Raw genomic sequence first — 72,089 nt, 5'->3', positions numbered from 1 at the left:
GTTACTCCCAAATTTCTGGGAAATCTATAACTCTCTCTGGCATACACCAATAAACTAAGTAAAGAGACAGAAGACATTTTAAGAAATTTACACTGAGGGGGTATTTCCAACATTATCTACTGGATCAGAGAATGGAGACCACCTCAGCATAAGGTTCCTGAGATTTACAAGAACACAATCAACTGTTTTATAATCCCCAGACTGATATCTTCCCTACAAACCTTCCCATACACACTCCTCACCAAATTTTCTTTATAAGAGGAGCAGGGAACCCCCCAAAAGCATATCTCACTCTGAACATGACTCGCATTCTCCCTTGAATGTGTATTTCTAGCTTTCCTAAATAAATCTCAGCTCCTTTACTGGCACTTGTGAAATTCTTTTCTTCTATGGAAGTCAAGGACTCAACTGGTCCTGAGTCAAGTTTCCTGCCTCTCTGGGAAATCCTCAAGACCTTATCCCCAAGATATCTGTTTTCCCGTGACAACACAAAATGAATTGACATTCTTGACTTTGAGAGAAATAGAACTATAAAGTATATATTTACCATTGCTAATTCATGGTTTTCATTTCTTTGTGATCCAAGTAATAAGAGAAATCATTTTGTTAAATGATTTGTTATGTGATACTTGGATGATTCCAACATTCCTCAAACTCTCTTAGTTCTCATTTCCTTATATGCCAATATAGCTTCCAATAATGATACAAATTTCAACATGTGGCTTTTTTTCTGTTGTTAGATTAAATGATTTGCGCTTTCCACTTCTCTGCTTCCTGAAGGGACACTGGAAGCCTTATTCATTTACTTTTAAAAATGCAAATATTGTGAGATTCTGAAAACTTTTTTCAAAACTGCTATTTTTATTTACATATAAAGATATTATAATTATATATGTGACGTTTTCAAATTGACAATACTTAATTATCTTCCTTTTCTTCTAATCTTCTCTTTTTCTATGTCAGTTAATCTTTTCTGGGCTGAGTACTTGGAATATGGACCATGTTTCCTTTTGGCCATGAATTTCAAAATCTATTTTGATATTTAGAAATTAAAAAATCATTCATTGTTTTTCTAAACATTTTGGTTAGGTCATCAGTCAGAAAAATGTCACAACCCAATGCCAGAAGAGAGATTTTGTTAACGCATTGAAAAAATTTTTTGCAACTCTATGGTCATGTTTGTTTCCTCTTTATGTAAACAATGCAAAGTGTAATTCAGAAGACCCCAGTCCTGGGTATGTTTACTTACAGGTGCCACACAATACTGGTGTAACCTATAAACAATGAGGACCTTGTTTTCTCACACTGAAGTATAGCCACAAATTTAGCCTTGTTCTGAGAAATGTGATGAAAATCATGTCAAATTAGTTGTGGTATGTGAAAGCATTATATCATGCTAAGATAATGAATATTATTCCATTGCTATAACTTATGAGCCAAATATGTTCTATTTTCCTAATTGAAATGACAACAAAAATTGTTTGCATTAGTTTTGAATACATACATTTCACATAACATCCAAAGCTATGATACTCTTTGAATCATCAAGGAATCAATTCCATTTTTGAGAAAATTTCTTTCAGCCATTTCATTTCTTCTAATTATAGTTTGTAAACAGTCCAAGCATGTAAAATCAAAATCGTAAATTAATTGCCTTAATATTCTTATTCATGAAATATTAATCAGTTATCTGCTATGCAGCAGGCATTGTTTTGCATACATGAAAGATGTGAAATATAGCAAAACAGAACAAAGAGAGTAACAATGAAACTGCTTTCATAGAGTTTACATTCTAATGAGATTTCTAAAAACATGTTAGAAATGAAGTTACTATGTATTCATTTTCAATAAATTTCTATATTAGTTTTTTATCTTACAAATATTTTGTGCTTGAGACTTCATTGTGCAAGAAATAAAATATATTCAGTGATGTGACATGATCATTTGTAATACAGAAACTTCTCCAGTTCTGCCTAATGCAGAGAAACACACCTAATCATTATTTTATAATCAAGACAGGTGCTTTGTGATATAGCAATGCAGTATTATAATCACTATGGTAGAAAAGACCTTTATTTTTGTGAAGCTTACAATGTATGAGTAACAATATGAACAGGGATACAATATTAATATGTGGCACTTACAAACTGTGAAGGCTTGATACCCCAAAGACTGTTATTTTCACACACTGAAAGGCCTTAGGACCTACCTCAGAATCAAGGTCCCTCTGACCTTCCCTTGTTTCTCCTCTGCTCTTCACAGGAAAAGGATTTCTATAATATTCTTCAGTCTACCTGACTATATCTGCCAAAAAAGTTGCACAATTGTCTTCTTCCTGAAACTTCATTACCTGGAAATCATGAAACTCATATCTTAGGAAGGAAGATCTGGATAGACCGAGACGGACTCATCCCACACCATTGTCCTGTATTTGGTCTCACTTAACATTTAGAAGAAAATCACTTATAAAACATTTTTCTGTGGGTCAAACAGAATTTGTCCCAGGTCATTTGTGTTCTCCAAGCCTGTTGAATTTCCCTAAAATAATTTATTATCCTCCTCAAAATTGCTTTGAATTTCCCACTTTCCAATTTCTTATAAAAAGACATGTATGTTTCTGAGTCATGTTGGGACAGTAAGTAATCAGGGAATGTGATTACCTCTTCGCATGTAAAAAACTGGTATGTTCTTTCTCCCCTTTAATTTTTTTTTTTTTGTCAGTTTATTCCAGCAAATTATCAGAGGGTAAAGGTGAAATTTCACTTAGTTACTACAAAACATTTCTAAAAATTTTATGTAATATTATTCCTGTGGCTTCTGGCCATTTTATATGAATCAAAATGGATACAAGTAGTTAATCATCTAAAACCAAATAATCCAATATTCCTAGTTATATAGAAGGAATTCCTGATCAAGGATTTTTTTTTAGGCTTTTTGTTACATATATAGAGAGAGCTTTATTAATAGTTATCTCCTTTATCAAGGCAATGACTTTTTCCATTTTTTTAAAATTATTGAAAATGCCTGTGGTTTTACATCTAGTTTATAGCTAAAAATACTCGTGAGATTTCTAAGACAAATACATTCAGATTAGTTCTCTTATTGCTGTCTGTAGTGCTAATAAAACACCAATGAATTTCACTTTCTTGTTTCTACTCAACAACATAAATGAAATTTACAAACATTTCTTCAAGCAATTGGGCACATTAAATCAGGAAATAAATAACTTGAGTTTCTGTGTGTGTTTGTGTATGTATGGGTGTGTTTGCAAGCACACATAAGATCAACGTGGAGTTCAAAGTTAAGATGTCTTGGAGGGTTTTCTTTATTCGTTCATGAAAATCAATTAGTAAATGAGGTTATAGTTTGATCTATTTTGACAGTGAATTTGCACAAGGTTGCTAAATTGGAGCCAATTCCTTAGTTAAATTTTAACATTTTATGTTTGCATATCTTTGACTTGAATCTCCTTCAGAAGCATCACATCAGTTGTCAAAAGAATATTCACTAAGTGAAAGGCAAAGACCTCTGAAAATAAGAGAACAGATTGTTTAATGGCAGTATTCCCTACACAGAAGAATGTGACATTAGGTAATAAAATAGTCTTCCATTCTGCGACTCCTCACCATGTGGTCTCAGTATGTCTGGGAGGGAAGCAGGCATTTATTACTTCATATGTCCTCTGATACTTTGGGATTATCACTTAATTAACTTGGTATAAATAGATGGAACAAGTGGTGTAAATCCCAGTGGACACAACACTTAGAATTCTATAATGGATCCTCAAAAAAAATCCTAGAAAACAAACTAACGAGAAATAGAGAAGTGACACCTGCTTCAGATCAGGATTTGAGTTCATGATAAACATTTTTTTATTTTCTTGTACATTTTTTCAGTGCTTGTTGGCACGTTTAGAAGTTATAAATAGAAAGACAAACATTCATTGAACAATATTAAGTCCCTCTCCTTGCTTCTTGCTTTCAGGAAACGTTGAAGGTGAATTTGAGATTTAAATTCCAGTTATAATTTTAAATATTTGCTGTATGATGCTAAGATTGCAGAGAATTCAACAAAATCATTAGGAGTTATACTTTTAAATTTCAGGCAGCAAAGAAAATGTGCATTGTATTTGCTGTAAAAGTACAAGAAAGAGATATGTTAACTAATGTGATTGAGGCTTATTATTTTTTAAAGCTCTCCACAAGTGAACTTAAACCTTTTATTTAAATCTCTATGATACCATTTAGGAATCTGATTCAACACTTTCTGAGAGTGCTCTACATAGTGTATTTCTTAAATTGATTAGGTCAGACCAAAGAAAATTACCTAGATGTTTTAACCCAAATTGTATCTAAAAGCAAGCATTAAAAACCAAGGAACTATAATGCAATTACAGCAAAAATATATCTTAGATGCATGTTATGGCAGTAAATTTCCCAGAACTTTATATTCAGTGGTCCTTTCTAAATGGAAATAAATATTCATAGCAATTATTTTCAAAACTGCACTGGACATTTTATAGTTTAATATATTTTAAAGTATATAAAGAGTAGCAAACTGAAGCATAATTTCACTGACCTTGCCTATAGTCATTTTAGAACTTAAATGAACAAATACATTTGTGTTTGCTTCTAAAACCAAAAATACACTTAATGAATGTAGGCTTCAATAAGGGTCATTTCAGTTATATGTAAGTTACCTTTGAATTCCCACATGATGTGTCAAATGCAGATCAATTAAATATTTCAAAGTCTATAATGCAAAATTTTCCCCCACTGATACTAAAAAAAAAATGACTAGTGTACACAACTGAGATGCTTAAATAAAATATTTTGAGAGTCTATTTTACTTTATCAAAATTTGCAGTTTGCTGACAGGCATGGAGCCTGGAAGGCCATCTATTTTGACAAACTACTTGTATTTATTTATTCCAGTGATATAATGATAGCATATTTTCATTTGAAGTGATTGCAGGGTTATTATATATTAAGTAATGTCAGAAAATGGCTCTGTTTACATAACAAAGTGAAAAAATTTGCAAAAAATAATTTTCCTCAATATTTATTTAGCAGGAATTATCTTCACATCTATGAATTCTTGTACACTCTCATTTTTGATATCTTTTTCTTGACTTATGTATAAGTTATAAATCAGAAGGGCTTTATAAGATTTAGCTCTTGTTCCCATTTTCCTTGTCTCAAGAGAATTAGAGGAAGGAATTGTGAGAGTGCTGTCTGCAGAACAGGGCATCTTAGGTAGTACATGACATAAGAAATCAGCTTATGGCTGGGAAAGAGAATGGAGACAATCCAGGTGGCAGTTCTCATTTTGAATTCATGACCCTGAGATATGCAGGTCTGGAGAACAGAACCTGATGGCCAATTTGGTCTCTTGAATGCTGAGGGCAAAAAAAGAAAAAATAAAAGTTATGACCTAAGCACCCAGAATACTGATAAGATCTCTGAAAACATAGAAATTTCAACACAAAAAAATTCAATTTTTTACAATAGCTTTTTTTAAATTATATTTTTATTTCTCTTTTGGCATTCAATATTATGGTATTTGCAGATAAATGAATGGAATTGGAGAATATCAAACTAAGTGAAATAAGCCAATCCCAAAAAGCCAAAGGCCAAATGTTTTCCCTGATAAGTAGATGATGATACATAATGGGGGTGAAGGGGAAGGGGGTGAGAGAAGAATGGATGAACTTTAGATATGTTGTAAAATTTTTTTATTTGTTCTTTTAGCTATACATTACAGTAGAATATAATTTGACATATTATACGTGCATGGAGTATAATATCCCATTCTTGTGGTTGTGCTAAAAATAAAGTGTACAATAGCTTTTTGAACCCTATGTCTCTCAAGTTCTTCAACTTTGAGAGTTAAATACATTGACTACCATTTACAGACAAAATTCCCTTTCCCATCAGAGGGAAGTACAGTTGTGGTGATAGGCAGTCAATAGAGAGTTTTCATATACCTTCAATCCTCTATATCAACTTTCTTTGAATTTTATTTCTTCTCTAGAAATGTGTTGTATTTTATGTATATTCCACACACTGCTGGTGGCTCCATTTCTTTCTAACAATACACCTGCATGAAATTTAGCAAATTGTTTCTATTTCCAATTTTGAATAGACACAGATTATGATCATAAGAGGTGGTTTTGACAAATACCAGGATAACAGTATCACAAGGATAAAGAGAAAAATATAATGTATTATGAAAGATTAAATATTATTATATGTACAGTACTGTTATATTTTATTGTCTTGGAATGATCTATACATTTGGAATTACTTTCTAAATTCCATTCACATATGCTCTTCATAAAAGCTCTTCATTAACTTTTGTGGGTTTTCTTTCCACCTTTTAAAGGTAGTCTTTGGCTCACTTGTTGGGCCCTCTTGATTTCTAACCCTATTCATATCCTCTTTTGACAACATAATTTTGCCCATGTGTTCCTTAAAAGAGCATGTTGAAACTGAATATTTTAACCTACAATTAAGAATGCTAATCCTCTTTATTTAAATCCAGGGGTTCTTGGCAATCCATAGATATAAGTACCCATCCTATAGTGTTTAAAGGTTGAGTTTCTTTTATAGATAAACATTTATTGTCCTGATTTTGTATATAACAAGTAATCATAGCAACAGTCACTTATGATTAATGTTCTGACATGGTTTACTTGTGGTTTTGAACTATAAAAGGTGTGCTCTAACCCCTTGAGATAGAGGAGTGCAAGCTTGTAGATTGCTCATTGGTCCTTCAGCTGGTGAATAAATGGTTCCATCTCCTGTTTAAAAAAAAAAAAAAAACAAGTAATCAACAATTCAATGAATTGCTCTTTTATGAACAGGAATTTCTGCCCCATTCATAAAAGGGATCAGTATTGTAAATTTATCATTTTTTTTCTGGAATAGGCATGGATTTTGACTTATTTGTTAATTAAACCATTACCTCAAAGTAATAGCAATAACCAAAAAAATTTTAATTCTGTTATTTGTTGTGTCTTTTATGTCCTTTGCATTTTATTGGAAAAGATAGAAAGACAGACCAATATAATCCTCAAAACAATTTATTATTGTTATTATTATTAGCTCTTCTTTCAAATGACAAACTAGAGAATCACATAAGTTTGGTTGTCAAATCTAATATGAATTACATGGAGCATTGGATTTTGTGTCTATATGACCTTAAAAGTTAGTTTCTTTTCATAGTCACTAATGTTTTATATTAGTTAGAATTTAGATACCTCTTCCTTGAGAGTATGGAGGGAACTCCCAGATACTCCCAAATTAAACCAAAATGGAGACTACAAACTATTATGTCAGTAACTGTAAATTTCAAAAAAATTCACCACTTTAAGAACTACTTGATTATAGAAAAGATTCCAGAAAAATAGAAAGTGAGAGACAGAGAGAGAGAAAGAGAAAGAAAGAGATAAATTTTTATTTTCAGCTAGCTTTGGGGAACTTGGCAGGAGAAATGAGGTGAGGAATTCATAGGATATATCATCAGGTTATTTTTCCATAAATACAGTCTAATCAACAAACTTAAAAACTAATCTGTGAGTTGTTAAGATATTTGCTATTAATAAAGTTCTCTTCATCTTGTACGTATTTCTCATTACACTGTTTATAATAATACAGTTTAATAAAAAAAATGATCCTCATATATTATAATTAAAATTATTAATTTTTTAATTTGAGAGATTTTCAGAAATATAATTTGAAATAATTATATTTTGAAACAATTGAGGAATAGAAATACAGTGTATATTACTTTTATTGCAGCCTAAAATATGTAGTCTATGAATCTACTTTGTGATCTGTACCTACCCTTTAAATTGTAAGTGGAATTGAGAGAGAAAGAGAATGAAGAAGTTAGCTTGTGTACTGTAGTTTCATGCATTAAATCAACCAATAGGATGATTAATGAATAATCATTCTGGGGTAAATAAGGAAAATACACAGAGTACCTGTATACTTGACAATATTACTTCTTTAGTGCTTCATTCTCCTGTTTGGAGAATGGAAGTCCATCTATATGCATACGAATATAAAAAAGGGAAAAGGATGTTTCTATCAACAAATTTAGTGAAAAGCTAAAATAGTTACACTATAAAATATGAGATTGTGTGTTAAGAATAAAGACTGAGGGATATTAGAGATTGAGAAACAAATTAATCGAAGTTGTAATGAATAAATTGATTTTCTTAGTTGTCCCAAAAGTGAAAGGTGACACTATGTGTTTGGGAGCTTCAGAGATCCATGAAAAGCCTGAAACATGGCAGATGTATTTAAGTAAAAATAAGAGGGAGAAAAATAGAAGGAAAGGATAATGGGCAATTAATATTGTGAAAAGGGAAGAATTATTGATATCACAAATTTGTGCAGTGGTAAAAATAACTCAACCCAATTTAGTGTTACATAAATAGCAATCACTTATACAAATTGCAAATAGAAAAGGCTCTTGATTCACAAGAATGGAGAGAGATTATCACACAAGACCAGATGGATCTATCTCAAGATATCTAATAGTAAGCATAGCTTTCATGTTTTTGGCTCAGATTTTGTCCTTCAGTCTTTTAAACTTAGAAACTGCCATTGTCACTTCCCTAAGATTATATCCTTCTCTCTGGGATAATTAACAGAAAAGAAAAAATAAAAACAGAAAAGATTTTTAAGATTTGTAAAGAACAAAGTCAATGAGTTAAATTAGATGAGAACTATGGAGAATATAACAGATCATGTCTTTCAGTCAATGCATTTGTTCCATAATATGGAAGTCACACTATAATTGATAGGTTTGTTGTTCGGCAAAAAGAGAAGAAATAGAGAATTCAACATTTAATGGCCACACTGAAATTACCTGACATATACGTCTTTCATCATAATCAGTTTCTAGAACGGTACATCTTTGTGAGACAGGAAATCAGAACAGACAGGCAGATAGAAATAAGTGCCTTGATGGAGGGAAAAAGGAAAGGAGACGTTGCCAGTCTAAAAGGAGACACCAGGCCTTGAGAACATCCTGTTGCTGCCCCAGATAGCTTCAAGCACAAAAGTTCTTCCTTAGTTACTCTAGCAATGGCCTACCACAAAATCTACCCCTACCGGAAGCACTTCCTCTCACCAATGGATATACCAAATCCCAAGGCTGGACCTGTCATCTCAATTATGTAATTAAGGGATTAAACTTGTGTACCTCTAAGGGGCCTATTAGACTCAGAGGTTGAAAAGCTTAATGACCCTTGCTAGCATCCCTCCTTTGCATAGGCTCAACCAATCACCAGTGCTGGGCCATCAGAGATGCCTTTACGAACCACAAAAGAACAGCCAGGTACCCTTCCTGGGGACCCCTCACAAACCACAGGAGACTTTTTTCTGCTTCAAATAAATCTTGCTGTTTGTCCATGGATCTCATTCTTTGAATTTGTGAGAGAAACCACCATGTACCATGATTCATGTAATGTACCATGATTCATGCTACATTTGTATCCATAATAGCATTCTATATTTTAAAGACCTATGCTTTCGTAGGTAGCATATGCTGATGTTAAAATTTAACAAGAATCATTTTAGTTTCTCAATCTTTTCTGTTTTTTTTTTTTTTTTTTTAATCTGAGTTTGGTATGAGAAGATTTACACAAATTCTCAGAATGTTGGAAAATTCTTGACTAGACATTAATTGATTCTCTAAGTTTGCCAAATAATAAAGAGGATTTTTTTTTTTTTCTAATTCTAAATTGGAACATGAAAGAACTGATGAATGAACTCCTGTTTCAACTTTTCTTTTAGAAAAATACTTGGTACCTCACTGTGATATTTAATTTTAGATGTTCACCTGATTGGATCCAGGAATACCTAGAAACCTGCTAAGGCTATGAGGATGTTTCCAGAGGAAGCTAGCATCTGAGTCTGATTGGAGTAGTAATGCCCCCATAGTGGGTGGCATTAGCCACTCAACCAGCCTCTGGAGGCAGCAAATAACAGGGAGCCTTCCTGTATGCCTGCCTGTGTTCTCTTCTCTCGCCTTCTTTTTATAAAGACACTAGTAGTCTATCATAGGAACCTCGTTCTGATGACATTATCTGATCCTATTCACTCCCTGAGGCCCCACCTCTAAACACAATACTTGGATTCAGTTCCCACTTGAGCTTGGTAACCTCACTATGGGGTATGTGGGGGATATATTTCAACATGAGTTTTCATAAGGAACAAACTATATGCAAATCACAGAACCTGGATGTTATTAAGTCATGTGAAAAATGTCATAGATGTGACCTCTATAACCAGAGCTTTTCAAAAAGTAAAATGCCTAAGTGTTATAATTGAAACACTAAATAATTAAATTATTATTTGACGTACACCAAAGGCAGAAAACAGAGGGATGACTATAAAAATCAAGTTGGTTGCTTTTAAATCCACACCTTTGGGATATTTAGTATAAATATAAGGGGGAATTATATGTGCCTTAATTGAGAAAATTTGAAATTTAAATCAAATTGTTAAGAAAATTAAACATGGGTACACACTAGCTTTTCCTGTGGAAAAGGAAAACTAATCCCTGAAGATAACAGAGGCAAGTCTATCCAACACACCCTCTGCCCTTCTTGATGTGCTTTAAATCAGTGAGTGGTGGAAGTATAAGTTATAAATGTAACTATCTTATCATCATTTATCGTTAACATATTCAGAAAGTCTAATTCATATTTTTACCTAGATAACTAACCAATTTAAAAAATTATCTAAATTTGCGTTTCCTAAATTTTGCCTAAAGACAAATTGAACAAATGGAGACTTACCTTAAGTTCAACTTCCTTTCAAGTTTTTTTTTTTTTTTTGATAATTTTGTAATCTATTATTTTTGCTAATTTGTTTTATTTTGGTTTTAGATTTTTTTGGGGGGCTACCTGGGATTGAACTCAGGAGCACTTGGCCACTGAGCCACATCCCCAGGCCTATTTTGTATTTTATTTAGAGTCAGGGTCTCACTGCGTTGCTAAGTTCCTCACTTTTGCTGAGGTTGGCTTTGAACTTGAGATCCTCTTGCCTCACCCTTCCCAGCCTTTGGGATTACAGGCATACGCCACTGCACCCAGCTGATTTGTATTATTTTGAATCAGTGATATTTTCATGAAATTTTAAGAATTATTTCATCGGGTCTAGAAGTCTTTTTTCATTTATTTTTGCATTTCTAATATACACATGTCAAATTTACAATATTTTCAGATCTGTTTTGTCAAAGAATATTTCTTTTACCTCTTCAATCTCTTTTTAGTATTTTGAGACATTTTTCTTGCTTCCATTAAAGGCTTTCTTCAAATATATTTTACCACTAAAATAAAGACTTAAGGAATGTTTGTAACAGGTTTTAGAAATCTTATCCACTGTGGTTAGGCTTGCGTTCTTGCTGTTTTGCTCCACAGTGAGTGTCTGTGTTCACTCCATGCATTAAACAAATTAGGACCTGCCAATATTCATTTCTCTTAGTGTTTTCTTAGGTATTGATATTCTGACAGAAAGAAAAAAGAAAAAGAAAAAATAACTGCATGAATTAGAATGTTATTGAAATCCATTAAACCTGACTTTTCAAGATAATTTTTTAAAAATGCAAATGTGACACAAAGGTTACAACAAACATTTGTAGCGTCATCATGAGCCACATTTCACTGTTATTTCAAAACAAGTCACAATTGTCCTTTTTGCATGGTCAACTGCCAATTGATATTAGGCAGTTAGGTAGAGCACACTATTTGAGAATTGTAAATTAGCTGGAATTCTTTACTCACTAGAGCACAAACATTGGCTGTGAGTAGCTTTTTAAAAAAGTGTTTATGCAAATAAACTTTGAGGTAGAGATTGAGGTTAAAATCTCAACTCATCCACATTCCAAGAATATAATCTTATCTATCTCAAGCCCCACCCCCATCTGTCCTCAGACTCTCCAGAGTTTCTATTAGATGTAAAATGTGCAATTAACTATTGACCATAATACATAGATCTGATCCGTTATTCACTTGGTTTCCAGACACTTTCCAAAAGAAGCCACAGCTTTTAAAGCAGGTGATGTCCCTAAGGCTGGCAAGCAGGCTTATCTATTTGGTACCGAGAGTAAATGGAATAAAAGAAGATTTTTCTGGGTCAGGCCATCTAAATTTGAGTTCTGATTTTGAGTGGCTCATTATACAAAGAGGATTCTCAAAGATTATCACCAGGGCAACAGAGGTAAGGGAAAGAACTGACATTCCAATCCTTGGTCAATCAAAACTAAGACGGTGCTTGCGGAGGTTAGCTAGGAAGTATAAAGGTGAATGAGGCAGGGGACCATGTTTTGGAGAATGTGCTCAGATGAGACAGCCTGCCACAAATCCAGTATTAGCTTAGGGTAAGAAATCTTTATAAATAGAGAGTATTTTTCACTATGTACCCTGCAGAGTGTTTTTTCCCCTGCCCTGCCCCTTGGGGTGCAGCCCAAGGTAACTCCAACCTTCTGTGAACTATGCCATGGGTTTCTTAGGAAAACTTACAAAATGAAGTAAGAGCAAGGTGAAGTCCCTACCTTGTATGTTGCAGCTCTCATGCCAATCTATATATTATAACTTCACTTAGCGCCTCATAAAACGACTAGAAATACAGTTTTTTACCTGAACTAACACTAGCAGAGGCAAGTCAATCATGGCAAATTTCCAGAGCAAAACTTACTTATAATAAAACAAACCACATGCATACAAGGAAAATATGCATATAGTTTTGTAACTTTAAATTTTCAGAGTAGTGTTCTAGTAAGAGTTTGTCAAGAGTTATAGTCTTAGGCTAGAAACAAAATATTTGAATAGACTTATTGTTGCAGAAGGGATAATTAGAGATTTATAATTCATCTTACCAAAATTTATTTACAGATTGTCTCCTATCATTCAAGCATTGAACCAGATTCTGGGTACTGAGTGTATATGAAGGACAAAACTGATAGCATAGAAAATAAAAATTTTGATGAATTATTTAGACCTTTTGTTAGGGATATTGATCTCTAATCAGGAAAAGGAGGAACAAACAGCTCTAGATACACAAGGAGTTGGTGAAGATGAAATTAAAGTTCTTAGGATCAGGTTAAGTGACCTAGAACCTGCCATCAGTTGGAAAATATAAGAGAGGGAGAGAGAGAGAGAGATAGAGAGAAAGAGAGAGAGAGACACCAGTACCTTACCATCTAAATTTTTAATTAAGAGAAAAAGAAGCATAGCAAGAAAAATACCAATTAGTGACCTCAACTTGATTACTTGAAAAAAATATTTGTCTGGGAGGTTTATCCCAATAACAATGAAGTGGAATTTACCATCTAGTGGAGACATTATCATGTTAAAAATCAGCCAGACAAGAGAGGGAACATCGCAATGATAGAATGTGCAATGCATACATCTGTCTAAAGAAGAAATATGCCTCCTTTTCTTAAGAAGTAGTAAAGCATCTAGTATCAGTCAAGATTCCCATAACAGAATACTGAATTGAACATGTCACAAACTTGGAGAACATTTATCACACAACTAATCCCAGGTTAATTCAGTGGTTCAGTAGTGTTGCTGAGTATTCAGTCTCCTAACCTGTGTCTCTCTTTGTGTTCAGAAAATAACCCATATCTAAAATGCCTCATTCACAAGAGGGAGCAGAATTTCCATGTCCCTAGACCAGTGAGGCCGACTCTTTTATATTGGGAGTTGTCTACTTCGGCCTTTTGCTGCCCAACCCTGAATAAAACCCAGGATCTATTAGCCAGGAAAGGAAGGAAATCGCTGTTGTAAAGCCTCAATAGCATCTCCTATAAGAAATGTACACACACCTGTAATTCTAGCTTCTTGGAAGACTGGGACAAAAAAATTGTGATTTCAATGCCAGACTCTGCAACTTAGTGAGACACCTCACCTCAAAATAAAACATAAAAAGGAATGAGACTGTTGAGTCATAGAGCAACCTGGATTCAATCTCAAGCACCACTAAATAATAAAATAAAATAAGATGAAAAAGCAAATAAGGAAAAAGCTCACACAGAATCGTCAGCATTTTACGTGGACATTTACTTGGATGCAATGGTAAACCATTAAGAGTAATGTGTACAACACCTGAGGTCCATGGTGCACTTTGTGGCCAAATATAGTTTACTTTCTTTTAAATCAGAATAAAAACTAAAATGTTAGGTCAAGTAAAATATTTTAATGTATAACATTAGTATACTCTTTGTTATGCAATATAATTGTGAACTACTTATTTTATTTCTATAAATTAATGGGCTTCTGGACATCAAAATGCAGACTTAGCCAAGGGAACAGAGCATGCCTGATATGTGAGGAGGGGAGCTGCACTCTAGGGGAAGGGAACAGCATAGCATCCTTCCTAGGAGAAGTGAAGCATTTATCTTGTTCACCCCATTTCACAGAAATGGATAGCCACACTCTTGAATTCCCAAGTGGACCTAGAATCATCATGTATGTGAAGAGACATCTGCAGTGAGCATGCTCACATTAATTTATTCCAAGACAATTCCCAATTAAACTTGATATAATAAACAGATATTCACAGGGGAGCTGATGAAAATAATTCAGCAACACAAGTTTAACAGTTTTCCTTTCTATTTTCTAAGTGATAGATCAATATTTCCAAAAGATAAATATGACCCTTTGAAGGCTAATTCTGTGTTCCACAAATGCTGTGGCATACATATGTGTGCAACCAACACACATAGGTTTTTGCTTTTTGACACCTTTTCTAAACTGGTATTTTTGATAAGTGGCTATCTCTATATCTTTGCTGTCATGGTCCTTTATTGCCAGCTGGTTAGAAAAGAAGGAGGCAAAGGTCGATTTGCTTTTCCCCAGAAACAAATCTGTCACATCACTGATGTTCCACTCCAGTAGCCTTGTGGGACTGAGGGATGCCAGGTCTCCTCCTTTAGGGCACCTCTTGCTCAAATATACCCACAACAGATTTTGTTCTAGATGAATTGAATCCGACACCAGAAAGGCAATCAATGTTATAATGCCAGAGAGGAATTGAAGTCACAAAAAGCTTGCCCAGATATTTCCAACAATCAGGGTACTTTAAAAAGCTTCGTATAATATATCTGCAAGCATCAAAGTTTTCTGCCTTTTGTAAGTACAAGAGTCTTATTTTAGAGAGCAAAACCACAAAGTTGAGCCATCAAAAGAGTCAGCTTCTCTGACAGAAATAAGTGTGGTTCAAACATTAGTAAATATGTCTGCTATAATAAAAATATCCTTTTATAATACACTTCCTCACTCTCAGCTGTGACTTTCCATGGGAATTATTTCCAAAGCCAAGCTGCAGGGAAAGCATCAATTAATCTGCTGAATGAATTTTTGAATCTATTCTCAATTCTGAGACCCCCTCCTGGTGCTTGGTAATTACCCCAATATTTTCTGTACGCTTGTTTAAACGGCTTCCTCTTGGGCATCCTGTGAAGAAGGCCTCTCTCTCTGTTGATCTGAAAGGCAGCATGCCTTATCGCTCTGCTTCATTCCATCTGTGGTTCGTAGGGGGTCCCGCTAATCATTGTCATTGGAACATTGGATGAGCAGTCTGGGGACATAGATAGATGGGACACCAAAGGAGACCAGAGACTTTCCAACAGAGTGCTCATCTCGTAAATGCATCATCACTCCCAGATTCAAAGCAAGAGATGAACTCCTTTAAAGTAAAGGCTTGCACCTTAATTATACAAATACAGTGATCAAAGTTATTAGCACTCTTTTCAAAGACCCAGGGATTTAATATAATGGTGTTTTGTTACCTTTGACAGAAAATATTTGGTCTTCAGGAAGAACAAAAGTGACAGGGAAAAACAATGGGGGGAGAAATCGAGCAAAAGGAAAGGAAAAATGGTTTTAAACAAAAAGGCTATTTACAGAGAAATGAAATTTAAAAAGCAGGTGATGCAAAAGAAAGATAAAAGTTGTGAAGTGCTGGGCTGTGAAAGAACTTCAAAGTGTATTAAAATGTCACATTGATTTTTCTTACATCCTTAAGTAGCAAGTTTCAAAAGATAAATGCGATCCACAATTTATCCACACATGATTGATCTGTAGACAGAGAAAATAAAGCACAGTGATATTTTTTTCATATCAGAGAATCCTCACACTGGAAATATTTATCCCTTACTTTTCTTAAATAAAGATGACTTTCATACTTTTTGGGACGTGACATGTATGAATATTATTTTCTAAACACATTAGTTCCGAGGCTCCTTGAAAATCTGTGAGGCATCTGTGGACAAAATATGCTCCTTTCCTTTGTGTGTTAATAAATGTATGTGTGTAATCTGATTCAAAACACTAATGAATATAATTTAAAGAATGAGTGATAAGTTTTTTTTGACTGGCAGTATTGAACAAAAGAAAATTAAGTAAAAGTTTAAGGGAAATATGCCACTGTTTTTAATCTTAGAATATAAAACATCAGTTCAATAAATTTATCTCTTAACTGAGTCTCAATATTAAATGTGTTGAGGCAGCTTCTCGTTTATAATGACATGGACTTTTAAGATATTGACTTATAATATTACAAGAGTTACAAGAGTATTTCCTACTGCTTATTATCCAAGTATAGTCTTTAGACACCCTCTATATTTAGTATTATCATTGTATTTTGATGTAAATATCTATATACCACGTTTCAAAATTTTATCCATAAAATGAGTACTCTTGAAATTCTGGAGGGTTTTACTTCATCATGTATCAGAAGGAGCCAGTCATAAAAAATAGGATGGTGTCTGAAAGCTAGGAAGAAACTTCAGTTAAGATTCAACAATCTGTATTAATCTCTAATTTGTCTCTTCCTATTCACTCTTTAGAATTCATGTTAGTCAGAAATGACCTCCATCACTTCCCCAAAATGTCTCCATGCTATCAAGTGGATTTCTATTGATAAACCAGTGGTCAATTCTCAGTTCTCGTCTTGATTGTGTTATTAGCAAATAAGCTACATTGTCTTGGTTTCCCAAGATCCTCTCTCTGACTGCTTTCTGACTCCAGGACATCATTTACTCCCAGTTTTCCCTCTATATCACTGACTATTTATCCTGATTGTGTTGGTTTATCTGCATCCCCCTGATTTCTAATCATTTAATTGTCCTACTGCTCAACACTCAGATGTTTTCTATTGATCTTGACTCCTTTTGAGATGTCATTGGCTCATAGGTTTTCAGTACCATCTATATGCCCGTGACTGAGAAATTGATTTTTTTCCTTCCTGCATATCTGCCTTGTATTCCAGGCTCATATATATTACATTTCACTTCAGTTAACACTCTTACTGAATGATGAATAACAAAAAGTTATACCTAAAATAGAACTCCCTCCTGATGTTCCCCAGAGCATGTTCCTCCTAAGGTTCCCCAATTCTGTAATTGGAGAACCCATTTTATTATTGCTGAAGCAAAAAACCTTGAATTCATTTGATTCCTCAGTTTCTTTAACCCTGTGCCCTGGATTGAACATGCAGTCAGCAGTTTTTTTCTTAATGCAGCAATCAGGATGCTCCTTTTCAAACTAAAAGCAGATCAGATCACTCTGCTTCTCCAAACTACCAATGGTGTCCCACATTGCTCAAATGGGAAAGCTTCCTTCCAAAGGCTACAGGACCTAAGATTTACTACTACCTTATGGAATTCATCACACTTAACATTTGCTTATCAAACAACTGTCCCATGCATTTTCTGCTGCTTTGTGTCATGACCTATATACCCTGGTGTTCGTTTTCTAGATTCTTCTTTCTTGAAGACCTGATCCTCACTTTCGCTTATTTATTTGTTTTGGTGGTATTGGGGATTGAAACCAGGATCTCATGCATGCTAGGAAGGCACTCTACCACTGAGCTCTGCCCCTGACCTCAACAACCCTTACATTTCTGCTTGGTTTATTTCATTATTCCCTGCATTTTTCTGTTCATATATTAGCTAAGTTCTTGTAGGTACCTATGAGTCACTTTGGGTAAATTATGTTAACTTTCTGGTGTATTTGTTTTAGCTTATACAATAATTATAAAACTTCTTTTATAGGACCATTGTGAGATTTAAATAGGATGTTCCAACAGCATTAATAAAAACAATGAGTTAAATATAATAGCAGAGTCCATAAAAGCTAAAATAAAATGTATACAAGTACCGCTTCACTTTCTAAAATGAGAGAGGACAGATTTATCTAGTCCCTCTGGAAATTAGCCAATAAATGAAAGATTAATAATAATCCAAACAGTGTAAGTATTTGGTGAACAAACAGAAAAATCCGAGTTCATATAAAAGCAACAAAATAAGGAGGGCCCTAGAAAGATGAGTGAGATGTCTTACAAGAGTCCAGTACTATGTTCCTCTATATCTCAAATTAAAATTTTCATGATGTTTCAGAATCAATGCTGTCTGCGGAGTCATTGTCACTGTCGTAAGTGGTGACATTTGAGAAACAGGTGTGTAGTTAATGACATCGACTTTTCTGCTTCATTATCTGGACTCTAATCAACATTCTTTTACTTACTAGCAGAGAAGCATAACATGGATTCATGTTGGGGAAATCATTCTAGTTCCCTAACTTCTAGTTCCCTTACTTCTGTTTACCCAATACTCAGATTTATAAAGTGGGTTTTGTGGGACTACATGCAATTTTTTGAACTTTTTTTTTTTTTTTTTTTTTTTTTGGTGGTGCTGGGGATTAGAACTCAGGGCCTTGTTCATGTGAGGCAAATACTTTGCCAACTGAGCTATCTCCCCCCACCCAATTTTTTGAACATTAAATAATTAATGTTATAAACTTTTAACAGCCGTGCCTGGTTTATAAGAAGTGACTAATGAATATTTGTTATTAGTAGTGTTAATACAAAAGCAAATGTTTCCTAGAGACTTTCATAGAGAATCAAGCAATGCTAAGGAGATTGTGTGTTTCAAATCAAATGTAACTGGGTGGCATCTCCCAGAGATAAATGATGGTAGATATAAGCATTTTGTATGGCTTCAGTGAGCCCAACGTATCAAAATCACTGTTGACCAGAGGATAAGAGGCTGTCCTGCTGCCGCCAGTTCTCTCTTTTCAGCAATTTCTCAAGGATGGACAAGGAGTCAGTTGTAATCAAAAATATGCTGAGCTCATTGCATTGGGTGATCTAGTCCTACAGGCAGCTCTAAACTCAAGTCACATTTCCTGAGGGTTGGGGAGAGACTAAGAAATGTCAAAGAACTTGTGTTAGTTTTGGAGTGCTCTAAAATTTAAAATTGCTCTCTAGACCTGTGGAGAAAATTGAAACTCTTAAGTATTATAGCTTCTTGGTGAGGCACTCAAATCTATCTGTCCTAATTTTCTGTCCTAATGATTTCTCAGGGATAGTTTGCTTTCCATGAGCCTGCTCTTCTTAGAAGCAATCAAAATGATCTATTTTAGTCTGGACCAAATGTGGGGGGCAGTGTATAAATCAGCTGAGTCCTGAAGATACCATATCTTGCTTCTCAGAAGCTCACACGTGAATTTTGGTAAAAGGAAAAAAGGGAAAGTCTGACATCTGTGGGTACGAGAAGTTTTTTTTTTTCTTGAGCAGATCTAATATAGACATATTCTTCACTAATCATGCGTTTGAAACAAATACAGATTTAAATAAGTGTAAGATTATATTTCATCTCTACTCTTATCTAAAATGCAAATTTTCTTTCACTTCTATTTCTTATCATGCTGATATTTTAGTGTGTTCTTGCTTTCTTTTATAGAGTCCTCACATCTGAGTGAAACTCATGGCATTGGATGTATATGTGAATGTGTCTGTAACATAATTGTAGAAGTACAATGTGTTATCACCATTTTTACTTTCACATAAACTGCATTCTGTACATGTATAGATTTTGTCCTTCTATAGGTATTACAGAAAATTTTTCCTTCATGCTAATTTTCATATTAATACTGTTTTATGGAATTTTGTCTAAGTTTTACTATCTCGGGTGACCTAAAAGTTATCATTCTCCCATTTGTCAAATAAAAAAAGGATGTCATAAAATGCTCTCTGGTTCATTCATGAATGCATATGATTTGGAACTTGCAAGCAACAGACTCTTTTTCTTTAGAAGTTTAAAGTTGGCTGCTTATGGTGAATTAAAGGAGGGGGAAAAAGTGTTGCATTAAATTCATGCCCCAAGAAGTCTTTCTGGAATGTTTTTAAGAGGTACAGAACTGAGGAATAAGGAATAATTTGATCTTGAGCACTCAACTTGCAAATGACTTTTATTATAGCTAGATAGATGTATAAAATAGAATATGTTGTTTAAGCTGTGTGATTTTCTCTTTTTAAAGTGTAAAATATTTCACAAAATGACTGAAAGTTTTCTGAGGAATAAGGGAATCTCTGAGATGATAGACCCAGCTAAAGATTACTTACAAACACATCATCAATCCACAGCAACACAGAAAGCAAAAGAATGCTGGTTGTATAACCAGAAAAACTTTACTGAATGAAATAAGACTCAGTGAATTTAGATTTCAGAGAAGACAGAGCATTTTATGTTTCCGAATGTGAGATTTGAGGGCACATAATGCTTTCTTTCAGGGCTGCCATGTTGTTCTCTCCAATCTAGTTTGCAACCTACCCTGCACAACTTTATAGTTTAAACAGTAATCACAGGCATAAATCTCATCTCATTCTAACCTACCACCTTTTTTCTGTTAACACTTGTACAGATGCATTTTGTTTTTGTTTTCCCTTTATTTTGAAGAAATGCTCCGGTGGGAAATCTCTTTTCTTAGAGTCAGATATTATTTCTTTAAAAGCTGGTTGAGAAAAACACTATGGAATAGGCGTATGGTTCCATTTATTATTCATTCCATAAACATTAGTCAATATCTTATATATAAGATGGTCCTGGATACATTTTGGAAGATGGAAAGCTTTATAAGAACTTTTTATTTCTTTAGAAATTTTATCAGAATGATTTTAAAACATGGTAGTTACTTATTTCAGACCTCCCTGGATTGGCCATAACAACTTGACAGTCTGCTAAAATCATGCCAGAATATTTTATCTCTCTATCTCTGTTACAAGTGAAAAATCCTGTTAGTTTGAGTTGCATACATATCTGTTTAATCATTGTACCCTTTGAAACACACATATGGATGTCTGTCTACACACACATGTTCACTTTATTTTGGTGGGACCTCAGACATGGTCAATAGCACATATCTGGTATTATTTAAATCCATTTTGAGAAATAAAATGGTCCCTCGTCGCACATTCCAAAAGCCACATTACCAGTCAGAATAGTTTACTTTCTTTCCTACTTCATTGTGTGGATAAGCTGAACTAAATCTTAGACTTTGTCATCTTTTAATCATGATCCTTGAATTTCCAATGAAATGGTTTGGAAATATGCATTTTAATTAAGATTCATGTTTTTAATGAATGCTTTCATCTCCGAAGTCTTTCTGTCTTACACAATGCTAATGCACAATAAGTGAAACAATGGAAGTACAGAGTCACTGCATAGGATCCACTGCTTACACTAGCTTCTGATTTGCAAATAACTTACTGTGAGATGTTAATTTCATTGTGTGAATGTCCAAAGATATTGCAATAAATTTCAATATTAGGTATGATTATAGCACACCAATAAGATTTTTTTTTTTTAAAAATGAGAGACGTGACTCTTCTGCCTAATACAAACCAAGAGATATAGAGAACTGTTGATATTACTTCCTTCACCTCAGGACTTGGGAATAAAGGGTATCACAGATCATTCTCCTAAAGTTTATTTTAATCCCAAATGTCTCACATTTAAGAAAATGTACTGCTGAAAAAGTAGAATAGTATTTGCATTTCTATAAAGTGGTAGCAATTATTACAAGAGCATTATGCAGATTGAACTTGAGAAAAGAAAGTCTGTACCTTATCAGAACAGAAGAAATTGAATGTGTGCTCATGTGGAAACCTTTTGATGAAGGGCTCTAATTCCTTAGATTCTCCTTTTATAGACTCTCAGGAAAGTTCACTTTAGGAAATAGCATGCCAGTTGTTCAATGGTCAGTGGCCCATGGCAAAACTAGAAACAATAGAGAAAGAGCTTGCAGTTCTGGAAAAACTTCGAAGTGCACAAGTCAAAGGACTTAACAACCATGCTTTCTTTGCTGACTCTAAATAGCAAGGGGAACAGATGGTTAAAAGGCAATTGTGTTAGTCAGCTTTTCATTACTATAATAAAATACCTGAGATAATCAAAATAAAAAGAGAAAAAGTTTATTTTGGCTCACAGTTTTGTAGATTTCAGTCTACTGATAGTTGACTTCCTTGCTTTTAGGTCTGTGGCAAGGCAACACATCATTGTGGGAACACAAGGTGGATTCATCCTATTCACCTCATATCTGGAAATAAAAATAAGAGACAAGGGAAGAGAGAGGGATCCTAATATGCTCTTCAAGGGTACAATCCTTGTCTAGAAGATCTCCCACCAGACCTCACCTCTTAAAGTTAACAACACCTCCCAGTAGTGCCACAGGTTGGGAACCAAGTCTTTTAACAAATGCACATTTCAAGAATACTTATCCAAACCATAACAGTAAATATAAGAATTACTGATTACATACATCGTTCACTTCTAGCATGATATTTGTCTGAGTAATCATTGACTGTACAATAGGACGTGAATGGTGCAGTCAAATTAAGCAGCAGGGAAAGCAAACTGATCACAATTGTCAAAATGTGCCAATTGGCAAAATCATTTACCTGAATAATTTACAAAAAAAAGGAGATATTTTTGGCAGATTAGTATATAATCAAACTTATGCAAGTACTTAGAGGGAATATATTTGCTATATGTAATTACTGTACATACTAAAATTGCAATTGAAAGAAATTTTTAAGAGTTCCTTTTAAGAGTTTCCTTACCAAAAAAAAGTGAGAATTTTCTTCTTTTCTATAAAAACCATTTTTTAACTAACCTCATAAATTTGAAACTGTCAGAATTTTTTTCTTCTTGATAGGTCCATTAGATTTCATAATCTTTCTCCAAACATTGTTTACCTCTATTATTGCTTTTTTTTTTTTTTTTGGTACCAGTATTGAACTCAGGAGCACTTGACCACTGAGCCACATCCCCAGCCTTACTCTGTATTTTATTTAGAGTAGGGTCTCACTAAGTTGCTTAGCACACTGCTTTTGCTGAGACCGGCTTTGAACTCATCATCTTCTTGCCTCAGCCTCCCAAGCTGCTGGAATTACAGGTGTGCACCACTACACCTGGATATTATTGCTTTTAATTCAGTAATTTACATTAAAATATAAACTAATAATAAGTTTACAAGTTTATTATTTTTTATGATACTAACACCTCCGTGAACAAAATCCAGAACAAAAAAATAGGACACGACCTCCTCCATTTCAGAAGTCTCCCTCAAGCCTTTCCTGGTAACAAGCTGATTCTCTTTAGGGTAACCACTAAAGATTACTTTATTTGTAATCTTTCCTAAAGATTAGATTGTTCCCAAATGTTACTCAAATGGACATTTATATAATAAAATTTTTATGGAAGTTTAAGAATTATGAATGTGACATTAAATTGTTGTTGTAGGTAGGTGTCATTCATTCCTTTCTGTTTCTACAGAATACTCCATTTTCACAGTATGTGGTTTGTCCACTATAGGATATTGAACAAATTTGTTGTTTTCAATTTGAGATCATTTCAAATAATGCTGGTAAGAACATTTTGAACATTTCTTCTGGTACACAAATATAAACACTTGTCCTTACTTTCCTCTCAGCAATGAGACTGCCTAGTTACAGGTCATTCCTGTGTTCATATTTAGTGGATACCAAAACATTCAAAAAAGTGGTTATAATTCCATCGGAGTTTATAGTCTTATCTTAAATCTGTTGCTTGATATATTGTACCCCTTCTAGAAAGGTACACTGTTTTTCTTCAAATTTTGCTTCTGCCCCACCATCTTCCTCTTCTTTATCCTGCCAATGACAACATTTTGGATTCCAGTTCATGTGTTTTATATTTTTTGCATTTAAAAATTTTCAATCTCTCTGTGCTTCACTTTGGTTGTTTACATAGATTTATCTTTTAGATTTAAGTCCCAATTTTAGTTATCTCTAATGGATTGTTAAATTAATATTGAATTCCTAATTCTAGGTTTTACATTTTTCTAATGACAGAGTTACATTTAAACTATTTAAAATTCCAAATTTCAGTTGAAAATTTCCATTTTCCATGAATTTTCTTAAACATATTAATTACAATTACTTTAAAATTCATGAATGACATCTCCATTATTTGTCTTTTATTTATTTTTTTCTCCACAGGCTTGTTTCATTTGTCTAGTTTTTAAATTAGTCTCCAGTACCAGGGCCTTGGAGGATTTTCCATTGTTGTGTAAGGTCCATGACTTTCTTTCTTCCACTAATTTGTTCTAAATGACCCTCCATATTTCCTTGTGAATTCAAAGAACCAATGGGTTTCATATAAGTGGTCCTTTGCTTGTTCAAGCAATTGACTCCCCTTTTGTCTCATTTATTAAAGCTACAATTATTCTCATTATAGGGACAAACTCATTATTTTAAATGACAATCAAATAATATTTGAAGCTATTGTTTATTTTAAAAATAACAAAACAAAATATATAATATTTAAAATATAAGAAAATTAAAACCTTGTGAAAATTAATTTTTATTTTTTTTATTCCAGGACATATTTATTACAGGCTAGCAAAAGACCCTGACATATTTTTGAATTTGTTTATTATCATTAATAGTTAGGGACTGAAATGATTTTTCTGCCAGATTACTTATACCTACAAAATATGACAATTATTCAAACTAGTCCGTTAGTTAATCCATTCTTCCTTTAAAAATAATTTGGAGGGAAAAATACATTTTATCTCTTATTTTCACCAGCTCTTTTGGTTGTAGAATTTATTTCACTTAACTCTTTAATGCACTCATTCTGTGTAAAAATAATTTAGATGAGGCAAATTAAGAAAATTAAATTTTAACCAAGTGAAAATAAAAATCATATATTCTCACACTGTATCTGAATCACTACCCTAATTCCTATGAACTACGTTCAGATGTAATCGGGTAGATCTGACTCAGGAATTAGCCAGATAAAATAGAGCTCGGAACAATAGATGAAGTTAAAATAGAAGTTTATGAAAGAGTCAGAGATAAAGGGAAGATCAAAAAGGAATGAAGTGATACCCAGAGATAAGACTAAGAAATATTTTTGGTAGGAGAAAGAGCTTTCAAATATTTTGACATGCTATGTACCAACCATTGCATTAAAAAATTTTGTAGGCTCAACAATATTATGTATTCTATGTCATCACAAAGACAATTTTATAATGAGGAACTTCCCAACATTTATTCTCTAAGAGTCACAATATTAAAACATATACACAGAGGTTGAGGTCAGATATCTATACCAGTAATTATAAATAAATGAGAAATACAAAAATATCAGAGTTTGAGCAAAATGACCTCAAGGAATTCTCAGCACACAAGATGAGAAGGTTATTTTGAATAAAAAACTTAATTGTCTTTGATTACAATATTCTTCAGTGAATGTCTGGGTGAACTGAATGACAGTGTTTTAAAGGAACCCAGAGAAAGTGCATTCTGTAGCGTAAAGCTTGTTTGGTGGAGTCATATCTACCTAGGCTGGAAAAATTCCACTTGGCTGCAAAGGGAGATGGCTGGCTCAGTTCATCCCAGCTTGATGACACCAACCACTGCAATTATAAAAGATGATTATCCTGGAAGAGAGTTTGTATTCACTAAACTAATTCCTGGTTGTAATCTAGTTCTAAAGAAGTCTTCCCATAAGAAATGATGTTCTGGCTGGCTTGAATATCACAGCTATTTGGCTCATTTCAAATCAATATTTTGTTTCTGGTTACAGTTAAATCTTGTTTTTCTAAATGTGATTATTTATATCAGTTCTTTAGGAATTAAACTGCTTGAGTTACACTGACAAAATAATGATTCTGATCCACAAACCCTGAGAAAGAACAGCACACCCAATGCATTCAGTGAGAATTTTTAAATATTTTTTATTCAGGTTTAATGTATATTCAGCAAAATATAGCCATCTGAGGTGTTCACGTGATGGGTTTTGACAAATCCATACACCATGTATGCAATGCTCATATTTTATGTAGACTGTTTTTGAAACCCTAGAAATTATTCTCATTTTCCATGAGTTAATCTCTTTCTGTAGAGGTAACATCTGTTTAGATCTCTATCACAATAGATTGCTTTTGCCTTTTCTAGGACTTTGTACGAATGGAATTCTTCATCCTTTACACAATATGATGGCTATAAAATTAACCTGAATTTATTAGTAATCACTTTTTTATCATTTATTCTACATTACCACAATTTATATATCTGCTTTTATTTTTTACCCCTCCCCTCTAGTTTGGATTTACAAAACCTCTGAAACTATGAACCAAAATAGATATTTTCCCCTAAAGGTTGTTTTTCTTGTGCATTTTGTCACAGCTATGGAAAGTTGACTAACATATGCAATGTATCCTCCCCTAGAAGCTGGGGGAATTTATTTATATTATATACCCACAATTGATAGGTTAGGGCAGGTACATGTTTATTTTATCAAACAGTATCAAGCAATTTTCTGTTTTCAAATTCTACATGCAACACATGATATGAGAGTCCCCAATGGTTACACACCCTTAAAACATTTATTTTTAATGATTTTTAAAGTATAGTTAATAGCCTAGAAGGGGTATGGCCATATTTAGTTGTTATTTTCAGTTCCTTGATTAAGTATGATTTTGAGCACATGCAGGGTGTGCTCATTTTCTTTTGTAGTACTTGTTGAAGTCTTTTCATTGTATAGTTTCTTTGTTCAGCAACAAGAGAGTTTTTTATATAGTCAGGATAAAAGTCCTTTGTCAGAAAATTTTATAAATATTTTCTCGCAATATATCTTATTTTTCTGTTTATTTAATGGTGTGTTTAATGAGATAAGTTTTCAAATTTACTGAAGCCCAATTTATTAAATTTTTTCAAAAAGTGTGAATACGTTATCATTCTAAGAAACTTTTGTCTACCACAGTTTTGAGATGATATAACCCTGTTTTCTTCTATAAGCATTACACATTTTGCTTTTATTTTTAGGAATATCATGCATCTTTGATTAATTTTTGTTTGTTTCATGATATAAAAAGAAATGTATATATTAAATATATTGTTTTCTTTTATATAGTTTCTATTTCTCCACTGAGAATGTGAATCCCCAGATGATCATTAACTATGACAACTTCTTTTAAATCAGAGTTTTTCCCTTTTTTATTTGACTTTTAAAGCAACATTTTTTTATTTAGTTCACAGTGGCTAATCTGACTGGGCTCAGCTGGGTATTTTTTATTTCCAAGAGTTCATTCAAGCATTTGCCATCAGCAGAGATTGGCTAAGTGCTGCTGGTCCAGAATGGCCTCAGCTGGAATGACTGCTCTCTGCTCCATTCATCTCCCATTCCCGAGCAAGCCAGCCCAGGCTGGGTCATGTGGCTGCAGGGAGGAGTCTGAAGAAGAACTTCAGCAGGAAATGCAAAAGTGTGCGAGTGCAAGTTCACTTTTGCTGCATTCCATTGCAAAGCAGTCCCAAGGTCATCCCAGATTGAAGTGTAATGAACTCTACGTCCTTATAGGAGGAGAAAGTACAATAGGTGCGGCCATTTTTGCAAAGAATCTGCCCAGAGACAGATATCATTCACTGTTTCCCTTCTTCACTTACTTGTCTGCTTTACTTTTCCTTCTTACATAATTTTTGAAAACTTAGAATTGTTCTTTTTAGTTATATATGACAATAGAGTGTATTTTGATATATCAAACATACATGGAGTATAACTTCCCATTCTTATGGACAATGCACAGTTACACTAGTCGTGTATTCATACATGAACATAGGAAAGTTATGTCCAACTCATTCTACTGTCTTTCCCATTCCCATTCCCCTTCCCTTCCCTTTATATCCCCTTTGTCTAATCCAAAGAACATCTATTCTTCCCTCCCCAATCCTTATTATGTGTTAGCATCCACATATCAGAGAGAATATTCTGCCTTTGGTTTCTTGAAATTGGCTTATTTCAGTTAGCATGACAGTCTCCAGACCCATCCATTTACCGGCAAATACCATAATTTCATTCTTCTTTATAGCTGAGTAATAGTCCATTGTGTATATGTACCACATTTTCTTTATCAGTTCATCTGTTGAAGGGTACCTAGGTTGGTTCCATAACTTAGTTATGGTGAATTAAGCTGCTATAAACATTGATGTGGTTATGTCACTGTAGTATGCTATAAATCAGAGTTTTTTAACTACGGCAGTTTTGCCATATCGAACTGAATAATTGTCTGGTTTGCTATCCAGTGAATTAGAGGTTTAGCAGCATCTTGGCTTCTGCTTGTTGAATGCCAGCAGAACCCTCACCAGTTGAAATAATCAAAAAAACTGCCATCCATTGCCATATACTCACCTTGTGGATCGAGAAATGCTCCCAGTTGAAAACCACTGCTCCAATACATCCATGGTAGCTTCAAATTCCACTTCTGTTAATTCCAGCACTATGGGGTAGATACTGTGTTCCTTCGTGTACACAAGGACAAACCATAATTATGGATAATACATCATATAGACTCTTACTTTTGTTTTATTCTTTTGAGGAGTGTTCAATTTTGTTTTATCCTCAACCAAATTACTGACTTAGCACCTTGCACAAGTGGAAATTTGTTTTTATGCTTTATCAAGGTAGAATTGTTTATATTTTCCCTTATTTCTGCAGGGAATTGCTCAGTACAGAGACAAATTCCTTATGCCAAATGGATGGACCTTAAGGTCACCCATTTATGACCTTATATCATGAAACAAAGCTTAGGGGCTTTCAATGAATAGCACTTCTACCTTGAAAACGCTAAAACTTTGTACTAAAACTTCTATGAGATGAACAGCAGCTAAAAAATTTGCTCAGATTTTTAGTAGTCTATCTGTTAATTTGCACTTGGTGACTTGGGAGTCTCCCCAACATATGCCTAGTTCTGTGCTCAAAGATTCAAATGGATTTTTTTCTAAGTATTTTGTGTCCCTGTATACTTTCTAGTATTTCCTCATGTTTAATTTCTCAGCTTCTTTTCTAGACCTAAACTGCATCCTCTCACCCTCCAAGTTGATAAATGGCATAGACTTCTGCATGAATATAAGCCCCATCATATGCACAAAGTTGTTTCCAATGTAGAACTCACAAGAACATACCCTTAGTCAACTTTTGCTTTTTTATTTTTTTAAACGGGTGCCCCACTATATTGTCCAGGCTAGTTTCAAACTCATGGGCTCAAGTGATCTTTCTACCTCAGCCTCCTGAGTAGCTGAATCTACAGGTACATAATACCATGCCCAGCAAAACAGGCTATATCTTAGTTCCAAAATCAGTACCAGAATATTATCTCCAAAAATAATTGTGTTTTTTTTTTTTTAATCAATGGTCCTAAATATATGTGACTCTACTTTGATATTTTTTATTCTTTTCTATTTTATTTTTGTCTTTAGGTAGATATTACACTGATTTGATCATTGTTGCTTTGTAAATTTTGAAATCACCTATTAGAAGCTGCCATGTGAAACTGCACCTTTATCATACCATATCCTACCTGAAATAAGTTCATATAAAAAACATTCATGCAGGTTGTTACTTAGATCTTAGGATTTCTAACACTTAAAAACTCTAAGCTATTTTCCTGTTATTCCTCATTAAAATTAATTAAAATAAATAATTAATAACAAGTGAATAGTAATGTCATTGAAATTTCTATGCCTTAGTGTATTTAAATCTTAGCTTCACAACTACTAATCCATTGCAAATGAAGAAAGTGAAAATACACAGGAATGAGCTTGAGCACACACTGAATAAGTGGCAGAGTTGGGAATCAAATCTTGGTGGTTTAGACTGCAAATAACTTGATTTATTTTATTTGTAGTCATGAAAAAAACTTTTAAAAGCTGTATAAAAACATACAGAAGAAATAATTCTCACTCAGCACAGATAATTGCTGTTCCTATTTTTTTATATATACAAGTAGTATGAGACATTTTATAATACTTTGCATTCCCAATAGCAATGAGTAATGCTCTTGAATATGACAATAAAAATTGGTGTATTCGACCTAGCAATAAGTACAATATTCCATCAAGTGTTTTTTAAAATCAAGGTTTTGAGAAGAAAATGAAAGGATGGTTTGTAAAATAACAGAATTTATGTTCAATAATGACAACTACATAGTTATTAGTATTATATATTTACATAGAATGAACAGTGAAGGATATAAAGGATAAAAGGTATTCTTTATGAACTTTCTTTTTCTTACTGAAGAAACTGATATGGCACCTAACCACCCAAATTTGTTGTAGGATATCTCCAAGTTAACTGTGCCTACCACTGGATTCTTACTGTTCTGTTTTTCGTTTCAGGGAGGGTTAGACAAAGTTTCCTCATTGTCTCTCTAAGCAAAGTGGGCATGTTTGAACTCTGTCCTTAGGTATCAATGTTCTGCTCCAACATTTCTGCTTAGATACTCATACTACAGTCTGAGTATCAGGTCACAGAAAAGTATACTTTCTGCATAGACTTTGAAGTAAACTGGAGTTGTTTATTAACAGCAAGTAGGATACATCACTGTTAAGTTACCTTATCCCTAGTGATGTGCTTGCAATGAAACCATAGATTTTGAGTCTAGCCTTGAACAATAAAATTGGAATAATTTTCATTATATTTGTTATTTGAATAATGATGATATTCAAATTATTAGAATAATGCTAATATTCTTCTCAGAAACTTTATTTCCCAAATATTTCTCAGAGATATCAGTTAGATATAGTGAAAGGAGGTGAGATCTCAAGCTAAGGGTGAAATCCTTTATGAAATAGAGCTCATATTTTTCTTGATTTTAATTTCTAGAACAAAATGTATTTTAGAAACAAACCATTGATTTTTTTATAAATATATAAAATTCATATCATGTACATACAATGTTTAATAATTAATCATATTTCTATGTTACCTCCTCTTCTATGTGGGAAAGAAGAGTTTATATCCCTCCCTCATTCACCACTGTTTCTAAACAAAGACACAGAGAAATTCAACCCAACCCCAGTTGACAAGGAAAATTAAATAATCAGCTGTCATTTGAAAAGTGTTCATTATGTGTTTCACTTGACATTTCTGTCTTATAGGAAGTTTAAAGACATTTTAATGAGACCTTCAAACTTTTAACTTTACTTCTCTAAAAACCAGGAAATTTAAATAATCAGAAAAGGACATCCTAATTTTTGAACAAATTACTCCCAAGTCCATTAAAATTCCTGTGTGTTCTAAATCATTCCAGATGATTAATATGGGTATTTCAATGATCTGTGTTCAAGATGAAAGCAGGAAAGATGTGTTCTGGTTACAGGATGCATTCAAACAGACATTTAGTTCATGTGAATCAGACAATAAAAGAATTTAACATATCCTCGTTCGGGCTAATCATGCAATTCTAAACTCCTGCCTTTACGTGTATAATTTGTAAATACAGAAAATTTGTTAGCCAAAATATAAGATAGTCTGTTTTCCACAACTATGTGTCTTACTGAAATTCTTTTATATAAATATTTTAAAAACAAGTTACAATTCATGTTAAGTATCTTAAAAATGGAAATGGGAAATTATATACTTGCAGTTAGAGTATGAGAATTTGAATGAATCATTTGGGAAAACTTCCAACACAGCAACTTCTTAAGAGTGCTTCACTGTCATAATAGTAATGATGAGCTTAATTCCTCTGGGTGCATAAAAATCACATAAGGATGGTATTGTAATTTTAGATGAATGATGTTGGGAAGGGGTGCAAATTGGTTCATGCACGCGTATCCATAGCCCATGGGAGAAGGCATAAGCCTGCAGCAAAATCCTTCTTGAGATTATAATTTTCAGCTTATGAAGCTTGTATTTCATGTAGCAGGGAGAGTGCACCTACCAGAAAAATCTTTTGTTAACCTTCTATTGCGACTTTGCCTCACACCAGCAAGCAGTGAGATGCAGTCACTCACACAGCAAGTGCTTATCTTGGAATAGAAATTGAACATTCCCAAAGGGTGAGAATATGGCTATTTGCACCTTTAAAATAGATTTGTAGGCCTGAGGCTGAAAACAGAGCTTTATGTGATATAAATTTGACACATCGGATCACCTCTGTCACTTTCAAACTCCTCCTCCTAAGACATTATCATGTTTTAGTATTTCTACGGGCTTAATTATTCTTCCCATCTTTTAGTTTTTCTTTTACTTCCTGCTTGATAAATGTTGGCTTTGGTATCTTTAATTGGCAGTTGGTCATTTTCATTTAAAAGTTTATTAACTCAACTCGGAGGATCACAATCTGTCTTAAGCTGTTTATCCCTACAGATTTCACTTTTAGTATCAATGGTACCATCCTTTTACTTGTTACATAAATTCAAACCTTTAGAAATTGTTTGAATTGCTTATCCCTCACCTTAACTTAAAGATATCTCATTAGATCAGATTACAAGTTGTTTCCAGATGGGTAACCTTTATTTTATTTTATTTTATTTTGTTATTTTATTTTGTTTTATTGTGTGGTGCTAGGGTTCAAACTCCGGACCTTGCACATATTAGGCATGCTACCACTGTGCTACACCCCCAGTCCCTCTCTCTGTATTTTTATTACCACTTTTCAAGATCCAGTTCCTATGCTTAGATTATTGTACTAGTCTTCTAAATTGGATTTCCTCACTTTGGTAAAACCCTGTACTGAACATCATCATCAGATTTTCCCCTTAAGCATTTTCGTCAGGGCTCTTTCCTTGATCAGAACAAACCTAAAACACTTGTACATAATATTGAAAATCCTGATTGTCATATTCAATGTTCTCTCTAGTCAAGCACTTGGATCTTTTCTGATTAATTCCTTTGCTGTGTTTCCAGCTACATTTAATCATTCTATGCACCATATCTCCCTCTTAGATTATCCATTTCCAATGCTCATCTAGCCTTGGAAAGCTAGCTCTGTTTTCAGCACACTTTGATCATTGATCATTTCCATATTGGATCTATAATGACTTGTCTAACACAGGAGTTCAACAGATTAGGCCCATGAGCCAATTTCATCCTTCCACTTAACATTTGTATTGCCTCCAAACTAAAATATCTTTTAAATATGTTTCTGTGGGTTTTTCTAGCCCTTGGTCTGTACTAGTATTTGCAAAATTCCATGCAAACTTGTTCTTAAGGATTACTGGTCTGACTTATTTGTTTATTTTGTGCTTTAACTTCACTTTCTAAAAGTAATAAAAAAATTTCTGAATCAACTGTATAAGCTGCTTATAACTGAGGGTTGCTGGTACAGTTTCAGTGCTTGTGTTCAGATTTTAGCCTAAGTGGCAAGCTGGATTTTAAATATTTTTCAAGCGTGTCCTACCAACCTGAGGCTGGCAGGCTTCAATCTTCAAATGCAATCTTTAGATGAGCATCTGAATTTCATAATCATAGAATAAAACTGTTGATTCTTAAGTCAATATCGATTTCTAATTGAAATTCACATTCAGATTTCAGGTTCTTCAGTGAGAGCACCTCAAATAGAACTGTTTGGAGCAGTCTTTTTAAAATATATTTTCAAGGTCTAGGTTTATTCCAGTAGGAGACACTCTCCTTTCTGCAGACACTTACTTACTGCAAAATGTTCTTTGTTCTTTAAATAGGTAGCCTCTGTCCTCAAGTGGATTGTGACATTATGTTTCTTTTGTACTTCACAGTAGATATCATTTACCTTTACCTATATCATTTCTATGATTTTATTTCTTTCTGATTGATTCACTCATATTCAAAGGGAAGGCAATCAGTTCTAGAAGAGACCCCTCCTGCACAGCCATTTTAAGGAAACTTCAGCAATGCAACCTGGGTACAACTCACATTTGCCATGGAGGTCTTGGTATGGAGATAGGCAACTTGGGAGAAAACATAGAAATTTTGTTGTGTTTTTCTTGGATAGAAAACACCTTGCACTATTTTCCTGGGTATAAAATACAATATCCAGTATGATGACTTATAATTACCACTGAGTCTTTATCTTCTATCCAAATTCAAATATACCTTACCCAAATCTAAAGGGAAACAAAAATGGGAAAACAAAAATTATCTAAATTGTCAAGGTTTTTCAAAATCTAAGGAGAAAATAAGGAAAGCACCTGAATAATGACTGGGTGAGGAGTATTATCATATAGGAAAGAGTTAGGTTTCTTTCTTCATTTTAGAATCCAAAGGGAAAATATTTTCACTAATCAATAAAATTTCTTTAAAAAATGATTCTGTGAGAGAGAATAGAAACCATAAATAAGTATCTTGATATTACCTTTGGGGCAAATATATACTTTCATTTGGTGTAATTGATACATATTCATACTAATAAACCCCCCAAAAGGAGAGAGAGTGTGTTCTTGTTCTTTAAGAACTTACTCATTCAGGGACAGCATCCATAATACTTGGAGCTTATTAGAAATGCAGAATGGCAAAACTCAGCTCAGAATTACTAAATCAGAATTGTATTATAACAAGTTCCTCTTGTGATTGTCACACATATTAAAATGTGTTTTAGTCAGCTTTGTCACTGTGACAAAATATCTGAAAAAACAACTTTAAGGAGGAATGATTTACTTAGGCTCCTAGTTTCTGAGGTTTCTATCTGTGGATGACTAGCCCCCTGGTTTCTGGACCTGTGATGAGGTAATACATCATGGCAGAAGGGTGTGGTGAATCAAAGCTGCTCACCTAACGGTGAACAGGAGGCAGAATGAGAGGAAGGATCAAGGCACAAAATATACTCTTCAAAGCCATGGCCCCAGTGAACCACCTCTTCCAACTAGTCTTCATGGACTCAAGTTTCCACCACCTTCCAATAGCGCCACCAGCTGGGGACCAAGCCTTAGCACATGAACCTTTGGGGAATATTACAGATCAAAATGATAATATCTGAGATACATTGCTTTACAACACACATATCCTAAATAATCTCCCTTGCATCTCTTTTACTGAATTTTGTTTTAAGAGAAAAGCAAAAATATTCCACTCACATATCTCAAAATTGTATTGATAATAATAGCAATAAAGAGCAATTTAATCACTTAAAGGGATAGATCTTAGTAAGAATAAGTGAAAAGATACCAGGAAGGTTAGATATCATCAGCATGCATCATATCACTATTCTTTTTAAAAATTATAGTCAAAGTAACATTGCCTTTTGTTTCAATTTATATCAGTCAAGGGGATTAGTTTGGGATAGATAGTGTAATTTTACTCAGTACCTATCAACAGGGTTAATCAATATCAATTATGTCCTCACAGAAAAATCTAAATAGCAAGGGTAGTGTTTTTAAATATACTTTTTTGATTAGCAGTAATTGTTAAAATTATTTAAGTGTGATTATTGAAATATTTTTCAGACTGCTCAGTTTCCCAGAAAGTTGAATATATGCATTTCTCTGTAATGAATCCATCCAGTTACAAAATTAAGGATCATTGCTTAATGTAATTTTACAACATTTTTGGGCAATTTTTTTTACAATAACAACTAATTCTTACTTTGTTATTTTTCTAATAGTTTGTTTTATCTACTAACAAAATGTATTTCATCTAGTACCATGTATTTAGTTAAGGACAGAGAAAGTAATTTAAAATATGGTGACATTAAATAAAAATTAAAAGAACATTGTCTTAAAGCATCTTAGAAGTTATAAAAAAAGAAAGATCATGTTCTTTGTAATGAATTCAAATAGAATGGGTCCAAAACTCTAAAAGTGGGATGATTAAGTTTACAATAGTGTAAATGACTTTTAACAAGTACTTTGAAGTTTCTAGAACCAAATATATTTTGAGAAAGTCAAACTGGTGTCTATATAATCAAGATACTAACATTATTCAAAATTGTGCAGAGGTTTTCTTTTTGGATTATTTGTATAGTCATTGAGATATTATTAAAAATCATTAATGATATTCTAATTTTCATCATTTTTAAAGAAATTGATTTTTTGAAACCAACTCTTTGGTATAAGAGTTTGGAAGACAATTTTTTTATTTTTTATTATAATCAATGGTTACATATATTTGTGGCTAAAGAATGCATTCAGAATTCTTTATGGGGGTCATTTGGGGAAGGCAGACAGGAAATGAATCTTATAAGAGGATACAGAGAGTATTTTGACTTATCTATAATTTTGTCATGTAGTTTTTCTCTTTCCACTTGTTTTATTTGGTGAATTACTGTTGTACATAAAGATGGAATTCATTGTTACATATTTGTACTTGCACTCAATATATTGTAAGGCCCCCCAAAAAGGAAACCCCAACTCTGTCCCATGGAAGGACGGTTGTCCCCAATCAACCGCAGGAGGCGTCACTTGATGCAAACCGCAAGAGGTGTTTATTCCAGCGCGCTGGGACCCAACTCCAGGAGTCGAGTCCCTAGCAGAAAATCTTGTAGGTTTATAAAGGCAGAAACCACACATTGGGAGGGGTCGCACATGAAAGGAAAAAGGGGGACAAAGCTGCCGGGAAATTTCAAAGGGGGTCTGGGTTTGCTGATAACATACAACATGTTTCACAATGTTTTACAACAGGGCGTAGATTCTGGTCAATAGTTTCTGGTAATCATTCTGTTTGATCACTATCTGGCTATCTGGCTCAATTTACCCTTTTATTCTCTGTTTGGGGCTGTTTCTTGGAACAGCTTTAAGGGCTTTGTTCCCATTCCTGGGAGGGTGACCTTAGGGAGTTGAGATGACTGGGAGGGTGACCTTAGGGAGTTAAGATAACTGGGAGGGTGACCTCAGACAGCTTAAAAAAATGTCCATTCTTTCAATATCAATATAATTTGGTCAATATTAGTCCATAGCATTTCCTCCTTCCCTCTCTCCCCACCTCTTACTCCCTGGTCCCTTTCCTCTACAGAGTTCCCTTTGATTTTCATGAGACACCCCCACATACCTCACCTCTTTTCCTTTTCCTTTCTAATCTTCACATGTGAGAGAAAAATAAAACCCTTGACCATCTGAGTTTCTCTTATTCCAATTAACATAATAATGTCTCGTTTCATTTTTCTGCAAATGACATAATTTCTTCTTTATGACTTAACAAAACTCCATTGTGTATATATACAACATTTTTTTTATCCATTCATCTGGTCATTGATGGACACCTAGGCTAGTTCCATAGTTTGGCTATTGTGAATTGTGTTATTATAACATGGATATTTAGGTATCATTATAGTATGATGACTTTAATTCTTTAGGATGAATACTAAGGAGTAGAATAGCTGGGTCATATGGTGGTTTCATGTCTAGTCTTTTCAGTAATCTCTATACTGATTTCCATAGTGGTTGTACTAATTTATATTCCAGTCCACAATGTGAAAGTGTTCATTATTCTCCACATTCTCTTCAGCATTTATTATTTTTTGTATTCTTGGTGAATGCCATTCTGACCAGTGTGAGATGAAATTTTCATTTCCTGTGGATCACATATATAGCAATATATATATATATATACACACATATATACATATATATGATTTATATATATATATCACATAAGTAACAATATATATTTTTAGGTTGTTGCCAAATATATACATAATAAGCTATTCATGATTATAAAGGAAATACCTTATCTGAGAATCTTTGTACTATTTTTCTGAAGGAAGGAGCATTTGTTAAGAAATTCAGGTAGATTGACAACCAAATATATGGGAAGTAGATATACAATATGTAATCTCTTCTATTTTCTTCTTGTAATTACACATAGCTATCACTTCTAATAAAAAAGTTATGTAAGGATATAAATTCAGTCATGTACAACTAATTAGAACAAATAAAATAATTTTTAAAAATATATGAATGTACATTTAAGAAGTCTCTACTTTTATTTATTCAAGAGATATGTTGAATTATTAAGAAAAAGTAGTAGTATGGCAGTCTTTCTGGCAAATTGCATCTTGTTCTGTTGTTATAAAAGTATTTGCTTTCATATGGGGGTGTTCATCAATGAAGTAGTCAATAAAATGTGGAATCAAGGATCTGAGAATTATGTCATTTTCTTTTCTGAATAGGAGACACAGATTCTGGGTCAGAAAAGATTGAGAATACATTTAGTAGTATATACACCTCCTCACATTTCCTACTCCAAAAAATACAAAATAGATATTTTTTCATAATTGTCATAGCATTTCTTCTTTTAAAACTATCTAATATATAAATCTATTACTAGTACAAATCTTTAATGGCTTTCTACTAATATGCTACAAAACACAAAACAGCAGTAGGTAATATATTTGATCTCAAAAAAATGTAATTAACTCTCATTTGGTTGAGACTGAGTCATGTATTTTAATACAGAATTGAATAATGCCAGCCTTCTGTCTTCTGTTTGCAGAAGTGACAAACAAAACAAATTTATTATACATTTAATATTAGAACTATCAAAGAAGAAATGTCTAACTGCTGCTGGAAGCAATTCCCAGAGGAGGTCATATTTGATAGAAGAAAAAAGTCTTGATTGTAAACTATGTTTTTCATGACAAACAATAGCAAAGAATGTATGATGGGTATGTATTCAAAAGCTAATATGCAACTATTTAGTGTCAGTCTTAGGGAAAACCTCTAAACAGATTCTCCTGAGCTTCACCTCATAGAAATGGACAAAGAAAAGCTCCTTTATGGAAGAGTCCCGGCTATTTTAGAGGAAGCAAATTACTCAGATTTTTACTTTCCCCATCATTCCAACTACAATCTTTAAACTGTCAATTTATATAATAAATGTAGGGCTTGATTGATACTGATTCATGTTTTTAAGATAGGCATATGCTTGACGAATATGACACAATGAATGCTATGTCTCTTTTTGCAAAACCAAGACAGGCATAGGACATAACATATCAAATACATTTTTTTCTGAAATAATTGATTTTATTCAAGTCAATGTCAGAGTCCAAAGAAGTTACACAGCAGATTGTTTCTTAAATTGCTTTACCCAGTTGCAATCTTCCTTTTGGTTCACTTACAGTTTGAATTTTGTTACGACTGTAATTCATGTCTTAAAATTCAAAAAATATATTGCAGGAAGGAAAACAAAATACTGGAGTATATTTAAAATTAAGAACAAGCCATTTCAAGTCAGAGAGGCTTTGTGCTTGAATCTCTTGTCTTACAATTGTTCAAAAAATAACATTCTCTGTGCCCGGAAAGTTATGAAACAGTTGGGTGATGGAACATGCCTATAATCCCAGCAATGCAGGAGGCTGAGACAGGAAGATCATCAGTTCAAGGCCAACCTCAGCAACTTAGTGAGACGGTATCTTGAAATAAAAAAGAAAGATGACTGGGGATGTTGCACAGTGGTAAATTCGATCCCCTTTACCAAAAGGGGGGGGGGGAGAGAAAGAGAGAGAGAGAGAGAGAGAGAGAGAGAGAGAGAGAAAGAGAGGGAAAGAAATTCTGAGGTTGTTATCACATATGTTTCGGGAAAATAGTCGTATGTTTTATATCAAACAAATATAAAAACTTAGAGTGTACACATACATAAACACACTTTTCAACATCTACAGTGCCAACTATCAAGGACTAAGTTGAGATACAGCATTCTCCCCTTTCCTGCAGGGCATGTGTTCTAAGACCCCACTTGGATGCCTGTAGCCACAGATAGTAATGAACCCTGTATATACAGATGGAGTATTCTGTGTTCAAAAATTCTTGAGACCAGAAGTGATTACGATTTTGGAATTTTTAGATTTTGGAATTATTTACATATACATAATGAGATGTCTTTGGGACGGGACCCAAATCTAAAAATAAAATTTATTTATATTTCATGTACACTTATGTGCATAGCCTGAAGGGAATTCAATATAATACTTTCCGTATGCCTGGGTTGTGACTGCAAGTAGTCCATACTGTTAGGTGTGGAACTTTCCACTGTGACATTTTGTTGGTGCTCAAAAAAATTCATAAATTGGAACATTTGGGATTTTGAATCTTCAGATTAGGGATGCTCAAATTGTCCTAAGTTTTTCCTGTGCATACATACCATGATGAAGTTTAATTAATCAATCAGGCATAGTAACAAACTGACAACAAAACTAATAATAAAATAGAACAGTTAGAACAATGTTCAATAATAAAAGTTATGTGAATGTAGTCTCTCTTCCTCAAAATATCATATTGTGTGGCTGCGACTGTAGCTCAGTAGCAGAGCACTTGCTTCACATGTCCTTAGCATCACATAAAATTAAACAAATAAAATAAAGGCATGCTATCCATCTACAACTACAATAAAATACAAAAATAAAAAAAAATATTGTGTTGTGCTCACCCTTCTTTTTGTGATGATCTCAGAAGGTACATAAAAGAAACACTTTACAGTATCTTTCTGGCATATCCTAATTGCTCGTATCCCAATTCATGCTTCAGGGCTATTATTAAGAGAGTGAAAGTTACTTGAATATACACACTATGGTGCTGCAATAGTCTAAGGACTGAGGTGACAAATGACTAATAGACAAGCAGCATATAGAGTGTAGCTAAGCTAGAGAGAGGGATGATTCATATCCTGGCCAGGACAGAGTGGGACAGCATAACTTATCACACCACTCAGAATAGTGTACAATTTTAAATTTAAGAATTATTCATTTCTGGAATTTTCCATGTAATAATTTTGGACTGTTGTTGATCACAGGTGCCTGCACTATGAAAGGTGAAAACACAAATGGGGTTTGGGGTGCTGTAATGAACTTTATTTGCTTCCTATACTCCTTACATATATAGCAGATTTAAGTGTGTATGTTAAATATCTATTGCCATACAACTTATTTAAAAACTCAGTGACCTAAAACAACATATATTGAATATCTCACAGTTCTTATGCATTTTATTGACTGAGTGCTCCTTTTATATTTTCTTAATGAGATGAGGCAATGGAAAATTCAGGTGGAATGACATTTATCTCACAACACAGCTGAGAGAGGATCTGCTTCCAGACTTAATCACGTGTTTGTTGGCAGTATCCAGTTCCTCACAGGTTGTTAGGTTGAGGATGTCAGATCTTTGCTGGTTGTTGGTCAGGGATTTCCATCAATTCTTTGTTATGTGAGTCTACACAGGGCAGTTCACACAGAGCCATTGGCTTCCATCTGAGCAAACAAGAGGACAAAGGAGACTAAACAAGACAGAACTCACAGTCTTACTACTCTAGCCATCCCAGAAGTGACTTCCTGTTTGCTATTGTTTATCAGAAGTGGGTCAGTAGGCCCACTTAGGGGAAAGGATGCAAAAAATTGTGAAAACTGGGATGCAAAGTGTAGGGCCACCTTAGAGGCTGCCTCCCACCCATTACATGGCATGAAGTTGGCACTTCATGAACACTTGTGAACAAATAAATGATTTTTTTAGCACTAAAATATCTGACTAAATAAAATTCAAATTACAGCAAAAGAAAATATACTAAGGGATAGTTCTGTACTTCTGAAACCAGTGGAATTAGTTTTAAGCAGCAAAATCTTTGCCTTAAACAGTTAATCCTGTGAATAATTCAATAGAATGTAGCAAATTATTGCTATTCATAATGTAACTTAGCTTGGTGACTTGCCAAAAGACAGCTATTTACAAATAAATGTACATTGTAGAGTTAACTCCAAATATCCTGGTTTAATATTAACATCACATTATTATATTAAAATATTGATGGTGATTCCTTTAATACTGCATTTCCTGAGTCAGTGACTTTTTGGTACTAGAATATCTTGAAATGAATGTAAATGTATATTCTCAGCACCAAAAGTTGTATGTGTTCAAATGTTTATATGTTATATATGGGCATATATTTTTGATGACCATCAAACATAGATATTCCAAAGCTTAAGTGTGTATCTAAAAGATATTTATATGATGCGATAATTTTATCATTATTTTCTACTTAAATTGAAACTTCACTTTCAATTTCCCTCAGCAACTATAAAAATAGTTACCAGCTTCAGTTTGCTTTCCTTTACAATAATACTTGAAAATTAACACTATATGTATATATATATGTATATGTATATATATGTATTCATGATCTGTTATATTTGAAGAATAGTCACCATTAGAATGATTTTTGCATGTTTACCTAGAGTGTCTTTGATAACTAAGGGCCAAGAGATTACTATTTAAATCAATCAGAAATTTAATGGATATTTACGTCTACTATAAAGCACTGAAAATTAGTTTGAGGGAAAGAACTATTAAGTGAGGAAAGAGATTCATTTTTAATGCTCTTTTTTTGGCAATAACCAATATACTCACTTAATGTTTTACATGTTTTCACTGAATTGGAAGAGTGATCAAATTCAAAAGATAATTTTATCTGTTATTCCTGTTTCTTAGAATCTTGGTGCTTATGTTTCTAATTCCAATATGTATAATTTAATGCTATTTTCTTTTTAGTTGTGTTTAAAGTATTAGCATAAAACTCTAGATATTCTGATTTCTGATTTGCACCCTTAAAATTTTGCTGATAAAATATAAATCTTGTATGAGAATTGAGACAAAAGGTTCAAATAGTGGTAGTTGATGCTACTAGTAGAAAAAAGTTTGATTTAAAAATGTAAAACTAATATTTTATGTTTTCTTATAGAGTCTGCTTTTATGTATACATGGCAACTAGGCAATGTTTATGGGCCCAGCATAGTGAATTAAATGGTTTCCCAAAAAGATATGCTCAAGTCCTAACCACTGGTACCTGTGAATGTGACCTTATCTAGAAACATGGTATCTGATGTGAAATTAAAATTTTGACAATAGATCTTGCTGAATCTGGGATACACCTTAAATCCAGTGTCTGTTGTACTGACAGGAGAAAGGAGAATGAGATTTGAGACATCTAGAGACATAAAGAGGAAGGACATCTGAAGACAGAGAGACACTGGGGAGGAGATCTGCAAAGCAAAGAATGATTCCAAGTGTCCACAGTCACCAGAAGCTAGCAGAGAGGCAGGAAATCTCTTATCATTTTGAGCCTTCAGAAGGAACCAACCATGTCTTTACCCTGATTTTGACCCATGGGAGTATAGATTTATAATATTTTAAGTCATTTTTGAGAATTTGTTATAGTGCTTTTAGGAAATCAATACAGCCTCACTAATAGATAATAAAACACAAAGATTCTTATTTTTCCAAAATAAAAAATAAATAACTGAGTTAATATGAATATCATTAGCTTAGAAATAAGAAATAACTACTCTGTTAAGACATGTTGAAATTCCATTCTTTTTGATACACTATGAGGTTCTATAATATGTGAACAAAGTGGTATAATTAACTTTATTTAAAAGGTGCTGTATAAAGGCCACATTCTAAAAATGAATAAATATTAGAACATCTCAATGAATATTTTACCTACACTATTTTAATAGTCAAAAAGTGATAAAAATCTAGTTATGCTAGTTCAATGGAGTTCTAATAATATACAAAATTTTAATAAATTGAGTAATGAAGTATAGTAACATTGTTTTAGGTTTTTTTCTCCAGGGGGAGCTTAATGTAATGTCATTGATTCTTACTTTTCACAACATATTTTTGACTATTGTATAGACTACTTGACTCGAACGGGAACTGGAGAAAAGTTTTTAAAAAATTACTCTCTAAAGATTCATCCCTCTCATGCAAAGAGACCTGGAAATGTCACATCTTCTCTTGTCAGAGCTGCCAGAAATGTCTGATTCCCAGTGAAGAAGGTTTATTCTGAAGCTGACACAAATCTTATACTTTAGGAAATTTTGTTCTAGGAAGAGGAAAAATATAGTTTTTCAATTTAAATGCGTATTTTCTTCTGTTTTATGGCTAAATTTTGGTGGTTTGCTGTTTGTTCATTTGGAATTTTAAATCCACCAAGATTAAAGTTGTGTTTCTGTCAGATTATTCCAAAATGAAGCATGATGGTTAACTCTGTGTGTCGGTTTGATTGGGCCATGGGATAGTTAGACATTTAGTCAAATATTATTCTGAGTGAGTCTATGAGGGTGTTTCTGGACAAGATCAACATTTGACTAGATACAATGAGTAAAGTCGATTATACTCCAGTGTGTGTGTACCTTACCCAATTAATAGAAGCCTTGAACACAATAAAAAGGAGTCAGAGAGAACTTTGCCTGCCTGGCAGCTTGAGCTAGGACTCTTTTTTTTTTTTTCCTGACTTGACTGTGGATATCCCACTGGCTTTCCTGGGGCTCCAACTCATTGACTGAAGGTATTGGAACTACTCAGCTTTGGTTATTGTGCGAGTCAATTCTTGTAATACACCTTTCTCTCCAGAATCTTCATTGGTACATAATACTTTTCATGATAGTTATGGTAGACAGAACTTAGAGTGAACCTTGTATTCATCTTCCATAAGAATCCCCTCCCCCAAAGTGCAGACTGGATCTGTGGTGTGCTTGCAAATAAAGCAAAGATGAGCTGTCATTCCCATGGTTACTATATCTGTAACACACACACATACACACAATATTTACAAATATACACATATCTATATTCATATCTATGTCCATTCCTGTACAAATACTCATATGTATGTATACATATATGTATTTACAAGCAAGTATACAGTACAAAGACTTCATATCTTGGTGATTTTGAAGAAATAAGTGGCCATGTTGAGAGGGAGCCTATGGAAAGGGAAATGCAGTCATATCTAGGAACTGAAAACAGTCCCTACTCAAAGACCATCAACAACATGGAGACCTCAGATCTACAGCTGTCAGGAAATTCATGCTCCAACAACCTGACAGAGTGAGAGGGTTTGGAAGTTTACCTTTCTTTAGGTAAGTCTTTTACAAGACTGAAATCCTGCCCAACACCTAGATTATTAGCCTAGCCTTGACCCAGAGATACTGAGATAATAAACATGAGTTTCTTTAACATGCTGAATTTGTAGTAGAGTGTTATGCCACAATAGAAAACTAATATAACTGACTTTTTAAAAACAATATTAATAAATGTTGTTTTCCCTTCTTAATCTATATTGCTTACATTTAGTATGAAGTGAACTATTTTATTCATGAGTATCTTTTTCTGCTTTACCTATTTGTTTCTATTTTGACCTATCAATTTGTTCTAGTGGTAGCTTGTTCAGAAAGTAATCAGTACCTTTTACACTATAGAACTGGGAGTATTTACATGATAATTAGGTTAGCTGCTTGTTATAATGTGTTTTGTAATATTATTCAGATTTATTTCTGTGAACTGCTTATTTTATGATTCATATAATAAGCTCACCAACAAACACAAGCATTGTATTAATAAAAAAATTATTTTGCAATTGCATTACAAGGACAGTTTAAAAGTAAAAGTCCTTAAGTTGTCAATTGCCTATAGAAATAGTAATTTTTCTAATGAGAAATCATGAGATTTACCTTTTCAAGAACCCTTACAAGTGACTAATGAGATCCTTTTGTGCAAATACTTGTACTTTGAAAAGACATTGGTTTTAAAAATATAACAATACTCAGTTTTTTACTTCATTTTTGTTTTAATTCATTAGTTTAATACCCTGATTTACAGAATCTGGCACATCTTGATTTTATTCTGCTGCTGTGGCAGATTTAACATATCCTGCACAAGGAGAATTTTCTTGCCCCACTCAGCTCAGTTTTTCTTTTCTTTCTGGCCCTTGTCCCAGTTGCTAGGGCTTAGCAACCTCTTGAGAGTTGTTCTGCCCATGCCCTCCTCCTCCTTGAATCTGTCAGTCAATCTCAATTGCAAAGAAACATTTTCCCTCATACCTTTGAGGATCAATGTGGTACAGCAGGTTTTTTTTGTATATTCTGAGAGCTACCCAAAGTATTTACCTGAATCTATAAAAGCATAAGCTATTTGCACTGGCTGTAAATTTTTGTGTTTATGTTTTCTTACTTCTTTTTTTTTTGTACCTGGGATCAAACCCAGGGGCACTTAACCACTGAGCCACATTTCCAGCACCCCCCTTTTTTTTGACACAGGGTTTAGCTAAGTTGCTGCCATGAAGCTGTTGTCCCAACAAAATTTCTTCAGCGTTGGTGACATTTTCATTAGAAAGATAAAACTATCAAAAACAATTTAAACAATCTAGACTTTAAAGGTAAGTCTGTTTCTGCATGTGAATTTACCTAAAGAATAACATATGACTATCATATAAATATTATGATCTATATATCATATAAATATTATGTATAGAAAATATTCCTGAATAAATAGCTTCTTATGAAATTATGACCAGTTCTTTTCTTCCAAAATTCATTATTTATGGTAAGCCAAATCATAATGCTTTTGACCCTTATTAAGACATGTTTATAAGGAATCAGATGAAGAAGCATCCACTATTAGTTTCTTAGTGATATATGAAATTATATCTAGTGAGATTAAAACCCAGAACAATGTTAGGTTTAAGAAAATAAGTCACTTCAGTTGTTTATTGCATTTAATCTCCTTTAACAATGCCAATCTGAATAGTTGCAGAGGTTAGCAGTTTTGTTTAACCAGTACAATTAATCATTATTAGTGCACACATTATTGTGATCAATCACATTCAATTTTATGGTCAGAGTTGGTCATAATAGGATGCATTAGTAATTGCCCAGACATAAGAAAATAGGCCATTAGTTGCCCTTTTCAATCTCTAGTATTATCCATTACTAACACTTATTTGAACGTTTTGTATATTTTTCAAGTTGAATAAATGTTGACTGACAGGAATGATTAGATTGAAACATAACATATGTAAATTAAACAAATGTCCTGTAATAATATGTGTATTCACTTGGAACTTGTAGTCTTTTTCATCTAGATACAAAAGAGATAAATATCTAGATAAGTTTACTCAAATAGAACTTTCTCAGTGGAGCTTTGCCTAGTAATTCTCTTTAAAAACAGCTGCCCCTACTCACTCTCCACACAAAGGCACATTTCCTTTAATTCCACATCATGCGTAATTAATATAGTACAATTACATAGTGTACTGTGTATTTTGTCTCTATTTTGACTATTATTTTCCCTACCACTCAACATTACCATGTATAAAAATATGAGCTTTGATATCTGATATCCTAGGTTTTAGTTACAGTTCTGCCTGATAACTACTTTGGGATTTGGGGCAAGTTAAATACATTTGTTTCTCAACTTCTATGTGAATAGTAATGCTCCCTACCTTTCAGAGTTTTGATGGTTTGGTGTGGTTTGAGTGTTTCCCAAAGGTTGATTGTGACTGAAGATTTGGTCCAAAGGATAGCATTACTGGGCATTCGTGTTGATCTTTGAGGGGTAAAGCCTGATGGAAGAGCCTTGGGTGTATGGAGGCATACTTTCAAAAATGATATGTGAATTTTTTGTTTGTTTGTTGTTGTTGTTTTGTGGTGTTCAAATGGAGTCTAAAAAAATAAATAATTTTTAAAAATGATATGTGACCTTTCTCTCTTTCTCTCTCTACTCCTGGTTTGAGATGTGACTGCTCTGATACATCTTCCTGACTTTAATCCACTGTGATGTGATGACATCCACCAGAACTGAGCTGATATGGAAGCCATGCCCTTGTACCTCTGAAACTAAAAAAAATAAACCTCTTTTTTTTATGAAGTTAGCTGTCTCAGGTGTTTTGTCAGTTATAATGCAAACTGACTTATACAAAGTCGTTGTTAACTTTAAATGATTTAATACATGTAAAACTGCTTACCAAATAGTAAGCAATATGTTAGATTCAATAATTAATCTTCATGAAGTAAGATGATATTTATTTTCATGTATCCTTCAGAAACTGTGTGGGACATGTGTGGCCCACAGTAAGCAGAAAAAGACTTGCTTAAAGAACAAGATTCCTTCTTTAGTTCCCAAAGTTTCCAAGGTTTTCTTTTATCACAAACATCATCTGTTGATCTCTTGGAACCATCATGCCCTGCCACTGTTCTCCCCTGAGGTGTAGGGAAGAGAGAGTAGAGAAAAGGCAACAACACTAGCAGTCAAATTAGAGGGAAGTGTTTAACATTGTGTTTTATTTTTCTGATGCTTGGTTTTACTGACCACTTTATCATTTTCATCAAAACATGGTTCAAAAGACAGAGCCTATAACATAAAGTAAATAAAAAGTGCTATATTTGTATAACATGGCAATCTTTTGTGAAGGCAAATTGCAGCTTGTTGGATTTAAATTAGTTCTCTACTTAGACAATGTATAATGTGAAAATTGAGGTTAGGCACACATATAACTAATAGAAAATGAAAGCATTTTGCTTTGTGACTGACAGGCCATCTGCTTGGGGATTTGTGCTTGATTTATTATTAAATCTCATAGAGGACACAATAAGTGAAATTAGGCTCATGACAAACATCAATTTATTTTCATTTATACTTAGAAGAAGTCTTTATTCAAATGAATTAAATTGCTCACACTGCAAATAAACAAATGTAAACACAAATATTTTAGATAAAACTTTATTTTGAACATCAAATCTGGAGGTAATGACTTGTTAAGATGCAAACCTAAATTCCTTAATAAACTCACAATAATAGTGTGAAGTGATATTAGACATTTTGTATTTTAAGAAATTGAAACAGTTAAGTAACATGTCCTTATCAGTCAACATTCAAATCCAGATCTATAAGACTATAAAGCTAATATTTTTCCATGATCTTAAACCTTCTCTTAATTATTAGAAATAAGATCACATAGATTTTTACCACTAAAGCAAGTCTTTAGTTTAGATTTTAAAATTGACTCTTGTATCAATTTCACATAATGAATTTTTGCTACTTGTTATGAAGAAGAATCAAGAACAAGAACTTCCCACCACAAACAAATAGAATTAAACAAAATACATGAAATTATTCCTGGACATTGGACAATAAACAATGAAGGTCGGCAATCTTTGAAAAATGGGATATATATCATTTCCTGGAGACAGTTTCCAGACCACTGATGCAAGAGAGGAAATTTAAACAGAGTAAGCATGAATTAATTTTGGAAATGGAATTCATATTTTTGGGAGAATGAGTCAACCAGATGTGAAAGCTCTTTTTCTGCACAGGAGGGAACTATGTTATAAAAACATTCTTTTAAATCTAAAAAAAAAAGCATTCTAGAAACCTAAGAAAACGCATTCTGGAAATCTAATTAAGAATTCTTGAGTCTTTGCTAAGTACGAGGCTATATATCCATGAAGCAAAATTCAAAACTAGAGGGTAAAAAAAGACCAAGGATTTATAGGTATGGCAATTCTAAGGGCTCTTACAGGCAACCTACTGCAGTAGTAACTCTTCAGTAATCACCCATGGCCTTTGGTGGAGAGATAAGAAAGGTTTTTGTTTTTGTTATTGTTGTCTTTGGGTTTTTTGTTTGTTTGTTTTTGTTTGCTACTGAGGACTGAACCTAGGGGCACTTATCCACTGAGCCACATCCCCAGCACTTTTTATCTTTAATTTTGAGACAAGGTCTTGCTAAGTTGCTTAGGACCTCACTAAGTTGCTAAGGCTGGCCTCAAACTTGCCATCTTCCTTCCTCAGTCTCCAAAGTCACTGGGATTGCAGGTATGTATCACTGTGCCAGCAAGAAAGGTTTTGTCTTATTGGTAAGTGCTCTTATGCATCTGCCTTAGCAAACTTATTAACAAAGAGAGAAAATAGATTTAAAAAGTTACTTTTATGCCCCCCTCCATAAAAATTAAACAACATTCAAAATTACTGCAATAAAACTATTACCAAGAGGAAAACAACAATCTAAATAACTACAATAAAATTAATTTCAACAAATATGCAGAAATTGTGTCATAAAATCATCATAAAATTCAATTAACACAGAGACCTAAATTTGTCAATTTCTTTGATATTTTCTATTTTGTTGGAGTATAGATTTTCAAAGTACCTTCTAATTATGTTATGTATTTCAATGGTGTCTATCGTGATCTTTCCTTTTTCATCATGAATTCTAGTAATTTGGGTTTTTTCTCTCCTTCTCTTTGTTAGTGTAGCTAAGGGTCTGTCTACTTTATTTTTTTCAAAGAACCAGCTTTTTGTTTTGTCAATTTTTAAATTGTTTCTCTTGTTTCAGTTTCACTGATTTGAGCTCTGATTTTAATTATTTCCTGTCTTCTACTGTTTTTGGTGTTGATCTGTTCTTCTTTTTCTAGGACTTTGTCAGGTCATTCAGTTGTTGACTTTTTATTATGTTAATGTATGAGCTCAGTGCAATCAACTTTCCTCTTAGTACTGCTTTCAGAGTATCCCAGAGATTTTGATATATTGTGTCATTGTTCTCATTTATTTCCAAGAATTTTTTAATTTCTTCCCTGATGTCTTCTGTTATTGCATCATTCAATAGCATATTATTTAGTCTCCAGGTATAGGAGTACTTTTTGTTTGTTATTTTATCGTTGATTTCTAATTGCATTCCATTGTGGTCTGATAGGATACAAGGTAGTATCTCAATTTTTTTGTATTTACTAATGGCTTCTTTGTAGCATACCATATGGTCTATTTTGGAGAAGGATCCATGAGCTGCTGAGAAGAAAGTATATTTGCTGGATGATGGATGAAATACTCTGCAAATGTCCATTAAGTCTATATCATTGATTGTATTATTTAGTTCAATAGTTTCTTTGTTCAGTTTTTGTTTGGAGGATCTATCCAGTGGTGAGAGCGTTGTGTTAAACTCCCCCGCTATTATTGTGTTTGGGTCTATTTCAGTGTTAACATTGAGAAGAGTTTGTTTGATGTACATAGATACTCCATTGTTTGGGGCATAAATATTTATGATTATTATGTCTTGCTGATTTAGGCTTCCCGAAGGCAGTATGAAATGTCCTTCTTTATCCCTTTTGACTAATTTAGGTTTGAAGTCCTCTTTATCTAATATGAGGATAGAGACCCCTGCTTTTTTACTGGGTTCATGTTCATGGTATGTTTTTCCCTATCCTTTCACCCTTAGTCTGTGTATGTCTTTTTCTATGAGATGAGTCTCTTGAGAAATATTTTAAATTTTAAATTAGTTAAAAAGGACAAAAAAAAATTTTTAAATTTCCGACATAGGTTTAAGAGTACTAAATAGAAAAATCATAACTATAAATGACTACATTACAAGAAAACCAACAAAATATTAATATCAATTCTCTAAGACAAAAATGTTCAAACCTCTCTCAAAGGTCCAAATGGACAATAATTTAGGCTGCATAGTTTACTTTTGATGCTAGCCGTGCATCCACTGTAGTGTGAAACTACCACAGACAAAGCATACATGAATGCCTGGCTATAGTCCAAAAAAATCAAAAAACGAAAAACAAAGAAATAACCCCTTTAATTTATGAAATTATAATTTGGTTTATTTATGTTGATAATATATTATTTTTAGTTTTAAAATGTTCAAATATATAAAACTACTCGTTTTTCAGGCACCTCAAAAATAGGTGGTGAGCTGTATTTGGGCTGTAGGCCTTAGTTTTCTGACTCCTGACCTAAGTTTCACCTTGAAAAAGGAAACACAATAATATCAAAGTAAACGAAAGAAAGGAAATAGCAAAGAGACAAGTAGAATTAAAAAACATTGATGACAGATGAAGAGCAAAGGAAAAGCAAAAAAGCCATACAATGTAATTTGGAAAAAAAATCAGTGAAGTCGATAGACTTCCAGCCCCATTAATAAAGAAAAAATTTGAAGATATTACTAATATTCAGAATAAAAGAAGAGATAAATTGTAGAGTTCATATGTTAATAAGAAAATATTATAAACAATTTTAGGCAAATACATTTGACAAACTACTTGCAGTAAATAAAGTTCTTAGAAGATGAAAATATTCTAAATGGATCCTCTTTTTAAATTTTTAGCAAAGAGAATCTTGAAATATATTGAATGGATAATTAGAACATTTGGGGTTTATCTTGTGAATGAAATCAGCATATTAACATAATGATTAAGAAAATAAGAAAAATGAGGGCTTCTCAATAGATGCAGAAACAGCATTTGATAAAAATCAAGTCTCATTCAGAATAAAAACTCTCAGCATACTAGAAATAAAAAAGAGAATCCTGTGAAAAAAATCTATGAAAAATCTTAAAATAATGATTGCACTTATTAGTGACTTACTGTGGTTTTTCTCCCTAAGTTTGGGAACAAGTCAAGATACATCACTTCCATCAAAATTGTAATAGAGGCTCTAGACAATGCATCAAAGATTTTTTAAAATTCTGTTTATTTTAAAAAGGAAGAAATGAAGTAGTCTTATATGTGGACAACATGATTATCATAACACAGGTACAAGAAGTTTCCAGAACTAATTGTTGAGTTAAGCAAGGTCATATTATATAAGGATGATACACTAAAATCAAGTATGTTTATTAAATATGAACAATTAGAAATTAAAATGAAAATGTCAAAATATTTGCAATAATATCAAAATATTGAGATACTAAAAAAACATATATAAAAAACTATAGACATTACTGGAAGTTATTAAAGAGAACAACTTCACATAACTGAGTAACATGTTATGTTATACATAAATGGGCAGACTCAATATTTTTAAGATACCAGTTCTTTCTAAAATATTTTATAGATTTTACACAATCCCAAACAAAATTGCAATCATTTTTTAATAAAATTTGACAAGCTGACTTTTACATTTGCCTGGAAAAATAAGCCACAATAGTCAAAACAATTAAAAAAAAAAAAAGAACGAAGATGAAGGACTCAATCTCATTTAACCCTTGATATAAAACTACAATAAGCAAGCAAGACTTCCCAACCCCTTGTTGCTTTCTCTCTTTGGCATAAGGATTGACATATCAATCAATGGAATAGAATAGACTTAGTAAATTGATTCACCTATATATGTTGATGGATTTATGACAGGTGCCTAAGTAATTCAGTGGAAGTGAACAGTCTTTTAAAAAATGGGAAGGCCATTCATGAATCGAGGCACCCTTGGAAGGAATACTAAAGTTTCTGCTTTATATCTTATCACAGTATTAACTAAATCGTACCATGTGAAAGGAATTTATTAGCTCATACTTCAGTACTATATTAACTTTTAGGTCTGGAGGTAAAAGTTTATTGGGACCTTTCAACAGTTACCAGATATCAATACCTATTACACCAAAATGTCCTTATAAGTGACTTTGCCACCAGCCTATGTCCCAAAGTGACTTCAGCTTAAGAGCTCTACTAACTAGATGGGGTTATTTTGGAATAGAGCAATTGAGACTGCCGAAGGTCAAAATTGTCCTTTAGTGAGCTTCACTTAAGTTTTTTTTTTTTTTTTAACAGAATACTTTGTCTTTCTGAAAACAAATATTATAAATCATTAAGTAATAAGTACTTCTAATGTCTTCATTATTCTGATATGTCTTTAGGATATTGATAATTAATAACTGGGCATTCTGCATTTTAAAGATAATTTAGTATAAAATGACCTTATTTTCTAGAAAACTACTTGATGGATATAATAATTGTTGTGCTTATGAGTAATGGTACTTTCTTAAAGGTGGCTTATAGAGAAGAATAAAAATGCAATTTAAGTTTTTCTGAAAATGTAGTAAACATTTTGGAATTTAGAACCAATCCATTCTTGGGTATGAAATGATTAAATGCTTTCTCAGATAATTTACTCTTGCGCAGGCCACTGATGACTTTTTTCCTCATAACCCATGTTGTAGAAATCTCATATGCTTTGATCAAATGGCTTCAAGATGAAAACGAAAGTTTTTATGTCAACAACTCAAGAAAAATCAATTAAACCATACTTCATATGGGCTAAAGGAGGCTTATCATTTGGAGACTTTTTCTTGGGGATTATAGTAATCAGGATGAAAATTAATTATGGGAAAATGAGAATGGTTATTAGAATTAAGAAACTAGTGAATGGTTAAGTAGCATAATTATTTAATACTAGAATTATTTTCCCTTCTCTGATACAAATTTAAATTTGTTTGTAAGGTAGCACAATATCACTCATTTTAAAATGAAAGTACATGCTCAACGTTCTTACTTAAAAGAAATATTGAGTTATGCCAAAAGAAGATGAAGAAATCACTGATAGTGTCACTACCCAGGCGAGGTTAGCAATATTTGAAGAATATCTATTGCTGATTTAATTCTCATCTTACATCTAGTCACATAAATCTTACAGAATGCTATGGGAGTGGGTGGCCTGTGCCCCTGGTAGTGAGCATGGAGTTTTGTGCCTGGGTCCAACTGCAAGCCTGGAGTGAAGAAGCTCTGGTGTCAGAGTGAGGAGGACATCACAGCAAAACAGCCTTAGATGGAAGCTGGGTGCCTAATGGTGGGAAGATCCTGTGTGTGGTGCAAGGGCAGTGAAGGTAGTGTGATTTTTTTTTATTGTTTATTATGTATTATAAAAAAAATGGATCTATCACTAGTTCAGCAAAGCTTTGTGATATCGTTATTTCAAATCATTTTGGTTCATTGATTAAATAAGAGGCAGTTTGACTAGTTTAATAATATGAGAGGGATATGTATTACTCTTTGATTTTAAATATTTCTGGATGTGACTATGCCCCCCATTTTAATTTGTACACTAGAGACTGCAAACTGATTTGAACTTTCAGTATACCAACATAATTTTTACCTGTGATGCTTTTTATAGTTCTCTAATTTGAGGCAGTACTTATATAGCATATATTCACCCTAAGAGTAGATAAAATGCTCTGTTATTACTCTTCAAGTGCAAGTTTGATACAGATTTTACAAAGAATTTCTAGATAATTTTGGAACAGAAGCTAGCAATCAGTTAAATAAGTAAATTTTTTAGTTTTAAAGTTATAGTAGCCTAACTCCACCCCTCCGCATGCAACTGAAATATAGTGCAGAGGGCAACGCCAAGCTGGAGTTCCATCTCTGTTTTGTTTGCTTTGCTTTTCCCTCCCTCCATCCATCCCTCCCTCCCTCCTTCCTTCCTTCCTTCCTTCCTTCCTTCCTTTCTTTCTTTTTCTTTCTTTCTTTTTCTTTCTTTCTTTCTTTCTTTCTTTCTTTCTTTCTTTCTTTCTTTCCCACTCTTCTTTCTTTCTTTACCTTTCTTTTCTTTTCTTTTCTTTTCTTTCTTTTTCTCTTTCTTTCTTCCTCTCTTTCCTTTTCTCCCTCCTTCTTCCCTCACTCCCTCCCTTTCTCTCTTTCCTTCTTTCTCTCCTTTCTCTTTCTTTCTTTCTTTCTTTCTTTCTTTCTTTCTTTCTTTTCTTTCTTTCTTTCTTTCTTTCTTCTTTCTATATTTTCTTCTTTTTTTTTTTTTCTGAAAGAATCCTGCCAGAGAACACTGCCTGAAAATTACCACACAACACAAACTGAAGAACACACAAAAGGGTTCTGATGTTCCAGCACAGCAGTAGTTATTAATAAAGATAACTTATTTATTTTATTTTTCCTTTTATGTACCTCACCTGATCCCTCTATACCCTTCTCCTTTTCTCTTTTCTTCCTTTCTTTTTCTCTCTATTCCCCTCTCTTTTCCTCCTTTCCTTTCTCCCTTCCTTACTCTCTCCTTCCCCCCTCCCTTCCTTCTTTCTTCCATCCCTCTCTTCCTCCTTTCTCCTTTCTCTGAGGTAGGTTGAAACAAAGCAATCACTTTCCAGTAGTACATAATTTTACCTTGGTCTTTCAAATTTTCCGGTGGCTTTAGTATGAAAAAATAAAATATTATAAATTGTGAGTTTTTCATGCAAACTCATAAAAGTTTAGACCCAGATAATTCACATTGTGTTTTCTACACATAATTCTGAAAATGGAATTTACTTTAATTGGAAATTCCATATTGCCATTGAACTTAAAATAAATCAATATCTACAAATGATACTTGAATTTAAAAAAACTCTATGTGTAATACTGTAAGAAACATTTCACTGATATTTTTGCCTTTTGTCCATCAAGATAAAGGTGTAAGAATTCAATTGACCTTTATTTAAGACAATGAACCAAGGACATTAAGAATCACTATCTGTTTACAAACCCCTTTTATTCTTTTTAGAGGACTCCGTCAAGTAAATGGGAGCTCCAAGGTAGTTAGGATGAGAGAAAGCAGTACATTTTTTCATATTTTGCTATCTTTTCTTAGGCCATGAAGACAATTAGAGATTTTGACTGAAAAGAGGAATCCACATAGAGTATAGACAGGTAAATCACAGAGCAACCATCAAAATTTTTTAGGCAAAAGTCATGACGACATTGAGAGTCAGAAGGATATTTTGTTCACTTTTGATCATCTTAGCTACTTGCTCACTTTTTAAAGCAAGTGCTTTTATTTGTTAAAGGCCATAGAGATTTAAAGACCTAGAAATTAAATTCATCAATAAATTCTATTAAATTGTGCTATTTCCTGAAAGTAATATAAATAAGGTGTTAAGGGGCAGAGAAACATGAATTGCTCACAGATGGTAAAAAAGACTACACAACTCTGTCATTTTTCAATCTGTTCTTCTCCTACATCTTTGAGTAGATTTAAGAGGGAAATTCTCTTTTTCCCCCACCATCTCACCAACATTTATTGTTATTTATGTTATTTGATAATTATCATTCTAACTGGAATGAGATGAAATCAATGTGTAGTCTTAATTTGTGAGGATGTGCAGGAAAAGTCCATACATTGCTGGTGGGACTGCAAACTGGTGAAACCACTCTGAAAAGCAGTATGGAGATTCCTCAGAAAACCTGGAATGGAAATCACCATTTGTCCCAGTTGTCTCACTCCTTTGTATATGCCAAAGGGTTTTAAAATCAGCATATTACAGTGATGCAGCCACATCAATGTTTATAGCAGTTCAACTCATAACAGCTAAACTATGGACCCAACTTAGTGCCCTTCAGCAGATGAATGGATAAAGAATATGTGGTATATATACACAATGGAATATTACTCAGCCTTAAAGAAGAATCAAATTGTGGCATTTGCTGGTAAATGGATGGAGCTGGAGAATATCATGCTAAGTGAAATAAGCCCATCCCCAAAACCAAAGGCTGAATGTTTTCTCTGATGTGCAGATGCTAATTCACATAAAGAGGATGGGGGCTACAGAAGAATAGAGTTACTTTGGATTAGGTAGAGAGGAGTGAAGGGAGGGGAGAAGTATTGGGGTAGGAAGGACAGTAGAATGAATCAGACATTATTACCCTTTATACATACATGACCAGTGTGATTCTACATTATGTACAGTCAGAAGAATGAGAAATTATACCCATTTATGGATGAGGTGTAAAATTACATTCTACTGTCATGTATAACTAATAAGAACAAATAATAAAAATATTTTTAAAAATGTCTTTTTCAAATTAAAGCTATCTCACCATCTTGCATAATCTTCAGAACTTAGGAGATTCTCCTGGGTGAATCAGGTACACAGTTTTGTGGCACCACATCTTTATGAAGAGATTTATAGTATTCGGGAGATAGCTTGAACACAATCTTGGTGTACTCAAGATTCCTGGATTTTTGTGAATTATAACTTCTGTGTTTGTTTATATCTGATAAGATTCAAACTTCAAAGCTGAGATTAGTTTTAAAAAGGTCAATCAATATGAGTATTCAAGTCTTAAAAATGGTTTGTCACATGGTGAACATAAGAATTATAAAAGTCTCATTTAAACAAAAGCATGTATGAAAGAGTTAAGCTAAGCTAATTAAAAAAAAGTTGTTATATTTTTTCATATTTTTATTTTTTCTGAATCTTAAAGGAAATCTTGTGGAAAGCAGAGGATGGGGACTGAACTGGTGGTTGTTCAAACTTTAAGGGTGAGTAGAATTGACTCCATGATTCACAAATGTTGCTGTAGTTGATCATGGATGACACTAATCTACTAACTGAATGCTCACTAACTTGAAGAGGAAAGGTATTTATTTTAGTTGCCCTAAAGATGAATTCAGTTGGCCTTTAGTATATCAAATCTACTCTCTTTTTTTTCCATCTCACTCCAGCTTCACGTATTCCCTTTATTCAAAATAGTATAGCTAATCATTATGAAATTAATTATTTTTTATATTTTTTAATTTGAAAATGATTTTATACTAACAGAAAAGTTGAAAAGCAGTAGAGTTCCCATGTGTTTTAGCTCTCTTCCACTAATGTGAACATCCTCACTTGACCGTAGCATAGTCGTCAATGTACTAAAAATTAACATTGGTAAAATACTAGTAATAAAGTAGAGACTATTTGGACCATAGCTTTTTTTTTTTTTTTTTTTTTTTTTTGTGATCAGATCTAATCCAGGAGCCCATGTCACCTTGTCTTCATATCTTCTTGATCTGATCCATTCTTTCCTTTATTTTATGTTCTCAAAACTTTTTTATAATATCCCTTGGTTTGAGTCTTTCTAATGCATTTTCACAGTTTAAAGTGAAGTTCCATTTTTGGCAATAGTACCACAGGTGTGATTTGCCCCCTCAGTGTGCTACACCAAGTGTCACATGATGTTGCTGTGCCTGGTGCTGGTAATTCAAACCTTGATCATTTAGCTAAGTTCCTGTCCTCAGGGTTTCTTCATGATAAAGTTATTTTTTTTTTTCTCTTTGTAACTAATCAATTTCTGGGGGAGATATTTTGAAAATGTACAAATATCCAATTTCTCCTCCTACATCATGTGTCCACTTGTTTCAGCTCCTGGGGGATAACTTGTCTGCTGTGTGGTGTCCCAGTGGTGAGTTTAGATTTCTCTCACTTCTTTAGCATGAGACAACTGGAATTATTAAGCGTCTTTGTGTTGAAGATTAACTATTATGCCTCTTGTTTTACTGCTTAGAAGAGGCAATGCTGATGGCTATACATTTTCATCAGTATTACAAGGGAATTTCAGGTGTGACTCATTCTTGCCAGATCTGGTATTGTCAGTATATATTATTTTAACTATTCTTGGAAGTATAAATAATATGTTAGTCTGTGTATGTGGTGTTTTCTTTGTGTAACAACTACCATAATCAGAATTCACAACATTTCCAATCCTCTAACTCCCACTACCCACACCTAATACCTGGCCACCCACCAATGAATTTTTCTCTATACTATTCTTTTTTGTCTTTTTGAGAATATAATATAAATAGAATCATACATTATACTGGTTCATTTTTAAGTCTTGATCTAGGCTTGCAATCTTGAGATCAACCTTACTTATACACGATACATCATTGCTTTTATATTTTTCTAGGTTTATCATGCTAATGCTTAGTTGAGAAATGTTGTATCTACATTTATGAAGCATTATGAAGCATGTGGATCTGTAATTTCTTATAATATCTTTGCTTTTGACATTAGCGTAATAGAGATCTCATAAAATGAGCTGACATCATTTTCGTAAAGGAAAAAAAACTGTAGAATTTAGTTTTTTATTTCTTCCTTAAATAATATGTGATAGAATTACCTATGAACATATGTAAAGTTTTTTTTTTTTTTTTTTTTTTTTGCGGTGCAGGGGATTGAACCCAGGACCTTGTGCATGCAAGGCAAGCACTCTACCGATTGAGCTATCTCCCCAGCCCCAAAAGTTCTTAAGATACATATTAAATTTTTTTTTTTTTTTTTTTTTTTTTTTTTTTTTTTTTCCTGAGTAAGTGTTGTAGTTTCTTTGTGTAAGAAATCAGGTCAGTTGTAGTGGTGCATGCCTGTAATTCCAGCAACTGAAGAGGCAGGAGGATCACATGTTTGATACCAGCCTGAGCAACTTAGCAAGACCCTGTCTCAAAATATAAAAATAAAAAGGGTTGGGGATATAGCCCAAGGGTAATATGCCCCTGGGTTCAATTTCTAGCACCCTCCCCTGCAAAAAATACAGAAAGAAAAGAAAAGAAAAGAAATCGGCTCATTCTTTTTAAGTTCACAAAATTGCAAGCATAAACTAATTTGTGATACTCCTTTCTTATCATTTTCATGCCTATGTACTATGTAGCAATGACTACTCTTCATTCCTCAAGTTGGTGTACACATACTCTCCTGTTTTTATGGTCAGTCTGGCTAGAGATTTATAAATGCTATTGATTTTTCCCAATAATTTTAATAGTTCTTTTAAGTTGTCATTTTCTTTAGTTTTCTATTTCAAATTTCATTGATTCTGTTCTTATCTTTCTTATATAATACTTTCTTCTTGAAGGTGACTGTTTACTAACTTGAGATCACTTTTCACTTTGAATATGAGAATCTAATGCTTTAAATAATCCTATTATCACTGCTCTATGTGCATATCATACGTTTTGCTCCTACATCTCACAATCTGATATACTAAATTTTTGTATTCATCCTTTTAAAAAATATTTTATGATTTCTTTTATGACTTCTTACTATACCCTTGAGTCATTTAAAAGTATTATCTTTAATTTTCTTATTTTGAATTTCTGTCATTGATTTAAAATTTCATTCCATTATGAGTCAATGACAATATGTACAATTATATTTTAGTTTGTTGTGATATGTTTAAGAGGTTAAAAAAATAGTCTATCTTGTTTAGTACTTCAAATTCATTTGAGAAAATGTATATTCTGCTGTTGAATGGAAAGGCGATTAGATCAATTAGGTTGATTATGTTTATATCTTTTATGTCATTATTGATTCACTCTATTATTCATTATTTAATGAAAGAAAAGTTTTTAATTTCTCTTTTATTACATATCAGTTATTGTTTTGCACTGGGAAATGCTTTATTTCCTCAGGTAAGGTTTGCTTTCAAATCTAAAGCTAATTTTGAAAGCCAGTCATAATTTTTACACTCCATTATTATAGAAATATTGCATTAAATCATTACTTATTAAGCTAAGAAGATGATTGTATTATTTATTGTATTATTGTTACCACATTAAGTAATCTAAGTTAAATATCTTCATGTTTCAAATTGCTGCTATTTATTTCCTTCCATAATATGTAGGTTAAGATATCTAGATTAAGACACAGTTATATTTTCAAAAAATTAAGTTTATTATCAAGTGTTCATTTGTTGAAAACATTGTCAGTATTTTTAAAAAAAAATTAAAAAAATGTATTTTTATTGCACACATGAAAATTAAATATTGAAGCCATTTTTTTTCTGAGTTATCATCCTAATGCACAAGTTTGAGGGTTGGGAGATTCATGACATATTTAATTAAATTGACTTGATATCTTATTGCGATATTGAAACAAACAAGAGTCAATCTCAATTATGAATGAGAGCAGGGAATATTCATTATATTCTTCCATGTCTTACTGGTTGTGTTTGTTTTCACTGATATGAGTGTTTATATCACACTAAGGAAAACTAGATAGTATCAAGAAAAGTAATACAGGTAGTTCTAATGAGGTTCTCATGATTTATTCCCCTGGCTCATGAATGGAGTTCTTATCTTCTTGTAGATGTTTGTCATCTGAGAAATTACAACATTTCTATTCAATGTTTTCCAAGTTCCAAACAACTATCTCAATTATTATAAGATACATACATTTAAAAACCCTTTTAAATTGATAATTATATTTTAATAAAGTATTGCTTTGTTCTTAAACACAAAAAGGAAATAAAAGTGAGAGCCAATATATGCCCTTCGACTTTTAATATGTAATAAATAACCTGAGAAAGGAAATTGATGAAAATTGGGGAGGAAAGTAAAGCAGTAGTTTGATTTTAAGAGTTATTAGTGATTTGTTTACTCCTAGACCCAGCACCTCTGTTTCCGTTAGATGATGTTGAGAACATTTTGGTTCCCCCTGAGGAACAGCTGTTACTTCATTTTAACAGCACTTCTGAAAGTACCCTGTTTTCACTGGTGTCCCAGCCTGCCTCCTTCAGGTTTTTCCTTTCTCCCTAGCTCTTACCACCCCGATATCTTTGCTGGCCCTTGATTAGCTGGGCTCACTTCCATGGCTTTCACACTTCTGCCTCCTGGAGCTCTCCCCCATTAAAGTATCCAAGGAGCTTTTACCTTCCTTGACATCTCTGCTCACACATCATATCATGAGAGTTGCTGTTGTAGGCCATTTATCCCGCTCATTTTTTAATATACTGTTGTCATGATCTAAACATATCATTTATGTGTTATCTGCTTGTTCATTTTCTGTCTTACCTTCTGCTAACATGCAAAGTCCATGAAATCAGAGTCTTTCATGAACTTTGTTTTGTCTTATTTATTTCCATATCCCCAGAGTTTAGATTTATACTGGTAGATAGTAAGCATTTAAAAATATTCTTTCACATAATTATTACATGAAATAGTGAGTAACACATGCCCTGAGCTGATACACACAAACTTGCACCATATTAGTTGTACATTCATATTGTCTTAAAATACTATATGTATGTATGCTTTTGTAAAAACCCATACAACTTGCATTTCAAAACAAAGACAAAAGAAACAGTGCAGGGCTATGCATATCTTTATCCATAATACTTTCCCATAGCATGGTAAATACCTGGATGGCTGTGATAATTGAAGAATAGCACTAAATACTAAATACCTGAAAGCACATATTTACTCATATGTTGTCTCCAGCATGCTAAAATTTGCTGCAATACTTCAGTGCTTTTTATCTCTTCTTGAAACTTTTAAGGCATCATATATATAATATTTGATTCAAGTATTTGGGGAACTCCTTGAGGTATCTCTGTATAACCGAAAACTCTCACAAAGTAGAAAATCACTAAAGTGGAAGAATCTTCATCTCCATAGATGACTTTTAGTTAACCAGATTTTTTAAAAAAAGAACATAACCTGATTGCAGTGGTACACGCCTGTAATTACAGCAACTCGGGAGGCTAAGGCAGGAGGATTGTGAGTTCTAAGCCAGCCTCAGCAACTTGGTGAGGCACTTAGCAACTTTGTGAGACTGTGTCTCTAATTAAATATAAAAAAGGGCTGAGGATGGCCCAGTGCTTAAGCACCCCTGAGTTCAATTCCTGGTCCAAAAAACAGGAAGAAGAAGAAGAAGAAGAAGAAGAAGAAGAAGAAGGAGAAGGAGAAGGAGAAGGAGAAAAGAAGTAAGTAGATGATGATAAAGGCTATTTTCAATTTAAAAACTCTAGCCAAGGGATCACTCTATAAAAGTGTGGCTGTCATAAAGCAAAAGGATCTCAGAGGGCTTTTCTGTCTTGGAAAGAGTCCAAATCTTAATGGCCACCTAGGGAAGAACTGCTTTCGAGACATTCACAGTTCCAAAGCGGTAAACACTAATTAGACTTCTGTAACCAATATTTGTGTTTGTATCACACATATAAAAACAAAATCCGCAAAAAGCAAAACACATACACACAAATTTATTCAACAGATATTTATCAAATAGATATTATTTGCAAAGAGGAGATAGTGAGATAGTGAGTACTCTAAGATTCACTTATGAAACAATTATTTGTTCAGTTCCAACTATGTACTAAATAGCGTACAACGCAAAGCAAGCAAGTCAAAAAAGATTTTGTATCTTTATGAAAATATTTACTGAGGCAGAAATAAATTGAAAATATATTAGTCTAAAGTTTTGCCCTAAGTTTCATATGTTACATCATGGCCAGCCTGTGCCACTGTTAGCAGATGCCAGAAACGTTAAGAAGTGGAGCGTAGTGGAAAATTAAATCACATGTGGAATTCCCTAAAAGAGCACGTTGACACCTTACTCTCTTTCTCTCCTGTTTTGTTTTCTGACCCCCATAAGGTGAGCATCTTTTGTTTCCTGGCATACTCCCTTCCCCACACAGTATCCATCTTGCTACTGGCTCAGATGGTGGGGGTCAAGCGACCATAGACTGAAATGTTTGAAATCATGAGCTAAAAATTCCTCCTATATTTTATCTCAACCATTTTGTCACAGTGATGGAAAACTACCTAAAAATAGTATTAATGTGCTTTAAGGAACAGAAGTACAGATAAACAGGGTGTTTTCTGAGAACGACTCAGGTACTTTGTGTTGATGGACTGGAATAAAGATGAGCAAAGGGAGAAACCTATACAGGGATAAGGCGAGATTCACATTTGTGATGGTTAATTTTATGTACCAACTTGACTGAACTAAGGAAAGCCCATGTAGTTAGTAAGACATTTCTCAGGGTGTTTGTGAAGATGTCTGTGGAAGAAATTAACATTTGAATCAGTAGACTGGGTAAAGAAGATCTTCCCTTACCCATGTGAGTAAACATTCTTTAATCCATTCAGGTTCAGGTAGAACAAAACAAGTGGAGGGAGGAAAGAAAATTCTCTTGAGCTGAGACATTCACCTTCTACCCTTGCTCACCAAAACTCCTGTTTCACATACCCTTGGACTCAAACCTTTCTTGGTTTCCCAAGCTTACAGAGAGATAGCATCATTGTTTGAGTCTCATCCCACCTTATATTTTACTATATAATCTACTGCTTCTGTTTCTCTGGAGAATCTGGAGAATTCAGACCAAGATACGATTATAGAGGACTTTAAATGATGTTGTACCAAATTTGCTGATCATGAGAAATCAGTGAAAGTTTATGAATAAGGAAATTGTTCTTAGAGATCAGAATGAACAGCAAAAATTAAAAGTGTGCATTATTGTATGCTGATATTGGTTCAAAACATTAACTTGTCTGCATTTTGTTTCCATCTCAAAGTCCTACAGTGAAGGGAAATTTTGCCTCTAAGGGAAAAAAAATGAAAGAAATTTAATCCTTCTTAATTTAATAGTTTTGAAGTCAGTCTTCCTTCCTTCTTTCCTTCCTTTCTTCATTTCAGCAAGAAAGATTAATGCAGTCACGGAAAATGCAACATTTTATATAGACAGCCACTTCCTGTACATGTTACTAGTGATGTGGTTAAGCCCTTTGACCTATTTATCATCTTGAAAGAAACTGAAATGGCTCTGTCAAATGTTGTAGAATGTACCCAGATCAACACAATGACCAACCCCTGTGCCACAAGGAACAGCAATATATTTGGGCATTTAATATTTATATTCACTTCAACTTACTTGCTCGTTTTTCATTGTCAGTGCCTGTAGAGATGAAAGAAATTAGTTTCATTATTGATGATTTTTAAATACAGCCAGGCTTGGGGAGGGACAAAATCAGAGAGACACATGTGCTCCAAAATGAATGTTCTATCCAACTAGTGCCTGTTAAAGAACGCTAATTAGAATGGTGCTTTGGATGATGTGTTTAAAAGTCACCTTTATTAGTCTGCCATTTAAACACATGTGTCAAACTGTCCTTACTAAAGAAGCCACACCAAAAAATCAAATAGATAATTTTGACTGAGCTCACCTTTGTCTTTTGTTCTAACCAACTCATGAATGGACAGTTTGAACAGCAGATTTCTTTCAGGTGTCAACTTGAACCCTCCTACACGACACAACCCAGATTGCTACTCAGATGTAGCATTCATTAATTTGTGGAGCTTTCTTCAAAATAAAAATACTGAAAGTTCTTCCTTCTGAGCATCTACCCGGTAATTCATATTGTCCTGACAGACGTACAGATTTTTTTCCCCAAAATTACCTTTGTGACTAACGTTTGAGTGGAATAAAATGAGAAAAAAATGTTCTGATTAAAATTATGACTGTGAGAAAACTGACTTAAAAACCTTTTCATTGATACATAATAAAAATAATGTAACACTACAGGATTCCTAGCAATGCTAATCGACTTCCTGAAAATCATCAGAATAACATGGTAATTTGTCCTATATTATCATGCTGGCCTTTTTGCAACTGAGCCCCTAAAAATAAATGATACACCATTGCCTTCACTAAAAGATCCTTTTGACCATTGCCATGTAACATACATTAGCTTGTTTTGGAAGTCACTGCTGAGGCTCCTGCCCTTTAGACTTCTGCTTGTGGAGATAATGAGTTAGTGTAGGCCAAACATTTCATCTCGGCTGGACTCTCTAGTATGGTCAGGGCATGGAATGACCTAGCCTGGTAGAACATACTGCTTTTTCTTTATTCTCATTACACTCGGGAAGTAAAATCTCATTAGCTTACTGACTTGAGAAACTTATATAGTTAATTGAAATATAACCCATCAATTGGAAATCTTTTTTATAACTTTAAAATTAAGAGGCAAACCAGGGAGATCTAGTAAAATTCCAGTTGCTCTTTAGTAGGAAACTCCTTTAGCCCTAAGTAAAGGCTATCTCTAGAAAATAAGTCTAAATTCATTATATTTTCATTCTGAAAGTTTTCTCAAAATATTCCTAAAATGCAGGTAAAGTTTACGAGGGAGTGACTTCTTAACCTATTTTTTTTTTTTATTTTTGTAGTTTTACATTTATTTTTTGAAATAGTTTTAGCTGAAATGCAAAACTTGCTTTATCTACTGGGAAGTATTATAAAATCTAATACCACCTTCTAGGTGCTAACCATGTTACAATGCTATCTATATTCTAATAATTCAATTCAATCAATATGAATTTAGGACAATTGAATGTGTTTATTCAATGCCTATTAGTTTGTGTCCTATCCTATATTGTGCAATAAACATACAGAGACAATTAATGTTTGGCACACAACTTCACACAGAAGAAACAGGGAAAAAGCCAAAAATTATGGCACTAGAGTAAGAACTATAACCAAAATAATAAGTACATACATATACTTATGTAATTATACAACACATGTAATTATAGAACACAGCTTTAAGACTCAAAGACTTGCTTTGTATTTCATTTACCAAAAGCATTAGTGTTTGTGTTAATTAGCTTTGTGTCACTGTGACCACATACCTGTCACAAACAACTTAGAAGAGGAAAAGTGTATTTGGACCCAGGGTGTCAGAGTTTCAGTCCATGGTTGGCTGACTCCATTGCTCTGGCCTAAGATGAGGCAGAAGAGCATGATTAAGGAAATCTACTCAGCACAAGGGAACCAAGAGGCCAAGAGGCAGAGAGAGAAAGAGAGAGAGAGAGAGAGAGAGAGAGAGAGAGAGAGAGAATAGCAAGAAGCCAGACATAAGACAAAATCCCTATGAACATGACCCCTGTGACCTACTTCCTCAAGCCATGTCCTACTTGTCTCAGTTATCACCTAATAGTACATTCAAATTAGTAATCCATCAAATGGATTAATCCACTGATGAGGTTATACTTCTCATAATCTAATCATTTCACCTCTGAATACTCCTGCATTAACACATGAGTTTTTCAGGGTATACCTCATATCAAAACTCTAATAGTATTACTGTGCAATTTTAAGAGTGCATGAATTTTCATAATATATCCAAATTTTACATATATTGTACTCCAACAAAAGCATTCATACTTTTTCAAATGTTTCATGATAGTTTATCTCATAAAGAGGTACTTGCAGCACAAAATGCTAAGCTTGTTTTTGTCTAGAGAACACTTGAAGTGACACTATCATATTCTGTCTTCCTCCCCTAGGGGACAGCTCCTCTGGAGAAAGCCTCTCACCAGACTTACTGCTAGGCAACAGTTACTCTTATAAGTTCTCTTATAAGTGCAATTTGTTTGTGTGATGGTGCTGAGGACTGAACCTAGGGTCTCACACATGCTGTGCAAACGCTCTATCAACTAAGCTACATCTCCAGTCTTAAATGCAAGTTTTATTTAAAATTATCCTACATGATTAAGTTGCAATGGGAGGGGCACTATACTACTATTATGATTTGAATATAAGATATCCCTACACAAAAGTTATCTTAGGCAATGTAGAAATGTTCAAAGGTCAAACAATTAGATTATGAGGACTATAGACTCATCAGTGGATTGATCCATTTGATGGATTGATAATTTAAATGGACTACTTGGTAGTGACTATAGGCTAGTAGGGCATGCTTGAACATTTTGTCCTGTGAGTTGTTCTTGTCAGGTATTATGGTCAAAGTAATGAAGAGTTGACTGATTAAAAAAAATACCTTCCAGAGAACTCCATCCTTCTCTATTTTTCCATTCATAAATGAAACAAAACATACACTTTCTTCCTTCTACTACTTGAGATCTTTGGTGGAAGAGCTTATTCATGATCTACTAATGTACATAAAGAAATAAAGAACCCGAAGCAACCACCATATTTTGTTGCCGCCCACAGCAATAATCCCATGGGAAGGAATCAGATGTGGACTGGGAATGAACTACTTCTATTTCTGAGCTGCTTCCTTGCTTACTTGCTTGTTCGCTAGTTTATAGAGGAAGAGAGGGTTTGCTTAGAGGAGGAGAGGCTTTGAGAGGAAAAGAGGCTTTGCTTACTTTTAGAGGAAGAGAGGCTTTGCTTAGAAGAAGAGAGACTTTGCTTGGAGGAAGAGAGGGTTTGCTTAGAGGAAGAGAGGTTTTGTTTAGAGGAAGAGAGGCTTTGCTTAATTTTAGAGGTGCTACGCTTTCAAAGAGGCTACAGTTTCAGAGGTCTGCTTCTTAGAGGTGGGTCACTTCTTGGAGGTGCGGGGTGCGGCATATGGCATGCAGCCTGCAGCCTGCGTCCTGCAACCTGCGACCCAGAGGTGTGGCTTTAGTCCTCCATCCTGTGATCTTCGATCTGCAACCTAGAGGTGAGTTCTTAGTCCCATGTTCTGCGATCTGCGATCTAGAGGTGTGGCTTTAGTCTTCCATCCTGCGATCTCCTCCCAGGCGAAGAGAATGTCTTATATACCCTAAGGCAGCCAATCAGTTTAGGATTAAATAGCATGGTTGGAGCATGTGCCACGGTACCAATCAAGAAAGAATGAGGAACATCTGTTGACCACTAGTGCAGTGGAGACATTAACCAATTAGGCAAAAGGTAGATCACGCGTGTTAACACTAATTATGCGCCACCTCTTGGCTCAACACCAGCTGCCATCTTAGGGCTGCTTAAACATGTCTCTGCAATATTTTATATAATCTAGCTAATATAAATCATAGCAGAGCCTCACACTGTGGATATTCTCAAGTTTGGGCATATGGTCTCACTTCTAAACCTCTGCAGGTAGTCAGTTCCCTCAGATGAAGACCCCTTTCTATCTTCTCTTACTAATTATTCTAGTTATTCCTTCAATGTACCTCTTCACATGTCACAGATACATGCAAGTATATCGAAGTTTTTGTTTTGTGTATGTTCTAATTTATTTTTATTTCTGTAAACCTAAATAATACATTTTACTTACATTTTTCTTTTGTAAGTTCCACAAGGGCAGAGATGTTTTCCTAATTTGTTTACTACTGTAGCTACATATGTGGCACTCAATAAACACATTTTGAGAAATAATGGTTGGATCAGAAAATTTCATGATGCCAACACCACCATATTTAAATATATTAGAATTATATCATGTCCAAAGATAACAAAGAAATATATGGAAGTGAAATGTCATGAAAGGTACATTTTATATAAAACTTACTCTCAAATCTTACAGAAAGATTTGGAAAGACTGCAGGAGGATCTCAAGTTAAAGACACCATCTCAAAATAAAAAATTAAAAAGGGTTGGTGATGTGGCTCAGTGGTTAAGTGCCCCTGAGCTGAATCCCTAAAGAGAGTAATAATATGTAGACAGAGAGGATATAAAAGCAAATTTAGCAAAATTTTAGTAATTGTTGAACTTGGGTAGAAGACATCGGAGACTTCACCTTATAACAATGGAGTTTGAAATTATTTCAAAATAAGCAAAGATTTAAATTTTTAAAACTAAAAATGTTTAAAATCCTACATTAAATTATATTTATATTATCAACATATTTATTTTTGTGAAATACTGGTAAGTCCATTTGGTGTGCATGTACAAACACCAAAGTTCAACATCTTCAAAAACAAGTTTGATTTGGGAGAGTATTTCTTTTTCTCCCAGATAGGAAAATAGTAATTTTATCATGAGATAAAAAACATAGTTAATCAAAATATGAAAGTGAAAGTATTATAAAATAATCTGAAAAAAATGAGATTTTCAAGAATATATTCAATGAGTTTTTATGGGACTGATAGTAAAGTGATAATCTAAATACTGACATTTATTATTTCTGTAACTACAGATAAGGTGCTTTGATTTCTCTGTTAATAAAATACATTTGTTAAATATCTGGCACATAATAAGTTGTAAATAAATATTACCAGTTTCTTACTTTTCTCTTTTATAATGCACATAGGATCAGTTGAAAACAATCAGTAAAATGTAAAAATAAATTGGAATTAAGAATGTAGCTAAGAATATGAGGCTAGATAGAATATAAGACAGATAAAATACCTGAGAAGCTGATGACAGTAATGACTCACTAAACAGTATATGCTTCTTTCTGTCATCAAAAGCTATTTAAAAATTATTTTAGAAAAGTCAGAAAGCTACTGTTCAAAAAAATCATCATGCATGAATGCAAATAAAAATGACTTTGAGGTATTCTATAATTCATAATAAATAAGGAATGTTAATCTATTTAATGTGGAACCAAGATACACTCACACTTTAATGGCTCAGTTGTTAGAATATTCAACAGTTAGTGCAGAAAACATAATCCCAAGAAACTATTTTCGAAAGAGAGGAGTTCAATATAAGGGCATTATTAAGACCTATTTCCCATTCTAATTGGAGTAAGATGAAATCTTAGAGTTGTTTTAATTTGCATTTCTTTAATTACTAGAGATGTTGAACACTTTTTCATATATTTATTAATCACCTGCATGTCTTCTTCTGTAAAGTGTCTGTCCAGTTCCTTGGCCCATTTATTGATTGGGTTCTTTGTATTTTTGGTGTAAAGTTTTGTATGTTCTTTATAAATTTTGGAAGTAACTTGGAATGGACCTACCTTTTGACCCACTTATCCCACTCCTCAGTTTATACCCAAAGGATTTAAAATTCGCATACCACAGTAATGCAGCCACATCAATGTTTATAACAGCTCTATTCACAATAGCTAAATTGTGGAACCAACCTAGATATCCTTTACCAGATGAATGGATAAAGAAAGTGTGGTATATATATACACAATGGAATATTATTCAGCCATAAAAAATAATGATATTATGGCATTTGCAAATAAATGGATGGAATTGGAGAATATCATGCTAAGTGAAATAAGCCAAGCCCAAAAAACCAAAGGCCAAATGTTTTCCCTGATAAGTGGAGAACAATATATAATGGAGGTGGGGGAGTGGGGAGTGAGAGAAGAATGGAGGAACTTTATATTATGTAGAAGGAAATTAGAGGGAGAGTGATATGAAAAATGGTGGAATGAGACAGACATCTTAGTATGATTACATGAATGGTATGAATCTACATTCTGTACAACCATAGAAATGAAATGATGTACCCATTTGTGTACAAAGAATCAAAATGCAGTCTGTAAAATTTTTAAAAAGTAAATAATTTTAAAAAATAAAATAGGATATTGTGGGAGGAGATCCAAGATGGTGGACTAGAGGGAGGCAGCGTTCCTTGTCACTCCATAACTCCGGTTTCAAGCAGAGGATATCTGTTTCTCGGTGAGGCAGTTTTTGCTGCTTATCAATCCCCTGGTGTTTACCCATTTGGCTGCTGTGATGACCTGCAGTCTGCCAGCATATCGATGCCTTTTTTGAGAGCAGATTGCTCACTGTCAGGCGTCTATCATCCGCCATTTGCCTGCCTCTTGCCTGTCCATTGCCTACCTTACACCTATCCATCACCCAACACTCGAGGTTCACCTCTCCATCGTCCAACAATTGTCAGCAAAACCACCAGTGGAGCACCAGCTGCCTGCGGCTGCCTGGAAGTTCACTGTTACAGTACCTGCAGGTTTGATTACATGTGTCTGCCGCCATTTTGAGACAACAGCCAGGCCCCGTAGGACCCCTGGCTGGACTGACTGAGCCCCATCTCCAGGATCCCTCAGCCCGACCAATCACTCCCTGCCTCTGGGACCCTCACATCCACTGACTGCTCCCTGCCACCAGGACCCCCAGACCAACTGACTGCACCCTATCCCCGGGACCCCAGACCGACTGATTGCACCCGGCCTCCAGGATCCCACAACCACACCAAACACACCGGACCTCCAGGACCCCTGCCGGACCAACCGCATCCTGTCTCCAGGACCTCCGGCTGACCACATCCAACCCTGAACTGCAGCTCCCCATTTGCCAACACA

The sequence above is a fragment of the Sciurus vulgaris genome (genome assembly GCF_902686455.1).
Source record: "Sciurus vulgaris genome assembly, chromosome: 9".
Lineage (NCBI taxonomy): Eukaryota > Metazoa > Chordata > Mammalia > Rodentia > Sciuridae > Sciurus > Sciurus vulgaris.
The sequence above is the reverse complement of the archived record's forward strand: the minus strand, read 5'-3'. Positions refer to the sequence as shown.